Below are 68,034 nucleotides of genomic sequence, written 5' to 3' on the forward strand. Positions count from 1 at the left end.
AAGCAAAATTAAGAAAAACTCTCAGAAAGTGGAACTAAAATACAAAGATAGAAAATAGAAAATAAAATATAATAAAAAGAAAGGATAAGTCACGGACATCCAACAACTAATTAATAGGAGTTGTAGAAAGAGAGAATGTAAGAAATGATGAGAGGAACTTGGCAAAGAAATCATTCCAGAATATATCCCAGAAGTAAAGACCACTAATTTCCCAACTGAGAAATCCCACCAAAAGCCAGGACAATAAATGAAAACAAACTCACGCCAAGACCTATTATTGTGAAATTTCATAATAGTGAGAGCAAACAGAAGATCCCAAAATCTTTCAGAATGTAAAAATAAATAATATGAGTTGGTTTTCAGAATGGCATTGGATTTCCCCAGAATCCTAAAACCTAGAAGATAATGGATCAATGTCTTAAAAATTCTGAAATTTTATTAGTTCCAATCTAGAATTCCGTACTCAAGCAAATTATTAATCAACTATGACGCTGGAATATATACATTTCTGAATATGCAAAGCCCCAAATGATTTTACTCCCATACAACTTTGCTAAGAATGCTACTGGAGGATAGGCTCCATTTCAATGAGAGAGTAAACCAAGAGGAATACACAAGATTCACGAAGCCAGAGATCCAACACAGGAGACAGGTGAAGGTAATCTCTGAGATGATGATGAACGGAGATCCTAGAATACCAGCTCTCTCAATTCTACAGTACAATCAGTTTAGACTGGAGAATATATTAAGAAGGTCACTACTAGCAATCATTCTAAGACAAACAAACAAAAACCCAAAACAGTTGAATTTGACAGATTATCTGATACACTTGAACATGGTCTCAGAAGACGGAAGACAATTTGAAGATAAATTAATATAAAGTACATACAAAATTAAGCAAATAAAAAATGAAATAATTATCAAATCCAAAAAAAGCAAGAGGTTACTCAAGCAAAAAAATCCAATCAGCACACTCCATAGCTCAGCCATGAAAATAATACATGATTTTTTAAAAAAGATTTTATTTATTCATTTGAGAGAGAGAGAGAGCATGAGCCGGGGTGGGGGGGAGAGGGAGAGGGAGAAGCAGACTCCTCGCTGATCAGGGAACCCGACATGGGGCTGTACCCCGGGGTCATGACCTGAGCCGAAGGCAGAAACTTAACAGACTGAGCCACCTAGGCACCCCCAAAATAATACATGATTAACTGAATATTGACATAACCAAAATCTACGCCTTAATTGGGATGTCAGAGAGGAAATATCTGTGTGTAGCAGACACAGAATGCGAGAGTTAACTCCATTATCCTTTACATTAGGAAGTCAACAGATTATCTCTAAGTGTGTAAAATCAAGAAATAGCAGGGTAAGTTTGTTATCTGGACATACTGGAAAATACCAGAAGGACAGCTGAAAGGGTAAATATGGTTGCTTTTGGGGAGTGGGAATTGGGAAGGCGAAGGCATGAAAGTCAAGGATTGCTATTTTCCATAGTAAGCATATATATATATATACATTGTTTTCAAAGTTAAATGACAACTTTGATAAAAATTAACACTTGTTAAAAAAAAATGATATATTTTTCCTTATTGGCCCAGCAAGCCTGTTGAAACACAAATCAATGAAGCAATTTGAGCAAAGACCTTCCGTGCATGCATGTGTAGTAAATGCATTCGCTTGGCCTAAAGAGAAGTATGAGTTAGGTCAGAATTATGAAAAAAGTTAATGAGACAGCTCCATGAAATGGATCAAGTTCTCACTCTCAGAACTTATCTGGTGTGGTTCTCAACTTTAACTGCATACTAGATTCATTTGGGGAGTTTTAAAAAAACTCTTGATGCCCACAGCATCCTGGACCAATCAAGTCAGGATCTTCTTCAAAGTACCTTCAATGATTCCAATGTGTAGTGAAGGTAGAAAACATGACCCTAAGGCATGAGTTCATGAGACGGGATATCTACCATTTCCCAAAGCCATTAGAGCCCAGGATAAGGTAGAGAGACACATGCTCAATGGGGAGAGAAGTTGGGTATCCTTCCCTGTACCAGGTCCAACCTGCACTTCTTACCCAATCCCACTCTCAGTTGGCACAGTTATATGACTATGTCTTCCGGGTCATGGTAGGGAATGTACTCTCAACAGGGTGTAATCTGGGGCGCCTGGGTGGCTCAGCGAGTTAAGCATCTGCCTTTGGCTCAGGTCACGATCCCGGGGTCCTGGGATCAAGTCCTGCATTGGGCTCCCTGCCCGTCACTCCCCCTGCTTGTGCTCTAGCACGCTCTCTGGCAAATGAATAAATAAAATCTTTAAAAAAGAATTATTATTTTTTTAAAGATTTTATTTATCTGAGAGAGAGAGCATGAGCAGGGGGGAGAGGGAGAGGGAGAGGAAGACTCCCCGCTGAGCAGGGAGCCTGATGCAGGGCTCAATCCTGGGACCCCGAGATCATGACCTGAGCCGAAGGCAAATGCTTAACCGACTGAGCCACCCAGGCGCCCCCAAAAAAAGAATTATTAAAAAAAAAAAAAACCAGGGTGTCATCTTCCCCTCCCTCACTCGCCAGAAGAGCTCTGGTTGGTCAAAATCTAAGACACCGATGGGGAGTGGGCCTTGAAGGCAGAGATCAGGCCCTATTCTTTCCCCTTTATCCCTAGTGTCCAGCAAAGTGGACCATTTCTTTTCTGTTTCTAGGCCCACTGGCCCTTACAGGGTGGGCTCAGGCACACTGGCCTCCTTTGTTTCCCGAGAATCCAGTGACTGGGGAACAGGACACTGACTCGGGCTACTCGGGATGCCACAAGAATACCATAGATTGGTGGCTGAAAACAACAGGCACCTACCTCCAGCATGACCTCCACGTCTGCAGGCTGGAAGTCTGAGCTCAGGGTGTCAGCAGGGGTGGGTTCTGCTGACAACTCTCTTCTGACGGAATGCTACCTCCTTGTGTCCTCACATGATCTCTTCTTTGTGCACAAATAAGAGGGAGGATGGGGGGGGCAGAGAGTCAGCCACAGACAGAGACAGACTGAGAGGGAGGGCTCTCTAATCCCATCAGAAGGGCCCCACCCTTATGACCTCACCTAAATCTAATTACCTCCCAACGGCCTCATCTCCAAATACCATCGAATTGGGAGTTAGGGCTTTAACATTTGAATGGGGGGAGGGAGGCACAAATATTTAGTTCTTAACAGATGTGTTGGGCCTCTGGCCTGTCCCTTGCCTCCAGCACAGTCTTCCAGGGGTTACCAAGCTTTTGCCTCCGTCTCAGCACCTGGAAGGGTATTTTTTTAAAACCCACCCAGCCATCGATCTTTGCGTGTGCTCTTCCTCAGTTCAAACACCTCAGAGAGTGAATGGGAAAATTTAACTTCTGAATACTTTACTAGAAGCACTCATTATAGATTTTATAGGGAAATGCTGAGCTGGTCCTCCACTACCCTGATGGCCTAAAGAAGCAGATGATGTTTTCCATTCTTCTCCCCAATCAAGTAGTATAAGCGTTTCAAATACAGAGCGGGGAATTACGCTGAGCACTGTAGGAAACCAAGAAGAAAGACTCTTAGCTCGCGAAGCAGGGGTGAAACTCAAAATATTTCACATTGGCAGAGGTTTAGGCAATGATTATTTACAAGTCAATATAAGAGGATTTCAATATATTAGCAGTATGCACGGTAACCCCAGTGTGGTCCAACTAAATATTAGCCTTGCCCCAAAGCGCTTATGCGTGCAATGCAGCGTGTGCATTAATGAATTCAGGAATGCACTGAGGAATGCTAAAGGTATGGAAGCAAAGCCAAGCTGGAGCCTCCGGCCCCACACCCCTCACTTTCTTTTTTCTGTTGTGAACCTTGGAGTCCTCCACCTGGGGCGATCCAGCCACCAAGGGGTGCCGTGCCTAGAGACAGGGCCCGGCATTAGTTATAAACCTGAATCAGTCTTCCCACCAGACAGGCCCTGGCTTGGGATAATAGAGAAGGGAAAAGAAAAAAAAGAGGTCCTTCGATTGGTCTGGAGACAGGGAGGGAGGGTCACCAGCAGAGTGAAGAGGAGGCTCCATTTGAGTTGCCTCAAATTACATCTGTCCACACACGCATGTGAAATGTTGCTTAAAAAATAAATGAGGTTAATTTCTCTTTACGGGTTCCCTTTCATCTCAGGGTTTCAAAGCACTTTGCCACAAAAGATCTCCATCTTCACTCCTTTTTTAATCTAAATATAAACGGAGGGCCCTAAGGGTTAAAGTTCGGTAAAGCCCTTTGAACTGTGCAAAGGAAAAGCATTAAAGAAAAAGAATTATTTTTTATCATTAGGAAGATCCGAGCAGCCAACCGGGGACCACACAGCCAGAAACCTCCCGTTCTGAAGAAAGGCCACGCCTCCGCTCGGATGACACGCTTGCTAATTAAAATCACAATTAAAACCAGCAGGGAAGATGGAGGGCCGGGACTACAACGCCCTTCCCCAGAAGCAGAAACACTCAGCCTGACTCACACACGATACATCAGATTTTCTCCAGCAGGCATTTGGAGGGAAGAAGAGAAATTCGAGTCCAGGCCACCCTCCATCTCCTAACCCAGTAAACTCCGTGTCTGGGTGGGTGACACATCCCTGACTCGCTGCCACCTCAGCGGAGTCCCAGTGCGGGACGAACCAGCTTGGCTTCCCGTGCGTGGAAATGTTTGCATCTGCATTTTTCAGCAAAGGAAAGTCTCCGAATCTCCCCAGTTCCAGCATGTGAGTCATTAGTGGGTGTTTGTGTTTGGGGTTCTGGGTTTGAGTCACCATCCTTCCTGCTGTCGGGCTCCTCCATCCAAGGGGAGCGTTGGAAAAGAGAGAAGCAGAAATGTGTGTGATGGCAAAAGCGGGCACCCGAAAGTGGGTCGGCTGGGCCGTTTTATCAGCAGCTCCTTGTAAAGATCATTCTTCTCTCCGTAAACAAGTATCTAACATTTATAAATAACAGTGGGAAAGAGGAAGGGGGAGGAAGGAAGAGAAATAAGTCTATAAAGGATGTGATTGAGCTAAGCGGAAGTAGAGTCTAGTCAAAGTAAAAATAGGCAACTGCCTGTTTGTCAGCTAATGGAGGGATGGGGCTGCTGGTGTTGATCAAACTAGGGGTGTAGCTCTCTGGCACCAATCCTCATGGGCCTGGCGGTGCGGCCGAGGAGGGGGTGGCGTGTGTAGGTGGGGCTGCCAATATCCCCGGCCAATTCTGGAATCTGAAAGACCACCCTGACTTTGAAATTTCAGGCTATCTTCCTGATATTCCCTCCCTTCAGTGCAATGCCTGGCACCATTTATTCCTGGGAAGGACCTCAAGACCACCCAGAATTCTACAATGGGAGGGTTCTACAAGGTCCCAGTGCCGTGCTGGGACCAGGTGCCAAAAACCACCAGCTTGAAAACAAGTGAGCTGACCGCCTGGGCTGCCCTAACAGCTGGTTTTTACTTCACTGACACTGACCATGGAAGATGGTTGGAAAAAATAAAGGTGATCATAGGAATATAAACACAAAACAAAGCAAAAAAAAAAAAAAGAATCAGGTTTTGAGCTCCTGAACAGCTCAACCAGATCTGACCCAGGGAAGGCATCTGACCACAGGCCTTCCAGTTTCCCTTTCAGAAAGCAGAGAGACTGGGCACCTGGGTGGCTCAGTTGGTTAAGCGACTGCCTTCAGCTCAGGTCATGATCCTGGAGTCCCGGGATCGAGTCCCACATCGGGCTTCCTGCTCAGCAGGGAGTCTGCTTCTCCCTCTGACCCTCTTCCCTCTCGTGCTCTCTATCTCTCATTCTCTCTCTCTCTCAAATAAATAAATAAAATCTTAAAAAAAAAAGAAAGAGGTTCAACTTTTCAACTGGTGTGAGTGTGGAAGTCATAACAGGACCTGTTGTATGCAGTTGGAGGCTGGATACTATGTTTTATCTCAAGTATATATAATTAAAAGATATCTGGAGACTCACACTCTTGCTACATTAGGGACTTGAAGCTCAGAAAAACAGAGCTCCTGCCCTACCAGCCTTCCAAATGTTAGTCAACCTACATAAACCCTTGGCAGAAAAGTTGACACAATGAAAATGAACACTGCTCTCATTCTAGACTGAGTCACAAAGGAAGGAAGAAGTACTATTTGATTCAAAACATTCTTATTTGGGGGAGATCTATTATAATGCACATCACCACCAACTGGAAAACAAAGGTTGTAAACTCAGGCGCTATTTTCCTGGGACCTTGACATTTTAAAATAAAAGCCTTCATTGTTTACAGAATACTTTTCACATTAATGTCTCAGTTTCTTGTTCTTCAAGATAGTTATCTATGGATATTACAGAACTTCCTGAACTACCCATTTTCTGTGGGCACATAACATTTGAAAGATCCCTGAGGCCTGTTCCAAAACAAAGCACAGCAAAACAAATTAAAACACTCTTGATTGTGACATTCTGTTTAAGTCATTATTCATGACACAGCTTTAAAAATTATCGCAAAAAAGTGGAGACCTGGGATTTGACTCCGGAGTTACTTACTTTTCTCAAATAATTCTCCTAACCTGCTCAGTCTTGGGTACCACTTCTTGGAAAAGTGACTTTGACGTTCTTCAATCTTATGACAACCCATCATATAGCTTCCATATCCAAACTGAGCTTGCTGCCCAGCTGAGAATATCTTAAGTAGGCCCATAGGGATCATGTCTTTTCTGTTACCCTGATTCTTTAGCTGTAGATTATCAATGTAAGTTCCATACCTAACCCAACTCAGGCCAATTAGAGTGCTGCCTTGGAATTTTGTCAAACTGCAACGTGGCAGGGGCGCACCTGGGTGGCTCAGTCATTAAGCATCTGCCTTCGGCTCGGGTCATGATCCCAGGGTCCTGGGATCAAGGCCCCCATCGGGCTCCCGGCTCCTCAGGAAGCTGCTTCTCCCTCTCCCACTCCCCCTGCTGTGTTCCCTCTCTTGCTGTGTCTCTCTCTGTCAATGAAAATCTTAAAAAAAAAAAAACTGCAACGTGGCAAAGAAGCCTATTCTCCTGATGAGAGCATGAGATGTGCAATTTTTTTCAGAGGAAAAAAAAATGAGCTCACACCTAGAGAGGTGAGACAAAAAGCGCTGGCTACATTTGAGCTTTTGGTTCCATTTGTCCCTAAGATCATTCAGCTTGTCTTCAAACATATGATATCCCAGAATCCTTAAAAAAAAATCTCTCCTACCCTTCCCACCCCCACCCCAAGCTACTTAGGTTTCTAACCCACCAAAAAAAGAGTCCTATTAAATATAGTAATCCATTTGATTGTGAAAAATAAATAAATCTTTAACTAAAGATCCAAGGAACTCCACAGAGATATTTATGTTAATCTTTCGAGTGTCTGGACAGCACACATTGTAGGATGTGCCACCCTTACAAGCTCTAAGACCAGGGGATAGCATCTCCACCCTTCTAGGAGGTAAAAGACTTGTCTGACATATAATTAGCTTTGTTTCCATGGGAATTACTGTTTCTTGCTTACTGTATATTCCTGCCCTCCCCAAACCCCCCAACAGGAGCTATACAAGGCAGGCATATTGGTTTTGTTCACTGACGTATCCAGCACCCAGAACAGGACTTTGTATACAGTAGGCTCTCAAGAAAGATTTACTAAGTGAATGAGCTAACCTTTGTCTATGTCCAGACCCTGTTAGGTAGGTTAGGTCTTCAAGGGTGCTAGGCTTAAAGACAGAAGGAATAATGAAATTGAAAAGAGGGAAGAGAGAGTCTAAGATACTTGGAACAAAAAGCAACTTTAAAGGTCAAAAGAGAATTATTTTTAAATTTAACAATTTGGAGGGGAGCCTGGGGGGTGGCTCAGACGGTTGAGCATTGGACTCTTGGTTTCTGCTCAGGTCATGATCTCAGGGTCATGAGATTGAGACCCGCATGGGACTCTGAGCTCAAAGGGGTCTGCTTGAAATTCCCTCTCCCTCTGCTCCTCCCCCACCCCCACTGCTCACGCTTGTACTCTCTCTCAAATAAATAAATAAATAAAATCTTAAAAAAAAAAATGTAACCATTTGGAAACCTTTTGCTAACCGATCAATAGATGAAGCAAATGTATCTCTCTCCATCCCAACTTTATTTCCTATTTTACTTACTGCTGGTTATACCATTATATATTCTTTCCTTCCTTTAGTAATAGGACCCCTTCAGTTTTAGTTAAGCAAATGGCAGCCCCACCAAGAACCAGCAGCTAGATGAGGTCATGTGACTAAGCTTTGACCAATGGGATGCTAGCAGAAGTGAATGGGTTTTTTTTTTTTTTCTGAATTATGCCTTTATTTTTTTTAAGATTATTTATTTGAGGGGTGGGGGAGGGGCCGAGGGAGAGGAAGAGAGAAACTCAAACAGCCTCCGTGCTGAGCACAGAGCCGGGGCTCCATCTCACAACCCTGAGATCTTGACCTGAGCTGAAACCAAGAGTTGGGCACTTACACCGACTGCACCACCCAGGCACCTCTGAGTTATGCCTTTAAAAGGCATGAGTATGCTCACTCCTCAGACCTTTTTTTCTTCTCATTGACTATGATACAAGTATAATGGCAGAATATTGGGGAAGGTCAGTAAAAAGACATGATTGCTGGCTGATCCATGAGCTGGACCCAGGCACTTAGAGGCTCAGCCCCTCCCCTGTTCATAGAATGTGGGTTCCATTTGTCTTTCCCACTCCCAGAGGCTGCTCCAAGGACACAGCCTTGAGATAGTGATATGATGAGAACACCTGCGCAGTACATGGCTGAACCCAGTTAAGGTCTCTTGATGAACTTTTTAAGATATGGTGGGAAGGTGAGGGCATCCATTCTTCTTGCTGCTGCCCACTACAAGCCTCATATATAAGTTCACTTTACTCATTAAACCTGCCACCCACCACCTTGGAGTGGCCGGCCTCCTTCGATCTCTCGCTGCCCTGCACATATGGGGGGCGGTTTCAGATCATAGCCAGAAAGCTCCTGAGAGGGTTGCAAACTGGCACAGAACCCAGACTAGCCATCTTAGACTGCCAAAGGGAAGCTTTATGCCAAGGATGGCAGCATAAAAATAAAGAAGTTAAGGCTTATGACAGCATGGATGTGCCATATTAACCCCTCACATTTGAATAGTTAACATGAAGGAAAAGTAACTGTCTATTTTATTTAAGACACTTCTATGTTCGTGTCTTTGCTATAATTAATCTGAGCTGGAACTTTTCCTATCTTCAATTGGCTCACACCACATTTATGTTTTTTAAGTTTTGGGTTTTTTTATTTATTTTTTAAAGATTTTATTTATCTTTTTAAGATTTTATTTATTTATTTGATACAGAGAGAGTGAGCACATGAGAGGGGGAGGGGCGGAGAGAGAAGACCCCTCTGAGCAGAGAGCCCACCCCTGAACAGACTGAGCCACCCAGGTGCCCCAAAGATTTTATTTTTAAGTAACCTTTACACCCGATATGGAGCTTGACTTTACAACCCTGAGATCAAGAGTTTCACCGTCTTCTGACTGAGCCAGCCAGGCACCCTGATACAGCTTTTTAGAAGAGGGAACTTAATCCAGTCCCTGAATTATGGGCAAACATTAGGAAGTAGGGACTATACAGCAGTTTGAAGGTGGGGAGGGAGGACAGGCAGAATGAACAGTAGCCTAGAGTCAGGGAAATGCATGCCTTGTTCAGTCACAGTTGATTGTTCACGTAGGAAGTGTAATGGACATATTTTTGTTTTTGTTTGTTTGACTTCCTTTGCTTTCAGGAATTGCTCCTCCATTACTTGTGATTCTGATTTTTTTTTTTTTTTTTTTGGCAATCACATGGCCCCGCCTTCTACCTGATGGGAATGGATTTGGGACTCTGTCTGTCCAATCAGGGCACTGTATGCCCCTGTCCTAGAACCCGGAACAGCACGTGACCTAAGCAGAGCCAGAGTCCGTTGGGGAGATTAATAAGGGCACAAGAGGAGAAGGGATTATTTCTCTTCTCTGTGATTGCTAGCTAGAAGACAGCTTTGCCATGGGCATAACTGCTGTTACGGAGAATAAGGCTGCCTAAGATAAGTCAGCTTGGGAGGATAAAGAGCCTTGAGGAGAAGAAAGGCAGTCCTGAGGGCCGCTTGAATCCTTGGAGGCAACTGTGCCTGAAGCAAAACTCTCCTCCCACCTTGGACTTTCCAGTTACAGGAGCCAATCAATTCCTCGTGTGTTTCTGCTCTGTTGTAGTCTTGTCACCTGCAACTGAAAGAAACCTGACTAGTTCAGGACTAACCAAAGATAAGATTAGAAAGTAGACACCATTGTCTTAATTAACAGTGGCGGCCCTACGTGCTCGACAAAAAAAATTTGGACTCGCATTTGAAGACGACAAGATGAGCCGTTTAAATTAGGAGGCTGTTCAGGTGGTATACTGGGGTCCTTCAGTGGAAAGAGCATACCAGGTGATAAGTCTAGCCTTATCACTTCCTGGCAGTGTTTTCTCATCTGCAGAATGGGGGTCATTTCAAGGGCTTCGCTGGGTGGCTGAGAGAAATACATTAAATAATATATTAAGCACCTAATACACTGGTACATTTGAAGCATAGTAACTCTTCCTATGGTGATCCTGGTGGTGGTGATGGTGATGGAAGATGGAGGAGGAGGAGCAGGAGAATGGGAGAGCTGCTCCCGGACGAGGTCAGCAGGCGGGGAAATGAGTAAGGATGGTGTCGAGAGACGCTGACAAACATCAGCAGGACTATATGCAGTCTGCAGGTGCGAAGTGTGGGAAAGGCAAAAGTCAGTTATGAACCAAGGGTGAAGTATCTGCGGAACTGACAGATTCTTGAACTTTCTCTTCTGCATCCATACCATGAAAAATAGGAAAAACAACAATGAAACAATTCTCTCTGTGGCTGTAGGTGTGCTTGCATATGGGTGATAGAAGATGCTAGAGACTCCACTGGGTATTCTTCCTACCCAGTGCCCGCTACAGAATGTGCAGGGTCCTGCGCAAAATGAAAATTCAGGTTCTTTGTTCAAAAAATCAAGAAAACAGTTTTTTCCTTTCTTTAAGGTCTTTTGATCGGTGTAAGCATTTTTGTTTGTTTGTTTGTTTTAGATCTTTAATGTCACATTATCTCGGATATAGGGATACTTACAGTGCCAGGGCAAACCCTCCAGACGCCTGGGGCCCTGCCCTGCAACTTGGTTAGTGCCTGACCTTGATCCTTCCCACACTTGTGTTCAGGCCCTGTGCCTGGCAGAGGGCTGCAGTGGTCCCTGGCAGGGGTACAGGAACAGGCAGACAAAACAGGAGACAGGGAGGTGGTGGGAGGTGGGACTTTGGGTGAGTTGAGTTTCCAAAACCTAGCACATGCTCCAATGTCCCTTTGGGCTTCAGTTAGAAAATACAAATAAAAGATAAGACTATTGGGTGCCTGGGTGGCTCAGTCATTAAGCGTCTGCCTTCAGCTCAGGTTATGATCCCAGGGTCATGGGATCGAGTCCCACGTCGGGCTCCTGCTCAGCAGGCAGTCTGCTTCTCCCTTTACCCTTCCCCCCTGCTCATGATCACTCTCTCTCCCACTCTCTCTCTCAAATAAATAAAATCTTAAAAAAAAATAAAATTATCAAATATTTCTAGATGGTGACCACAGACTATTGAACTCCAAGCATGTGGTCCCCTTCTAGGATAGTTAATTTTTATATATCAACTTTACTGGCCCATGGGGTGCCCAGATATTTGGTCAGACATTATTCTGTGAGTTTCTGCGAGGGTGTTTTTGGCTGAAATTAATATTTAAATCAGTAGACTGAGTCAAGTTGAGTGCCTTCTCTAATATGGATGGAACTCATCTAGTCAGTTGAATAAAACAAAAAGGCTGACCCCCTTCCAAGTAAGAGTTTTTCCTGCTTTCAGACTCATACTGAAACATCAGCTGTTTCTGGGTCTTGAGCCTGCTAGCTTGTGTACTGGAACTTACACGAATGGCCCTCCTGGTTCTCAGGCATGTGGACTCTGACTGAAACTAAGCCATCAGCTTCCCCAGGTCTGCAGCTTCCTGACTCACCCACTAGATCTTGGGATTTACCAGCCTCCATAATCACATGAGTCAATTCCTTATCTTTGGAGAATCCTGAATTTCTGGGTACAGGGCTTGTGTGACTACACTGATCATATAGCCACGAAGCTGGTGCTGTTCCTACTTTCCCCACTTGCTCCCACATCCCACACAAAGAAAGCGAGAGGGGGAAATTGACTAGTGGGGAGAAGAAATTGCCTTGGTTCTAATGAGCTATCAGTAATACCTTGTGTTATAATAAAGTACAAGTAAATTTTTAATGCCTAACAATAAAGGTACAGACTCCATTAAGACAGCTTGCAAATTTCCATTGTTCCAAGATCACATACTGAAACCAACTGAGGTAGAAAAATGTTAATTTCATAGGCTAAAATGGTAAGAATTTGGAGGTAATGACTGAATGAAGGTCCATCCTGTGTACAAGGAGCTCAGCTCTTTACCCTGTGCAAGGTCAACAGTACGTTTTTTTTTTTTAAAGATTTATTTATTTATTTATTCATGAGAGACAGAGGAGGAGAGAGAGAGAGAGAGAGAAGCAGAGGGGGAAGCAGGCTCCCAAGGAGCAGGGAGCCCGATGCGGGACTCGATCCCAGGACCCCGGGATAATGACCTGAGCTGAAGGCAGACACTTAACCATCTGAGCCACCCAGGCGCCCAGTCAACAGTACATTTTATGCTGTAGGGCGACAAGGCCTTATCCAACACCCTGGGGCCAGATGTCAGAATTCAGAATTATCTTGGAATTTTACAAAAGTAATACAGTGTAAGTACTGTATATTATTTACACTTGCAGCAGACTCTGGGACAGCACTCTGTGCTAAAATACATTAACATTTCTGAAGTAAAACACGTGGATATTTATGCTAGCTGGCCAAAGACTGTAAATAGCCTCCTGTCAGTCTAGGTAAGACTTTGCTTTCAAATGAGTTCAGGTGAGGTCAGATTTTGCTGCCAAATGAGTTACAAACACCCATTTTGGAGAACTTTCTGGATTTTGGAAATGCAGGTCAGGGTTAGTGAATTTGTAGTTCCTATTTCCATGGTTGGCCTCACCTGCCATTCACATTCACATTCCTCCTGCAATGGAGTCAGAACAAAATGTGGGGGAGAGCTTGTGGGGAAAGCATCCTGTGATACAGAGGAAAGGCCCAGAGAAAGGCTTAGGGTTTAGCCTTGCAATTGCTTTCCACACAATTTGGCCCAGCCACTGAGCGCTATGTGAGCCTAGAAAATGAATCAGAAGCAAGATGCAGGAGACAGAAATCCCCACAATCTCTACTGGAGTTGTTCCTTCATGCACTGTAGCACACCCATAGAAACTTCTTCCTAAGGCATCCTAATGGCAGCTGCTAGCCCTTGGAGCCCTGAACTGGGAAAAGTCATCCAGCTCTTTTAAAAAGCATTCATGTCTGTCAACTGAGGGGCTAGTCATATTTACACTTGGGGAAAAGGCTTTAAGAGACTGTCTACAACATCCAGTCACAGGGAGGTTATTTGGAAGCATTGTCTTCAAATACGTGGGGTGGGTAGTTATCTGTGACTATCACATACACAGGAAACTCCCCACCCCTCGTTCTCAGCATATCTCTCATCATGCCATCAATTCAGTTGGTGTTTAGCTGGAGGCCTTGTTAGCATTTTATGACACCGTCTTGGAAATTCTCAGGCCATTGTAGGAATATTGAGGTTTTCTTTGTTTTTTTTTTTCTTTTAAGATTTTATTTATTTATTTGACAGAGAGAGAGAGACACAGCGAGAGAGGGAACACAAGCAGGGGGAGTGGGAGAGGGAGAAGCAGGCTTCCCGCTGAGCAAGGAGCCGGATGCGGGGCTCGATTCCAGGACCCTGGGATCATGACCTGAGCCGAAGGCAGACGCTTAACGATTGAGCCACCCTGGCACCACTTCTTTTTTTTTTTTTTTTTTTCCCCAAAGATTTCATTCATTCCTTTGAAAGAGAGAGAGATAGAGCACAAGCAGGGGGAGAGGCAGAGGGAGAGGGAGAAGCAGACTCCCCGCCAAGCCGGGAGCCCAACATGGGGCTCGATCCCAGGACCTGGAGATCATGACCTGAGCCGAAGGCAGGCGCCCAACCATCTGAGCCACCCAGGCACCACTGAGGTTTTCTTTAGAGGATGTAATTCCCAAGCAATTGAATATTGCTCCTGTTAAAGGTAAAGGAAGGCTTTGCCTGCAGGGACCCTTCTGCATGGCAGTGCCGCCTCATGCATTTTGAAGTCTTACATACCCTCGAAGGACCAATGCCATCACTGCTGAAAAAACCAGGAACAGAGACTTTCCTGGTTCCTCCAGTTGAACTCTTATATCTGAGTTCTCACTGAACATTTTCAGGGTCTTGTATGAAGCATCAATTACTTTTTATCTTGCCAAATTATATCTTATCTCTAAATAAGAGTGGTTTGGGGTTTTGGGGGGGTTTGTTTGTTTGTTTGTTTTTTCTGGAAAGCACTCATTTTTACATCTGAAACTGCTCCTAGGCCACAACCTTAAATGGAAGTAAATACTTAACAATGTTCTTAATAAATGAATAATTTTGGACTTAAATATTTATTTTCCTTGTGGCAATCTGGGTTAAAAATTCCTAGTAACCTAGTAATTTTTGCATTTTCCAGCAAATGCTCAACAAATATATTAAGTGGTATAACCAGTTGTGTACTAAAGATTTCTCCCTTCATTGTTACCAATATCTTGTTATGCTGTCGTTTGTTGTTATGAATACTGTGCACTTAACTTTGTCAGTATTTGTTTCCTTATTAGTTCACTAAGAAAATAAATTCTAGGGGCACCTGGGTGGCTCAGTCAGTTAAGCATCTGCCTTCAGCTCAGGTCATGATCCCAGAGTCCTGGGATCGAGTCCTGCATCAGGCTCCCTGCTCCACAGGGAGCCTGCTTCTCCCTCTGCCTCTGCCTCCTTCTCTCTCTCTGTCTCTCATGAGTAAATAAATAACATCTTAAAAAAAAAAGAAAAGAAATTCTATCTTAAAAAAGATCTCTGGTAAGTTATTGGCAAAGCAGGATTAGAAAGATAGTGTATTATTTTTTAAAAATCATATTACTCCCTGATTACTCAATATCAGTCACTACTGATTGTGCAACAATGAAAGTAAAATTTAAAAGCAAGAGGTTCAAAAAGGAGTTAGGAAATTAGACTATGAATGGAATGTGTAAAAGAATTAGGACTAAGAAATTTTAAGACTCACAGCTGTCCTAGGAATTTAACCAATCACAGTGTTCACAATAGAGTATATAAAGGAATGCATGTTATATTGGTTCACATTAAACCAGGGCTTTGAAGTGCTGAAATTCAAGCGAGAAACCTGCATAATCCTCATTGCTTAAAGAAAGAGAGAGAGAGAATCAATTTATTCATCACCAGTAACATGATCATTCGCTGTATTGACACTGCTAAGGCAGTAAATAATCTAAGATGGGTTTGTTGGAATTAGTACATTTATCTCTTAGACATGCAGAAAGCGGTATTTAACTAGCAAGGAAAGGTGCCAGATAAAATATAGAATGCACAGTTAACTTTGAATTTCAGATAAACAACAGATGATTTTTTTTAGTAGAAGTGTGTCCCAAACATTTCGTGGATATTTGAGATTGGTATCTCAGTTCTGATTTTTTGTCACCTTCTAATGTCATCATTCATTCATTCATTTACTGATTCAACACTGAATTGTTGGGAGCCTTACTCATTGATGAGTACTATGCCTAACATTCACCACACAGTGGTGAACAAAACAGAGATGACCTTTTCTCCATCGTCCCTGCAGTTTAGTAGGCTGACATAGACAAGTAAAAAGACAATCACTCTAGGGGTGCCTCACTGGCTCAGTTGGAAGAACACGTGACCCTTGATTGTGAGGTTGTGGGTTTGAGCCCCTCACTGGGTATAGAGACTACATAAATAAAAATAAACTTTCAAAAAAAGGCAGTCACTCAGTAATGTAATAAATGCCATGATTCACGGTTTGTTTATTGGAGGAGTAGGTAGTGCAGCCTTGGGTCGGAAAAAGACTCCCAGAAGATGTGATACCTAGATAGGGCCAAAGGCAAAAATGTTGGGGAAGTGGAGGCAGGTTCTTATCAGAGAGTACCTGCCACGAAGGCAAGGCTTGGGGGACGAGAGCTATAATGGAACACTCAAGAAACTGAAAACTCCAATATTTAGTATGGCTGAACCATGGTGGTGGGAAACGTGAAGAGGTATGTCATGGCCAGATCACCACGGGCCTTGTTTCAGCCCAACTGAATGGTCCATGCAGCAAGAAGACATAGTCATATTTACAAATTAGAAAGCTCCCACTGGCAAGAGAAGAGAGAATAGGCTGAAAGGGAGGATGCTGTGATTGAGGGCTTGGGAATGGGTGTGGAGAGAAGGAGATACATGCAAGAGCTAGTTGGGAGGTCACTCCACAGCTGTCTTGTTCTTTGGATAGGTGCAATATCTTTGAGCCTCTTCTTTGCCTTTGCTTTGATGTTGTATATTATATAAAAAGGCCCTGCTGCCTCGGCTTTGCCAGGCAGTTTTGCCTCAGCCATTGTTCTGAATAGGGAATAGGGATCCCATAAAGGGATGATAAACCAGATGTGTGAAATTACTTCTCTTAACATGTGTAATAGTATGTACATAATTTACCCACAGTGTGGTTTTGGTTGACCTGGAGGTATTGGAGAGCCAGCCTGGAAATGGACACTTTGCCAGGGCTGTGGAGAGAAATGACCAAGGGCCTTGCTTAACTAGCTGCCTAAGAAGGTCACCAATTATACAAACTATCCACACAGACAGCTTGTATTAGTAGAAGGATATGCTGTAGCTTTTCATGAGGATGAGCTATGCCCAAACATGAAGGAAGAAATAATGTGAAAAGGAAATAGAAAAGAGTACTCAATGATAGGCAATGGAATCAAGACCAGTAACAAGCATGGATAAATGGGAAAGAGGAAGAAGCAATGTCATCAGCTAAAACAAACAAGTAAACACAAATAAGCAAATAAGGTAATAAATTTACCCTTTGTTGAAAGTTGATTATGCACCATGAACTATTTTAGTACAGTGTATATGTTGTTTAATTTAATTTTCACAAATATACTAAAGAATTGATCTTTGTTCCTATTTTCCAGATAAGGAAAATTATGGCTCAGCACACTTAAGTAACTCTCCCAAGATCACACAGCATGTGAGTGCTGGACCCAATATTTACACCCCAGGTTTCTCTGCCTTAAAAGGACAATTGTGCTGCTCATAGCCTCTGGCGTGGCACGAAAGAAAAGATACTTTTCTCAGGGAGGGTCAACCTGGCATTTCTGAAGCAGCACCCTTCCGTGCTGAACAGAACAACAAGAACAGTTCATAGGCACCATTAAGTTCATGGAATGCTGGGATCTCCCTGCTGGGAGGTCCAAAAGCATCCATGCATAGAGCTGACAAGGCTAACAGAGACAGATACTAGAAGTTATTCAAGATTTAACACACCCACCTATTACTTCTTAGTTCTACTGATTTAGATGAACACGTTGATTTAGCCAAAAAGTATATACATATACTTTATATGTATATATAAATATATATAAATATATATATTATAACTGACAGTTAACTTATGAATATTTAGAGAATAGCAGCATTCATTTGCAGCCAGCACTTGGAGCTATGTTCACCAAGATCAAGTCATGTTGGACTAGTCACATTTCCACCTTATGTTTATGCTGTTCTGCTGAGCTAGACTATCACAGGAATGCCATAGAACTACTCAATCTTGATTTCATCCACGTCCTTAGAAAAATGCTTTCTAATATCCTTGTGAGCCTGTGTGAACATGGTAAGTCGAATGCTAGCTCAACTGAATAGAGGTATAACAACTGAAACAATTACATCCTGAGAGGATGATGATGTGGGTGTGTTTAGTGATAATACTATAGGGCCTCAGACTTAGACTTGTATTTTTCAATATATTTTGGATGACTTGAAGAATGTGATCTCTCTTCTGAACTTCAGTTTCATAATAAAATAATTGCTGGGAGTCTCCATATGGATATCCAAAGCAATTCAACCGAAAATGTCCAAAACTGACACCATTACCCTCTCTCTCAGGCTTGCCTCTCTCCAGTCCTTCCCCACTCGGTTGACAGACTGCCATGTTAGTGGCAAGTACTTGAACGCACCTTAACATATACATTCATGTATATGAATATACATTTATTCACTGGGTGATGGAGAATCTTGAAAGTATGACCAGAATTGTGTTTTAGGAAGTTCGTTTTGTTGGTTATATGAAGTATGGTGAAAATAGGGGACAGTGCCACCAGAAAACTATCACCATTTTTCAGGCAAGAAATGAAGAAGATCTAAAGTAAGAAAGTGGAACTTAGTTGGAAAAAATGGGAGGGGACAAATTTGATACATTTGGGGATCTGCTGGCTGATCGGCTGGCGGAGTTCAAGAGGGAGAGGAGACTAGGATAACGCTCAGTGATTCGAATGGATGGATTTGGCATGATGACAGTGGACACCTATGGCTTTTTACTGAGGAAAATATTATACCTCTTCTTCTCAAAACTGTTAAGAAGGTACTTTAAGGGAGATAATATTGTTTCCATAATTTTGGTCCCACTGTCTTAAATGATTGGTCTAGGAGGACACCTCCCCTGTGACAATCATAGAACCCCAACCTACTGGCAGCAGGTAATGGATCCAGAGGAGGGCAACTCATTCAGACCAAATCAACCAGAGTCCTTGTCCAGAATTTTGAACTTGGAACCAAAGCAAGTTTCAGTCTGGCCTTTTTAGTGACAGAAGTTTCCTATGGACTGAATGTTTGTGACCCCCAAAATTTCTATGTTGAAGCCTAATCCTCCATGTGACAGTATTTGGAGGTGGGCCTTTGGAAAATAATTAAGTCATGAGAATGGAGCACTCATTAATGGAATTAGGCCCCTTATAAGAAGTGACATGAGAGAAATGATTTCTCTCAGCCACGTACCTCCCATACAATAAGAAGGTGGCTGTCTACAAGCCAGGAAGCAGATACTCACCAGACGTTGTCTTGCTTTTGGACTTCCAGCTTTCAGAACTGTGAGATATTTCTCACAGGTGGTTTATTATTTAAGCCACCCAATCTATGGTATTTTGTTAGAGCAGCCTGAAGTAAGACAAGGTTTCAAGATATGGAGCTAGCAGGCATATTTTCCACCAAATAGGAGGAGTGGTCTGAAGCAAAAGAAGATTAAGCCCATAGGCAAAGAAAAACAGTGAGTTCTACAATATTTGAGAAACCTGGCTCCAGGTGTTCATGGGGCCCATTTGCATCCCTGTCCCTCCTACAATTTGATTGTACAACTTTTCTTGGATTTCCTGCGACAATGTTTTCCCTTTGTTGCCTAAGCTAATTAAAGGTGCGTTCAAGTACTTGCCACTAACATGGCAGTCTGTCAACCGAGTGGGGGAGGACTGGAGAGAGGCAAGCCTGAGAGAGAGCGTAATGGTGTCAGTTTTGGACATTTTTGGTTGAATTGCTTTGGATATCCATATGGAGACTCCCAGCAATTATTTTATTATGAAACTGAGGTTCAGAAGAGAGATCACATTCCTCAAGTCATCCAAAATATATTGAAAAATACAAGTCTCAGTCTGAGGCCCTATAGTATTATCACTAAATACACCCACGTCATCACCCTCTCAGGATGTAATTGTTTCAGTTGTTATACCTCTATTCAGTTGAGCTAGCATTCGACTTACCATGTTCACATATAATGTAAGGTCCTTCCTAACTAAACTTGGTGTCACTTCTCTAGTCTCATCACCACTGACTCCTAATTTCTTCATATTCCAGGATTTGAACTTGCTTCTTCTGGAAGTTCACCCAGATGTCTTACTCAGAAAAACAAGGAACATCTACTTAACTGTGGAGTAAGACAATTCTGAAGACCTCCTTTTTCAGCTGTTGATGGGGAACTGATCTCACACAGAACCTGAGGAGGAAGTAAATAGGGAGACACTCTAGTCCAAACTTTCTTTATTTTTACAGATGAAATACTGAGTCTGAGCAGAATAAAGTTACTTTATCTATGTGCTGGTGATCACAAGCCTCCGTCTTCTGATTCCCATTCCACTGCCCCAAATCCAGATGGAAGTGAAAACAAATCTTACAAACAGAAGAGCCAAGAAGGGAGGAAGGGAAATATAGCCACAGGGACTGAAGATCCAGAAGAGGAGGAGGAAGTGCTTTTATTTTCTGGAACCACCCCTAACCCCAAAATGTAAAAGGAAACAAGAAAAGCTTATGAAGGCTAGGGAGAAGAGGGAACAGACACTACACACAGGAAATGGAGGCATAAGAAAAGTGGGAAAGGAGAAATGACAAGCTTAAGAAATCATTTCCTTAGAATGGGGTGGGTTCAGGGCCAGGAATAACGGGCCCAGATGGTTTTAATGATCAAACTCTGCCTCTTGCCTTTCATCTGGCTGTAGCAGGAACTATCACCAGTGAAGGGCCATATCCTGTCCGTGGGCTGCCTCACAGGCTCCCACTGGTGCCTTGGAAGTATTTCACTGAAGCTGGGATACTTTCCCATTCCCCAGACCTCACATCAGGAAGCCTGCTTACCCATTCCCAGGACTGCTCCGGCATTCACGAATGTGGTGGAATATAAGGTGAGTCATTTTCTCAGTCTTGGAAGTCTCTTTTGGTCCTGTCCTTCATTTACTTTAACATATACATGTTGGAGTATGGTTTCTGGATCATCTCAATCTCCTTGAAAAAGCAAAGAGTTGTTAACATTTGTGAGAAACACAGAAATACCAAGCAACCCGAGGCCAAGAAGGATAGCTTGAATCCATTTGACTCTGAGGAAAATAGCTGGTAAAATTCATCTAGAAAGAATTCTCCTCTTTTTTTTTTTCTTGTTGCCTTTCCTCAACAAAAGTTGCACTATTAAGAGATCCCAATGTTGAGGTTACCTCCAAATACTGAAGTATTCATAAAAATTTTACCCCATAAGAGCAAAGCAGAAAAGTAACTCCAGGAGTTTGGAAGTGAATCATTGGCCTTCCAGACACTGACCCAAACTCCTTTTCCAACACTTGAGTTAATACCAGTATCCTGAGACCCCAGACTGTGTTCCTCTTTTTCTTAGTTTGGAAAGAATGACTAATCCCTGTATACTATTCTTGGACTGTTATTTTGGCCAATTTAGGAAGAATGGACGAATACTAATAATATCCGACGTTTATAGCACGTTCACAGTTTACAAAGGCTTTTTCCATTTACTCCTCACGGCAGTTCCCAGATGAAGTGCCCAAGTGGTGAAGCGAGGATATAAACACAGGTCTTTTGAATCCAACCTGCAGTTTTAATTGTGCACTAGACAGGGTACATAATAACTAGCAACCTTCATATTCCAGTGGTGTGGCGCAGTAAAGTTGCCTCCTGCTCTTGTCACAGCAGCGTGGGCTGGTGGGGCTGGGGATTCTGCTTCATACAGTCACGCAGGGATTCATGCTCAGTCCACCCATGCATCACGGTTTTCCACATGTGGTCTCCAAAGCCGCTGGAGAGTGATGGGGAGGGAGAGAGAGCACACGCAGATTTTGATGAGCCAGGCCAGGAAATGGAGCACATCACTTCTGCCCAGGTTCTTTTGTCCTGAAAGTCATCTCAGCAAGGGTGGCCAAGAGGTAATTCAGCTATTCACCCAGGTCCACAAGCCTTGGGAAAGTGGATTTGAGAGCTTTGCCCTTAGAACTTCAGTTTATCAAGCCTCCGTGACGTCTGTCCTGTTGAGGAGACCTTGCTGAATAGTCTTTGGAAGTGACTGTTTTTCTTTCCAGCGTCTTTTCCTCCTTTCAGCTCCCCAAATGTCTGTCTATTCCTGTTCACTTTTAGCCCTTTCCCAGAGGCTGCTTTGAGATCTATTCAGTCCTCATTTCATTTAAGCCTTCACCTGTGTATTTGTCTTTCCCCTCATGAACTCTTTAGAGACAAAAAATGTGTCTACTAGCGCAATACTGTGAGATACGTTCCCTCCAATCTCCTTCATCAACCTTCCACTTTCATACCAAAAACCTCAGTTCTGCCCTAGTACCAGATGCTATGCCTGGAGCCATAGGGAGAAGCAAAGAGGAATTAGCCATGAGGTCTTTTTTTTTTCTTTTTAAAGATTTTATTTATTTATTTGCTAGAGAGAGAGAGTGAGAGCACAAGCAGGGGGAGGGGCAGAGGCAGAGGGAGAAGAAGACTCCCCGCTGAGCAGGGAGCCCCATGTGGGACTCGATGTGGGACTCGATCCCAGGACTCTGGGATCATGACCCGAGCTGAAGGCAGCCGCTTAACCGACTGAGCCACCCAGGCGTCCCAAGCCATGGGGTCTTAAGAAGCTTATGAAGAAGGCTAAGGTAAATATGCGACAAGGCACGTAAAATACAGTGCTAAGGACACAGAGGGAAGAAACTGACTTTGAATTGAAGGGAGGGGGACTGGAAGGACCTCAATGAAGAATTAATAACCATTAAAGAAGTAGCAAGCAGTTACTGAGTTGTTACGTGCCAGGGCCCATGTGACAGTGCCTTATACGTATTATTTCGTGTCAATCTCATAACAACCTTACGAAATGGCACCAGTGTTGCTCCCCTTAGCCAGGTTGGAACAGACACTGGAAAACTGACAATAAGGGACATTACTAGGACAACTGGTGAAATGTCAATATGAGCTGTAGATTAAATAGGTAATAGTATTGTATGAACACTAACTTTCTTGATTTTGATCATCATTTTGTAGTTATATAGGAGAACATTTTTGTTCATAGGAAATTCACCCTGAAGGATTTAGGAATGAAGGGGCATGATATAAATTTACTCTCAAATAGTTCAGAAAAATAGTAATAATTGTGTGTGTGTGTGTGTGTGTGTGCACGAGAGAGAATTGGTGTGCGCATGCACACGTGTTGGGGGGAAGGGGTGGGAGGGGAGACAGTGATAAAGGAAATGTAGTGAAATGTTAACAGTTGGTGAAGATGGATGACAGGAGGGTTGTGCTGCTCTTGAAATTTTCTGCCATTTTAGAATTATTTCAAAATGAGAAGGTACAAGAGAAAAGAAAGAAAATTGACAAGAGAATGATGAAGTGACTTGCCCGGCATGTACAGCTTGTGAATGACGGGGGCAATGGTCTCCTGCAGAATCCACTGGCTTTGCCACCTGGGCACCATAAAGGACACAGATCCTCTGTGCCTCGTCATTTGCTCTGGCACTGCCCACGTCCTCAGTCACACTGCAGCTGCCCAGGACCGATGAAGTGGGAAAGCCTTCCCACCTGGCTGGCCCCTGGCCCGTCCCCCTTCCCATTCCACAGGAATCCTCCCCATCTTACAGACTGTGTCTTCTAATCAGTTCTCTTGTTTATGGTCTGTAGCCCATCATCTCTAGAATGTAAGCACTACTTTTGTGCTTACTTATTGCCGGGATGATAGCACTGAAAACAGTGTGTGCCACATGGTGGACACTCGGTAAGTCGTTGGTAAAAAAAATAAATAAGAACTTTGGGGGGCTTGTTCTGCAAGGCACTTTGAAGAGAGGAGGTCCGGAAGCCTAGGACCCCATGGATTTCCTTGGATGTCAGCGAAGTACCTGGATGCATCACCCTGGGGTAGACATTGCGATGCACACCTCAGATCACACTTCAGGAATGAAGGTCTTATGCTCTAAGCAGCCCCTTCTGGAGACTGCCTCAGCTAAAGAGAGCCGCCCCTCCCAACATGGCATCTCTCTCCCAGATCCATCCAAACCCAATGGCTCGCTGATGTCCGGTGTAAAGGCCCTGCCCTCTCGCGCCAGTCCAGAGCTCTGCAGGATCTTCCCCTCTTGAGAACTCCCTGTGAGGTTGGCTGAGGCCCTCACTGGCCCTGCATGATGGCTCTCCCTCCCCCTCTGCCTGATTGTGCTTCATTTCCTTCCCTTCCCATCCCCAGATGGGGATCCCAGGAGCCCTCCCCTGGGAGCCTCCTGTTAGCCTTCTACACACTAACTCCATCTCAGAGTGTGCTTCCCACGAGACCCAGCCTGTAACACTCCCTCCTCCCCAAATCAAGATGCATCTCTGATTCAGATATTGAATTTCACAAATAGTGACCCTTCGTCATTACAGGCAAAAACAGACTGTCTCCTAGAAAAAAACAATTGGCTTCATAAAGGCCAAGAGGTCATTCACCTCTGAACTCACAAAATCAATGGCATGCCATTAAGGAGAAAATATGAAGAACTTCCAAGAAGCTCTAAAAGAAAGGGGGTGTTGTCACTGGGGACTCTGGGAATTTAGTGACATGCTCAGGTAACATAGATGCTTTTAACTGGGATCTCCTGAAGACAGTTCATGCCCCTTTGTGAGGAGGATGGGAAGGCTGTGGTCTTCTCTGTACCTCGACTTCCAAAAATAATGAAGGTTAATGGAGTCCAACTTTCAGGAAGACCGGGGTAGGGAGGAGTAAAGTGGGGCGCTCACAGGTGTCTAGGTATACTTCTGGGTTGTTTCAAGATGCCAGGAGAGGGTATTTAAGGTTTACGCATCTGATACAAACGAACAAAATGTAAAGACCATGAAATAAAATACATGCTTTCTTCATGTCTTTGCAACTGGGGGACGCAAGAGTCACCCCACTGAATGCATGCCCGGTGATTCCAGTCCTTCCCTACCTACCGTTGCTCCCTACAAAACAGATCTGGGCATGTACTAAACCATCTTAGATGCTGCTTCTAGATACTTTTTGCTGATTACATAATGACCAAGCCCCTTACCACCATACTGAGTGTCTTTCAAAATCAGACCACAACCAAACACTCTGGGTTCCATTCTAATTCTTGGGACATTTTCCCTCCTCCCTGCCCCCATCTTTCAGAATCACTTCCTGTTCCTCAAAGAAGCTGGGCCCTACGTTTGTCTCAGCTCTTTATTTTTGCATTTGCTAATTCCCCCTCCCCCTTTCCTCAATTCGGCCCCAGCTTCAATGTCACCTGTCTGCCAACCTCTGCCTCTCTCCAACTCCAGCCATAATTCATTGCTTCTACCTTTGTTCTCATGCAGCACCTTGTCTGATCACTGTTCTGGCTTTTTTTCTTTCTTTTTAAGTCACAATATAAATACATATGAATACAATAGCTTGTGTTCCTATTGTAAGATATAAAAGTACCTCGGGTCGCAAGTATGAATCCCCCACCCGTGTTTTGATTCAGAAGCTGTTTGGTGGGGGTAGGAGAGGTACACAGGTGTTCATTACATTATTCTGTATACATTTTCATATTTGAATATTTCATTAAAAAATGACAGTCTTTCCTTTTCTTTGCCACTCTTCGTCGGCCAGAAGTACTATTAACAGTTTATTGTGTACTGGTTTTTCTAGACCTTTTGCTGTGTTTTCAAACATATATATAGTCACATATACCCATGCAATTACTTTTTATTCAGATGGAATCATACTATTCCTATTGTTCTATAATTTTTTAGTTAATAGACTTATTTCATTGAGCAGTTTCAGCTTAAAAGAAATTGAGCAGAGAGTACAGAGAGTTCCCGTTTACCCCACTTCCCTGTCAGTATCTCCGTATTATCATCTTGCGTGGTTCGTGTGTTAGAATTGACAAGCTAATATTGATACATTATTAACTACCGTCCACAGTTTATATTAGGGTTCACCCTTTCTGTTGGGTTCTCTGGGTTTGCCAGAAACATCATGTCACAGATCCACCTTGATGGTATCACACAGAATAGTTTCACCTTCCTAAGAACCGGCTGTGCTCCACCTCTTCATCCCTACCCACCCCACCCTGACTCACCTCAGCTCCTGGCAGCTCCTGATCTCACTGTATTTGCTCTTTTACCTTTTCCAGAATGTCAAAGACTTGGAATCACACAGCACAAATTCTTTCCAGACTGCCTTCTTTCACTTAGCAATATACATTTTCGGCTCTTTGGTGTCTTTTCATGGCTATAATTTACTTTTTTCATTGACACTGACTCCCCCCCCCCCCCCCCCCCCGGCATCCTTGCGTATACAGGTACCTTTTTCTCTTTAACAGCTATGTCAGTGTCTCATAGTATGATTGTAACAACTTCTGTATCCTTTTCCTCCCCAAGGGACATGTGGGTTTTTCAAGTTTTCTAATTGTGTATTTACACATCTTTGACTCCCCATAAACTTTGTACTTCTTAACCAATAAAACCAATAAAAAATGATCTTCAATAAACAGCACTGCTTCTGTCCACAAAGAAGAACTTACACGAGGAAGGGCGGTGGTAACTCAAAGCAAGAAGAGGGAAGGGTTCATAGGGTCCCATAGGTGGTGGTAGAGGAGCTTAGGGGAGGGTGGGGAGCGGCAGGCTAGTCCACACAGACTTAACAGCGGAAGCAGGATTGGAATTGAGCCTTAAAAGGGTGGATAGGGGTTAGGAGGACTGGGGGATTGTCATCCTTTTCACTTCTGAAAATCAAGAAGCAACCTCAGTGGCACACCTGGCTGGCTTAGTTGGAACAGCATGTGACCCTTGATCTCGGGGTCATGAGTTTGAGCCCCATATGTTCAGTACAGTGATTACTAAGAAGCATAAATGAATAAATAAACTTAAAAAAAAAAAAGGAGAAAAAGCAAGCTCAGTGTGCTGGTGCTGGCATCACGGCCCAGCAGCCTGGGGGCCTGGAAACATGCCCACTCTGACTGCTGCCGGCTTCTCCAGCTGCCTGGCCTCAGCCTGGGAGAGCATGCGAAGGAAAGACAGAACCACTGTTACGCACTTTTCCTAAGAACATGGATATACATGGTGTGTCTCTAGGCAGGCCCTGGCCAAAAAAGGCAAGGAGGACTGGCCTCCAGGAGTTCTCGTTCCAAAAATATTCTTGGCTTGTGGAAACCAAGTCAATGCAGAAGGACTCCCAGACTGATTGCCTCACTGCTCCTGGGCTGCATCTCATAACATTTCTGACCCTCGGAAACAGAATGCGTCACGGAGCAGTCCATCTTCCCCTTCTACGACGACAGTTCCTGTATTCAGGAGCCACACCTCAGCCACCTCAATGACTCCTGTGGCACCTACCGCCCAAACTAACCCCTGCTGTTGGATGCTAACTGACAACAGTATTAGGAACTACCACTCATAATATGGGTTCCCCCAGAAGCACACCCTGAAATGAGATTCCAGTAAAATTCGTTTATTTGGGAAGTGACCCAGGGACAACTGTAGAGGAGAGGAAAGTGAGATTGGGAAGGGAAGGCCGCCAATACACCGTGTGTCATGAAGCAAGTCATTTCTGTGGACCACTGGAGCCTAACCTCCCAGGGAGACTCTGGGAAAAGATGCAAAACATGTCCTGGGAATTATCCTACAAGATGGCAAGATGGCTGAGATATTTATACGCCAACTCGTAAGAGTTGCTGGTTGAGGGCTACTCCTAGGGGTATAATAATTTGCTGCCCTTCAAGCCTGCCATACACAGGATGACAGGGTGACCTTGTACGTTTCCAGAAAAGTCCCCTCAGGCTCTGAGCGACAGATGCTGGAAGGTGGAAGTCAGCCAGACCACGCTGACCTGGCAAAGTTTGAGGGCCGTGAGTGAGGGGGGCATTTGCTACACTATCTTATAGGGAAAATAGTCACAAGAGATCTGAATCCCCTCTATAAATTTGTGACAAGTGATTGTCCACTCCTGCCCCCAGGAAGCTTAGCACATCCCAGGGCAAGCAACTTCAGTGTTGGCAACCCCGAGTGCTGGAGGTGCTTCTCCACTTGTTCTAAATCTCCCCGTCTCTAAATGCCCCAATGGGCTGCTAGTGGAGCCCTCTGCAGCTACTCAGGACATTGAAAGCACGTTCCATCTGTCAGCCCTTCGAATATCTGAAAACAGTCACCACAGTCCCTCTGCTTATCCACGGTCCCCTCTCTTTTAAACTTCTCCAATCCCTTCAACATCGTCCTCACCATGTAGTTTTGAACTCTTAGCCATCCCTCACACACCCGCCCAGGCAAAATTTAAGAAAAGGAAAATAAATGATCTACTGAAGACCGGGTACAAAGTCACTGTCACATGTGGCACCCCTTCAACCCACGTTTTAAAAATCCATGGGCCTATGATCCAAGTCAGGCCCATATGTCAATTAAATGAAAGAAAGCAAGGAGCTCCTCTTTGCATTGCAATGGACAATTGGAAGGGTGGTATGAGCATGGATCCACTAGGAGCCACTGTGGAAAGCCTAATAATGGAAGCATTCGAGAGGGCAACTGAAATGAGGAGAGAGGGTGAGGCCAGATGACATCACTTGAGTCCCTAGATCCAGCAGAACCTAAAGCCTATCATCTCTAGACTTTTTAGTTGTGGGATCAATAAATCAATCTCAGTCTCTTCCACCCCACCCTCCGTCTTTTCCCCCTCCCTCCTTTCTCAGCAAGTTTGAGTTGAGATTTATTATTTACAATGGAACAACCCGAAGAAGTCTAACAGATTTGGACTTTTCTCCTATGATACAATACAACCTACATTTTAGTATAGACACACACACACACACACACACACACACACACAGCACACAATCATTTATTTTGGTAGAGCACTTTCTAAAGCACCTTCAGACCCCTTTGCTCTGACAAACCTCCGAGAGAAGACAAATAGGTATTAAATTGCTATAGTCATTTTTATACACAAGGAAACCAACACAGAGAGGCTAAGTGACTTATCTAAGATCACACAGCTAGCCAGTGGGTGACAGACCTGGTATAAGAACCCATATCTGCTGGGTCATAGGCCAATGTTCTTTCCACTGTATCTTGCTAGAGTCTGGGTTCTTGACCCATCTTGGTGGTCATCAAGCTGCGTGATCATCCTAAGAAGCTCCCCTCTTTGGCTTCAATTTCCCATCTTTATTGCTGGGGGCTGGCAACTGTGATTTCTTTTTTTTTTTTTTTAAGATTTTATTTATTTATTTGAGAGAGAGAAAGCACGAGAGGGAAGAGGGTCAGAGGGAGAAGCAGACTCCCCGCCGAGCAGGGAGCCCGATGTGGGACTCGATTCAGGGACTCCAGGATCATGACCTGAGCCGAAGGCAGTTGCTTAACCAACTGAGCCACCCAGGCGCCCGGCAACTGTGATTTCTAAGGGTCCTCCCCAAACTTGCATTCTCATGGTCTATGATTTTGCTTCATAACTCTGCCTGGGACAGGCTGGGTTGGCTCTAAATCAAAGACCCTGATGAGAGAACATCCCATCATCAATCAGAGACTCAGTACACACCCACTCACGCACACACCTGTTTGATGACATTAAAGTTCCAGATGGTTCTGTTCTGAGAAGAAGCAAACATCAGTAATAACCCATGAGTAACAAAATAATTGTGTAGATGCCCTGTATCCCATCTGCTCCATTCCTGTTCAGAAAAAAAAGTGCCATGTGCTATGATCTTTTTGCTTTTCAGTCCTCAAACAAAATGAAATAAAGCAAGCTCTGTGTTGCTGCATTCCCCCTGACAATGAGAGAGCGTGGTCTGCACTGGCCCCCCTGCGTCACTCCTATGGTTTTGCAGTAGGGGTGGATGTGCTGACAAACCTGCCTTCCCCCTTCAGTGTGGACACAAGTTTCAGACACAGCTCCTAGGCATCCATGTGCTCTCCCAGCTGGGGCCTATGGCTTCTCAGGACCACAGACAGGGAAGTAGTATGATCACACACTGATATATTAATGAGAATTTAAAATCCACTCAGAGTACCCGCTTGTTGTGCGCATCTCCATAGCCTTCATTTGCTTTGCAGATTCTCTTAACCATTCTTGGACTTTTCTTCTTCCTGGATACCATTTTAAAAGATTTCTAAAAGGAATAGGAGCCCAAAGGCTGTTTGCCTTGCTGTATTTTGCTGAACCCCAACACAATCCTTCTCGATGCCTTGCAACCTAGTGTCTCGCGAGAGAGTCAGGATCACTACGCCCCACAGAATGTTTCTGAGTTTCCCATCTGCATGGGGAGGAGTGCAGGTTCCCCTCACAATCTTTGTTCTAGGAGCTTCATGTGAAAGGGAGACGTTTTGTCCTGACAAGTCAGCTCATGTTCTGTACTCTGTCTGTTCTTTTGGAAAATTAATATTACACAGTCATGTGATCACGCTTTAGTGGCCCAGATGTTATTTCAGAATTTAGAATTAGTTTTAGCCAGGAAGACTTCGAACCTTTGCTGGGGTGGGAGGGTGGAGTGAGTACAGAGGAGTGTAGAGCATATTTCCAAAGTCAGAGTCCAACAAAACAACAGCAGACTCTGTTCATTATTTCAATTATAATAAGGTGTGACACAGTCCTCTGCATGAAGGAAGGGAGGCACTTGGTGTCATTCATACTATCTCGGGGGTCAGAGGTTTCCAGATTGACCAATTATTGATGTCCGAGCTGATTCAGAGAGACTTAGTGACAGACCTATATTTTGAGTAATGTGCACGTTTTATTTTTTTATTTTTATTTTGTAACATGCACATTTTAATACATCCAAAACAAAGAGTGATAAACCTCTAAGGTAGATTTCCTGCACAAGCTGACAAAAGTCCAGCTCTATATTTTAAGCTCTGGAACCTCTAGTTCAATGCAGGGCAATCCCTTGACATGAACGTCAGATACTTTATTCCTGGACCATTGGGGAGGTAAAGACCAAGAGTATTCATGGAATAGGTAACCCCTCAAAGCAGTGCCTCCTGTTCAAGTCTGTGTAACCACAGTACCAGCTTGCTGTTCCCTGATCAGGCAGAGAGCCAGATTTGTTTGAGTCTCCTGAAATCACTCCCAGGTCTAATCCAACATTACCAGCCCTTTAAGGGTTAGCTCAAGCCCCATTATCACTTCTCCCATGAAGACATTCTCAATTACCTCTCTCCGGCCACAGCCTGCTGTTTTAAGCTGCCCTACTTCCCCCTTTGCAGCCGGAATCCAATTCAAGCTCCCCACACCCCAGCTTTGCTCTTGGTCTATAATTTGAAGCTGTTTGCTTCTTCTCTTCTTCTTAACTTGCTTTTCTGGGACTCTGGTCCTTGTGTCTCACCCCTGTATCTAGCATCAACCTGTCCCCTGGATCTGATACTGATTTGACTTCTCTGGAAATGACCAGATGTCCTTTCCTTGGCTCTAGTATTGGTACTTTCCTTTTGGATTTTGTCTGCTAACGGAAGATCTGGGTATGTCTCCTGACTCATTTCAGTTCCTGGAATCTACCCCAGTACTAAGCCCTATGGTCAGCTAGTTTCTGGTTCTGTCCAAAGGAAACTGGACAACCATAGCAAGCAATGATTTTTTTTTCTCTATGACCAAATGCCTTTCCCAGGTGGGCAGTAACTCTTCTGAGGAAGAGCACAGGTCATAGAACAGGCGAGGCCTATACCCATACCCATAGGCTTTGGAGTTAGATGTACCTGAGTTTTAATTCCACCTTCTGTTGACTTAATTTACTTACTATACAAACTTGGGCAGGTAATAAGCCTCTTTGAGTCTCAGTTTCTTCATTTCTACTTAAGTGGGAATAGTAACAATAGTACCTACTTCACAGGATTGATGTGAGGATTAAATGAGGGGTAGGGTGGAACTTCGAGAAACACTAACTAAATCTCTTTGGACTAGTACAAACTCTTATACATGGTCCCAGGGTGCTGTGTGTGTGTGGTGTGTGCATGATGAAGAATCTTCAGAGCCTTGAGGATCAGTGTATCAGCACATCACCAGGCAGACACTCAATAAATGAAAACTTAAAAAAGACAACCAATAGAGGATTGAGAATCAACAGACGAACGACCAATCCTTCCAAGTCATAAAAATAGGTGGTAACAAAGGGCCATTGCTTATGATTACTTTATAGATTTTCCAGGGTTTAAACCTGCTGGGTACAAGACTTGGATTTCCAGAGGGGAAGTTGATATATATATATATATCTCAAATATAATGACATTTGACTGGAAGGGCCTAGTTTCTAGATAGATCTATGGACATATTGATGAGGCCCAAGTTTTCTAGATGCTATTTGTTTCCGAACCCTGGGACATGCCATCTTTAGTATAATCATCCTTCAAAATCCAGATTTTTCCTGAGGTTTGAGCAGAAGCTCCTGACTGAGAGATCCAAACTACTTAAAATTTGTGTGCTGTACCAGTACTGGTCAGCAAACTAAAGCCTATGGGCCAAATCCAGCCCACTGATAGGGTTTTTTTTTTTTTTTTTAAAGATTTTTTTTATTTATTTATTTGACAGAGAGATAGAGAGCACAAGTAGGCAGAGTGGCAGGCAGAGGGAGAGGGAGAAGCAGGCTCTCTGCTGAGCAGGGAGCCGGACATGGGGCTCGATCCCAGGACCCTGGGATCATGACCTGAGCCGAAGGCAGCCGCTTAACCGACTGAGCCACCCAGGCGCCCCACTGATAGGGTTTATAAATAAAATTTCATTAGAACACAGCCATGCCATTAATTTATACATTGTCTATGGCTGCTTTCTCAATACAATGGCAGAGCTGAATAGTTGTGACAGAGACCAAATAGCCTGCAAAGCCTGAAACACTCATATCTGGCCTTAGAAAATATTTGCTGACCCCTGCTCTATATCATACATGTTAAGAGCTCAAAATGTCAACATATGGGCGCCTGGGTGGCTCAGTTGGTTGATCGACTGCCTTCGGCTCAGGTCATGATCCTGGAGTCCCGGGATCGAGTCCCACGTCGGGCTCCCTGCTCGGCGGGGAGTCTGCTTCTCCCTCTGACCCTCCCCCCTCTCGTGCTCTCTCTCTCATTCTCTCTCTCTCTCAAATAAATAAATAAAATCTTTAAAAAAAAAATGTCAACATATAATGACATGTTCTCTTATATGTCTCACCACTGTCAAGTTTTATCTCCGTTACAAAAAGTACAATCTTGAAGGCAAAGACCACTCATCCTTGTCTTTTGTACCTCCTATAGAAACTTCTTAACATGCCACTCAAGGCCTCCCCGTCCAGCACCAACTGCTCCTGCAGCCTCAAACCCCTTCAGTTTCCTACACTTTCCTACCTTTTCTTGTCTAGGCAAGTCAATCAATCGTCCTACCTTTCCCTGAGTCTCTCTCTCTCTACCCAGCTGATTTCTCAAGGACTATCTCAAGCTTCTTATCTCTCACTACATCTGTCTTTCCCGATACTCCAGTCAGAAGGCATCTCTCCTTTGTTTGAACTCTGTCAATGAGCTTTGCCTATTTCCTGAAGGACATAGAGACTGCTTCATTCTCTAGATATTGAGTCTCCCCAAACAAGTAGTCAGAGCCTGGAGGGCAGGTGCTGGGTCTTGTGGTGTTGTCTGTGGTCTCCTCCCTTCCTTACTTCACAAACTATCAATTGTCTTCTTAGTAGAGGTTGTTGTGGAGGGCAGTAGGTCCTGGCTGACCATCATTTAAATTTGGACTTGTCTTCTTATGTAAAATAGTGCCTATAAGAATCAGTTTGCATATTGTTGCTTTGCATGAGGGGGAGGGTCATACCAAGAGGAAATTTAGTGCATGAAGGTGAAAAGGGTGGCATGATGTTTGCTACCAAAGCTGGGCCCCAGGGATTCATTCATTTGGGCTCTGGGTAGAGAAGAAGCAGTTGCAAAAGCAGAAGGAGCAGAATCTTGAGAGGTTTTGTAGCTCACAGGGCATTAACCATACTGCTTTGGGGCCAGGTGATGGTGTGGCGTAGAGTTCGGGGTCTTTCTCCTCATTTCTATATAAAAGGAAGGACTAAAAGAAATATAGCTTTCCTTCCTTCCTTCCTTCCTTCCTTCCTTCCTTCCTTCCTTCCTTCCTTCCTTCCTTCCTTCCTTTCTTTTTTTCTTTCTTTCTTTCTTTCCCCCTCAAGGTTTTCAGGGGGAGTTTGAGAGTTCCACCAGTTATCCCAAAGCTAGGGAGCATCCTAGCCTAGGGTTCAGATTTTCACCAAAGCCTTGTTTAAAAATATAGATTTTTATTATTATTCAGATATGATGAGGCCAACAGATCAGGAGACAATTACCATTGGAAAGATGACTTGTTACTCATAGTTCCCTAGAGGAGGGGCCATGGCACATCTCACAGGGCCACCAGGGAAGTACTAGGGTTAGTTATGAGGAAGAGGAAGGGGGAGCAGGAAGGAGGGAAAGAGCCTTTATTGTGGTTTCCATGGAAAGAAATGGTGAGGCAGGGCCAGCAGATTTAAGACCGGCTAGTTGGAATAATTTTAGCTAGTTCTGGGGTACAGGGCTATCTCTTGTTGTCTGGTACCTAGCCCTGGGATGATTGGGGTAGTGGATAGTGACCCTGAGTGTAAGAGCCCAGGAAAGGAGGTGGTGGGGTATGGGCTCTGAATTGGTTGATTTACATATGTACGCTTATAGATTTGCATAAGGCATGCTTACAGATGAGTCTTTTACTGTCTTCAGGAATGGGCTAGCCCTGGGAGGGGCAGTCTTTCCACAGTCAGCAAGGCCCCAAGATGTCCAAGTATCAGAAAGACAAGGTTAATATAAGTCTCAACAATCACTGTTATGGTTAAGGACTGTGTTAGTTTGCTATAACAAAAGGCTTCAACAACAGAAATTAGTTTCTCACAGTCCTGAGGGCTGGAAGTCCAAGATCAAGGGGCTGGCAGGGTTGACTTTATTCTGACAACTCCCCCTTGACTTGCAGATGGCCGCCTTCTCACCGTGTCCTCTCAGAGTCTTTCCTCTCATGGTGCATCCCTGGTGTCTCCTTATGTGTCCTATTTTCCTCTTATAAGGACATCAGTCAGATTGGATTAGGGCTGACACTAATGACCTCGTTTTAAATTAATCACCTCTTTAAATACCCTATCTCCAAATACAGTCACATTCTGAAGCTTTGGGCCTTAGAGCTTCAACATATGAATTGTGGAGGCTTCAACAATTCTGCCCATAACAGGTACATTGCTCAAGTAGCCTGTGGGATTGCTGGAGCTGAAGAACATCAGAGAAGTTTCAGTGAGGAGACCTCTGAGGACCACGTGAGAATAAGGGCATGGACTTAGTAGAGGGTGGGGAGACACAGGTGAGGGCTATGAGCCAGGGAAATTAGGGGAGTATGTAAATATTATTTAGACCTATGAGCTTTGGGAGTCTTAACAAATTTGGAGTACAGAGACAGTAGCTCCCGTTAAAGATTATCAATATATCCATATTGAAATAAAATTCCATCAATACCAAAAGCCAATGTCCACAACCCCAGGAGATCCTCTTTAAAGAGCACGGCAATCACACTTACCTGTAAGAACAGTTCATGACCTGACAATACAGAGTCTGGGTCCTCTCTCTGACAACAAAATTTCACTCAAACCTTGCAGAGAAAAATGGTGTCAACAGACTTGAGTGTCTGAAAGAAAGTACACAATGTCCAGTTTTTAAAAGTTTATTGGAGAAAAAATTGGTCATTTATTTCCTTCTTCTAGTCCCTTCTCGGAGGAGTCTGGTACAAGCTAGCTTCCTCCCTTCTCCAATGTGCGCGCACACACACACACACACACACACTCACACACCTTTTCTCCTCACACCCTTAACACAGATTTCTTCCCTCAGTAATACCATGCAGGGCTCTGCAGAAATCTTTTCATTCCCTCTGCTCTTTGTTTGAGATGCTGGTTGGAACTAGCTGGCAAAAGCAAGGGTACTTGCCTCTCTATTCTTCTGTATGTCCCCTCTTTCTCACAGGAAGTATCAAAGAGTTATTACTAGTAGATTCACCTCACCTCAAAAAAAAAAAAAAAAAAAAAAAGAAGAGCATGGATCAGGCCAGGAACTCTGACCCCAGCTCTTAAGGAGGCAGGGGTCCAGATTTGTCAATTACCACGTGTTTTCAGGAGTATCAAAATTAACCAACCTGCAGACCTGGTGGAGACAGATTTAGACAACAAGATCTGAAAGGCTTTGTATCAAAGTTGTTGGTTGCAGTCCAGCAAAAAGAGAGGATATCCTTGATTGAAGGGTATCAGGAGGTGGTTCACAGGGTGGACCAGAAGCAGGGCTAAGGTGACAGGGTGGACAAACAAACCTTGGAGAACAGGTAGGAACTGAGGGGCTTCAGAAATTGTCATGGGAATGATTTTGGCTGGGGTCCTCCTTCTCTGGCTGAATTCCAACCCACAGCTGGACATAACTACAAAAATGGCCACCACTGGATACTGTTGAAACGGTGCAGTAAACATCAGCAGTCCCTATGCTTTTGCATTATACTCTGCAGACTCAAAGTTCCAAGAGGAATCACCTGATCCACTGGCAAAATCTAGGCCCCTCGCATGAATTCTTACTGAGGGTGGCAAGAGAAATGGAGGTTACTGCCCTCTCCCTCACCTTTTCGTTGTAGGAAAATGAGGGGAACTGTGTCCCATAGTAATAGGCATATTGGTGGATTCCTCCAAAATAAGAAGGGAGATTGAATGTTGGAAGTAAAAAAAAAAAATCGATAAATGTGCACCACAGCTATTACTGCAGCCATGAACACTGGAAAGCTATGTCAATAAAAAGAACATTGTATCTACAATTTTGTCTGTGTATCAGCTCCCTGGTTGGTGAGGCAGGAATTGCTACACATCCACTGAAAATCTGTGCTCTTTTTTTTTTTTTTTTGGCACAGGGAACAATTTATTAGATAGAAAATGAAAAGCACAAATAATAAAGGGGAAATATCATAAATTGGAATTCATAAAAATTAAGACCTGTTTATCATATCAAAAATACTAAAAGAAAGCAAATGCAAAGCACAGTGTGAGAACATATTTATATTTTTATATCTTTTCTATATCTAAGATATACAAAAGACCCCTAAAAATCAATAATAAAAAGATGACTATTTATCCAGAAAAAAAAAATAGGTAAAAGACTTGAATAGTATTTTTAAGGATGTCCAACTGGCCCATAATCATTTAAAAAGGAGCATAGCCTCAATAGTCATCAGGGGAAACCACAATAAAATTCCACAATATACCACCGGAATGGCTAAAATTAAAAACCTTGCACCATTAAGCCACTGGGCTTTCAAACACTGCAGGCGGTAGTGTACATTTATATGACCGCTTGTAAAACTCTTCACTAGTATCTACTAAAGCTAAACATGATATACTTTATAACCCAGCAATTCACTTCTAAGAACATACCCAACAAAATACAACCCTGTGGGCATCAAGAGACATGTATAAGAAAGTTTGTAGCATTCCCAAACTAGAAACAAATGTCCATAACAGTAGAATGGATAAATATTGTTATGTTGTTATGTTTGTACAAAGGGATATTATTCAAACTTTCGCTATTCACAACAAATGAATGCATCTCAAACTTAACATTTAGCAAAAGAAGTCAGGCAATCTGTGCTCTTCTTTTCATAGTATAGAATTCTCAAAGGGAAGTGACTTCTGATCTAGGGACTATATTTCCAAGCATTCTTTGCAATGAGGTACAATCGAGTGACCAGGTTATAGCGAATAGAATGTGTAAGTAATAGATGCCACTTCCAGGCTTGGCTTGTAAAAATTCTGCATTAGTGATTCTCCATGCTCTTTCCTGTTCTTTTGTGTTAAAGATGACAGAACCTCTGACACATTGGCCCCTAAATGACTGCAAGGTGGAAGGCCTCTTTGCTAACTTGTTCATAACCTGTACCATAAGTAGCAAACCTTTTTTGTTTGGGCTTGGCTCATTATACATTATTAGGTGCTAGTACACTCAACTTGTTTCTTTGTTTATTCTAAGTGAGACAAAGAATGAACACAGTCTTTAGAATGAGACGGATCTGAGTTCAAATCCATGCTTCACTACTAATTTCCTAGGATCCCTTTCTTAGTCTCTCTATTTTTTTTATAAAATTTTTTAATAAAATGAGATTAATAGTATCTATCACAAAAGGTAGATGTAAAGATTAAATGGAATGATGAATGCAAAAATAACTAGAGTGATGATTGGTACACAATAGGTACTTAGCAGGTGGTAGACTATGAGCAGAGGACAGCGCATATGGCGGGAAGAGGTGTTTAAATGGGAAATTAGGAGACTGGTCTCATTCCAGGACTGCTCCTCCCTGTGTAACCTTGGGGAAGTCGCTTTACCTCTTTGAACCTTACTTTGCTTATCTGTACAGCAATGGTGTTGGATGACACCTGGGGTTTTCTCACTGTTCGCTGTGAAAACTCTTGGCTTCACAAAATTCCTTAGGGACCCCTCTGGGTAGAGCTGAATAGAGCCAAGCAGACTCTGGTTGGTTCTGATTCAAGTTCTGATTCGGTTGTTTGACATTGGATTTCCAGAAGCGAGTTTGTTTGAAGACAATTATCACTGCTCTTGTGAAGAAATTAAATATCAGTATCAGTGTACTCCAAGGTCTTCAAAATCCTTCCCTACTCCCATACTCTAGGATCCCGGGAGGGTCTGAGCAATGATGGCTTAGTCCACTGCATTGCCTTGGGAGAGGATTTGTCCTTCTTCCCTGATCTGACCAGTTTGCCAGAAGCCAAGGGTGACTTTCAAGACTGCCCAGGCGTAAAAGTAATCAGGTGGGTGGAAACATGACTATGAATAAGAACTAAATATGCAACCAACAGGTACAGTCCCTGGCACTGGGACATAAGGGAAAGGCAGGTGCACACTGGTCCAGTTGGAAAATGCTGAAATCAAGCACAAGAATGGGCATTCCCTTTCTGACCAGTAAGCTGAGGATAAGAAAGCAGGCAGGCTTAAGACTCACAGAGCTCCACCAAGGAGAAAGTTGCTGGCTCTTGGTCAGGACCTTCAGCATTCTAATATGGCTTTCTTTTCCAATACACTGTAAGAAGTGTGGCCGATAACACACACATGCCACAGAAAGGGAGTTTGCCCAAAGGCTAGATTATTTTGCTAGTATTATGACTTTTCGGTCACTCAGTCCACAAGGATTTATTATATTCAATGTGCTGGATGCTGTTTTAGCTGCTGGGGCTAGAGACAGATCCCTATATTCTATGTTCTAGCCTGGGGAGACAACATAAATTAATAATCAAATAATAGTATACATCAGGTGGTGATAACAGTTAAATAAAGGGGACAGAAAATAAAGGGGAGGTGTTATTTTAGAGAGGTTCTTTTTTTTTTTTTAAGGATCTTATTTATTCATTTGAGAGAGAGAGAGAGCGCTCACAAGCGGAAGGGAGAGACAGAGGGAGAAGCAGAAGGAGAAGCAGAGGGAGAAGCAGACTCCCCACTGAGCAGGGAGCCCAAGGGGGGCTCGATTCCAGGACCTGGTGATCATGACCTAAGTGGAAGGCAGACGCTTAACTGACTGAGCCACTCAGGCACCCCTAGAGAGGTTCTTTTGATGAGAGGTTGACAGTGGGGCAGAGACCTGAAGGGAGCAGGGTCTCCGGGGGCCAGGGGTGCAGGCAGGGTGATGAGTAGCCATGAAGACACTAAAGGCAGGGCGGCTAGGGGAGCAGAGTGCTGCCAGGGAAGTAAACACGGGCAGTGGCAGGAGCAGAGCCATGAGGTGGGAGGCAGCAGGGGGTTACGTCACTTAGAGCCACACGGTCCTCAGTTAAGGATTTGGAATTTATTCTGAAGCCGTTGAAAGATTGTGAGCAGAGGAGTGACTTCATTCTTAAAAGGGTGACCTTGGGTGATGTATCAGCTGTCTAGAGGCAAAGGTGGAATGAGAATGAGCAGTTGGGAGTCATGTAATAATTTAGGCAGGAGATAGTGCTGATGAAAATATGGCAGCAGCAGAGGAGGTGCTAAGCAGTGGGATTCCAGATCCTTCTGGATCCATGCGGAAGACAGAACAACTAGTCAACCTGCCAACAAGGACGTCGCCATTCTTTTGTTATTACTACGTTTTCTTCTGCGATTTGGAGAATCTTCTTCACCCCTTCCTCCACCCACTAGAGAATATTTCTTCTTGAGCAAAGAGAGAGGAAAGAAAGCAAAGCAAAGGGGCAGAAAACAGGATTAGATATGAGTAAGAAAACGAAAAGTAGATATAAAAACAACAGAAGAACAAAAATAGAAGAGGCAGGAACACCAAGAAGGAAAAAAGCAAGAAAAAAAAAGAGATGTGCTCCATCATTCTAGCTTTTTCTTCTCCTTTATTCTCTGTTGATAGCAGAAAAGCAAAAGAAACCTTAATTCCTCTATAGGCAAAGCCCTTGGAAAACACTGGTAACTGTTTCGTTTTCAGCGACCATGTGCACAATGCCAGGTTGAAGAAGCAGAAATAAAATTTCAGTCAAGAAAAATGAAAACCGGTGCTGGAGGGTGAGCTGCATGCTCAGAGATCTCCCATCATCACTTCTGATAAAGCCCCAGCCCTCTGCAGAGTAACAGGTGCTGGTCTACAATACTATTTTCCCTGTCATCTTCCAGAAAAGAAAAACCTCATTTCCAAAGAGAGAGAAATTCCCCATCTCCCCTAGGTCCCTTTCAAAAAGGCAGAGTTGGCTTTATGAAGTGTTTCATGAAGTCACAGTACCCTTGGGGGTAACCAGAAACCATTGTTTTCACAAGAGGGAGAAAAAAAGCAACCGGAAGTTACATTCTACTGGAGAATATAATCATATCCCCTTGCCAGCGTGAGTGAGAACATTCCCTGACCATTGTAGCCTTTTGATACTGTCACTGAAGGAAATGTTGGCCATAAATCCTGATGAAAGATTACAGGAGCCATTTCCACCTTGGAGCACTGCAATGTGTTTAAGTGTTTAACATAATCTTAAAATGCAATAACAACCTTCCTCTAATTTAATCTTCAGTCTTCAGCTGTCAACACAGATGCAATAAGCTGGTAAACGGCAAAAGGAAAAAATAAAGAAGTGGTTGTGCAGGAACCAAAGATACTTTGATTTCCCTCAAAGCCAGGCTTAACAGTTTCAAAGAGGCACACAGCAGGCTGCTTGTATGAAATTTTGCCGGAAGGAATTAAGCTGAAAAGGAGTATTTTCCCTCTAGAAATTGCAAAGTTCCAACTGGGACTTCTTATATAATAGATCCACTTCTCTGCAATCTATTTATGAAACTTGCTTCAATAAATGAAAACCCAAAATAAAGGCAGGGCAAATCCAACACAGTCAACTTCGACTGCTTTCCAGTGTTTTCTGTATTCTCTCCCTCTTCGTTTCTTATTCTCTCCATACCCTTCCCTTTTCTTGTCCTACCAAACCCCACATTCCCGGAGGCATTTTCAGGTTGATCCATAAAGGATGGTCACCACATCTGTGGTTCCAGGCCTGCTCTCACCTTCCACCCAAACTCAATGAACAACAGTTCTTTTCTAGCCTGGAATTTTTAATTAAGTTTTGTTGTCCTCACCTCTTCAGAAGCACGGGATGTTAATGGCTCATGGTCTACTAGGAAAAGCTTTTACTGGGCTGTGGAGTGGGTTTTTGAAGGAAGACCAATAGCCTCCATCAAGTTCTAAAGATACATAGACAGTGGGGCCTTCTCCACCATCAAACTAAAGTATTTTCTCCTTCTCTCTCTCTCTCACCTCCCAACACACACGCGCGCGTGCGCACACACAGACACACATACACACACACACACACACACACAGTCTCCTAGGAGAAAGCCTTTGGGTTTTATCAGTAATTCTGACTTTGGAAACTAAGCAACTATCATTTTGGCAGGGTATACCTAGGAGTTGAAGGTCGATAGCAGCTGGCTGCCTCTTACAAATTAAGTGTTCTAGTAGCTTCTCATTTTTATCTCCTCCAGCTGAGTACATTAAATATAAGAACAAGGCCCAGTAACCATGGACTTTGAATCATCACTTCCTAGATAGTCCACTCTCATATCTCAGAAACCAGTTGGTGATAGCTAGACAGGTAAGGAAGTCATGGGAAGGAAGCCCATAAATCACTGACCAATGATGTCAGAAGAAAGGGCTTCTGTGTGGCATGTCAGAGCATTAGAAGAATAGAGCCATATAATTACACTACAAATTAAATGATATTTTATCACATGAATTCATATGATGAGTAATACTAGACTCCCACAGGTTTTGTAATTTTTTAAAAGATTTTTTATTTTTAAGTAATCTCTACAACCAACATGGGGCTCAAACTTGCAACCCCGAGATCAAGAGTCGCATGCTCCACAGACTGAGCCATCCAGGTGCCCTGGTTTTGTAATTTTTAAAAATCATATCCTTCCTCATCCTCCTCCCTAACTGCCTGAACTATTTTTCTTCCCTAAAGAATCCCTCAGGGACAAGAAGATGTAAGGAACCCCCAGAGAAGTAGAAATCTCAAATGACAAAAAGATGGCATTATTGAAAATGAATATTTCACTTGAAAAGATACTTGTGTGAGATTATTTTGATAAGATTATCATTTAAATGTGGTTCCTTCACAATTTGAAAATAACACAAGCTTGCTTCAAAGTGAGGACACATCTCTTCACTGAAAAAAGCTAGCTTACTTTTGGGACCAGCCAGTAAATATTACATGGTCTTTTTTTTTTTTTTTTTTTCAGAAAAAAAAGTGGTTTCCATTTTTCTTTAGCAGCATTATTTATTATTCACTCAGATATCAAATATGTATTGCTCATGTGCTTAGTTGAAATGTATTAAACAAAAGCTAATATGGTCAATAATGCAAAAGTTATATATATATATATATATATAATTTGGCACAACCCAAAGAAAAGCCTAGAATAGCTTTATAATAAAGAATAACCCAAAGTAGCTAGAATAGCTACTGCTTTTGAACCACAAAGATATTGGGGGAATACATAAATGTTTCTACCAGTTCAAGTATTTCCATGATACTTCTGACGGATATTGCTCATTAAGTAATCTAACATTTTCTCACCGCTTTTCCTTGTGGCTTTCTTGTCACTAGACACTTGCTTTCTCAGCTTCCCTTGCTGTTGGAGAGGCACCTGGTCAAGGTCTGGCCAACAAAGCATAATGACAAATTTGCTGGGGAGATCATAGCAAAGTTTTTTTTTCCAACAAAAGGCTAGATGATGTTAGCATGATCCCTTCGCTTTTTCTTCTTCCTTGAATGTGGATGTGATGCCTTCACATACAGCAGCCGTCTTGTCCCTATAGAATGATGTACATGAGTGAGGAAGGAAATGAACTGAAGATGGCAGTGCTAAAGAAAGAGAGAGAGATCCTGGACATTATTCAGCCATCCCACCAACTATTTGCTTTTCAGAATGCACCCAAAAGCATTCTTAACTGACATAAAGTCTACAAGACCTGGACATACACTGAAACAAAACATAAACTCAAGAGCTCCAGGGTGAATACAAGTAATGGCAAGATGGAAAGTGACAGATAAGAGAAAAGGGAAAGTAGGGAAACATTGTTTAACTTGCCTGGTATGACAGGAACTCAAAAGAGCCTGAGGGAACCTCATAGCACTTTGGTTTGATGTTCTTTTAAGAGTTAAAATAAGATTGGGAACAGAGTCTTCAAGCTACTGCACCTTGCCAATGGGAACAATATGAGAAATTAGCTAAGTAGTTTAAAAGCAGAACCAAGAGGTGCCTGGGTGGCACAGTCCTGGGTGGCGCAGTCCTGGGTGGCACAGTCAGTTAAGCATTCGACTCTTGGTTTTGGCTCAGGTCATGATCTCAGGGTCCTGGGATCAAGCCCCCAGTCAGGCTCTGTGCTCAGCATGGAGTCTGCTTGAGATTCTCTTTAAAAAAAAAAAAAAAAAACTTAAAAAAAATTTAAAATAAAAGCAGAACCAAAAACAAGCCTGATCAGCCCACTATTCAGAAAGTTGCTTAGAGGAGAATGGGATGGGGGGGGCAGAGAGAGCAGAAAACGAGGGAGGATAAGAAGAAGAAAGAAGTGATCATCTTTGTCCCATCACAGGACCCAGAGAGAAGCCTGCTATTAGATGAATATCAGTGCCTCACCTATATCTGCTAGGATTCCTTTACCATTTTTGTACCTACTACATTTTTTTTGTGCACACAGACTCCCAGGGTGCTTTCACTCATAACAGTCAGAACATGGGTCTCTTTGTCAGAGGACTGTCTTCAGTTCCAGACCTCCCTTTGCTTGTGTGCACAGATGGCCCTGAAATCCGAGGATCTTGTGCAGTCCTGAGAGAGTCTTTAACCACTGATGGGCACAAGAGTATAAATACTTCAACTCCCTCCCCTCTGTTTAAGACAACTACCCCTCCAGAGTTCTCCTGCAGCTTTGAAGCAGTCCTTGGTGAGACCATGCTTGATACTGATGTACTGACCAGCTTCCTTCTATTCCCCATCGAACCTCCCCACTGCCTTATTTCATTCCAGGAATTCTTTCTAATAAAGCACTTTAATGTAAATATCGGTCCCCAGGTCTGCTTCTGGTGAACCCCTCCTAAAACGCCTTTTCTATGGGATATAAATAAAATGGCTCACCCGAGGCCCGCAGAACATAAAAGCAAAAGAAATTAGGTAGACAGTGAGTCAAAAAGAAAATGGGAAGTTTTGCCAAAAGTCAAAAATATGAGCCATAAATCTTTGGGCTGCCCACACTGGCCTGATTGTCACTAGAGTGAGGCAGCAGTATTTTCCACAAAAGTACAAAATAAATTTGATATCCTTGCTAAACATTAAGCCATTTGTAACACTTGAACATCAAAATCTAATATTGCTTATAGCTAGTAAGGGGGGTCAGCAAAGAAGGAAGAGCAGAATGACTACCATAGCACAGACAGAAAGTGTTCCTGAGCCTGGCCCTCTCCCTTTCATGGAGACACGAGAGGAGATGCAGAGCTCTCTCATTTATGCATGATTTTTTCCAACCCAGGTGAGTGATTAGCTGCAAGGTTGAACTAAACAGCCATGTGTTATTTTTCTTGTTAAGGCGCTAGTCTCTAGTGACTTCAGGCTCCAACCTCACAAGAAAATCAGATCATGGCTCAGACGATCTGGAGATTCATGTCTTTGTGCCTGACTCTGCTTGCCGCATGGTGGGTAATTTTAGCTAGAGGATACCAGGTCGGCATCACGGAACCAACTTGATTTCAACAATGAACGGATCAGTTTCTGAGGCTCTGGGAAGACTGGATTTCACGTAAAGACTAAAACTTTCTTTCCTTCTTCATTTTTAATTAAATAAAGAATCTGAGAACCAACAGGCCAAGAAAAATAGGAAACCATTGTATACAACATGAATATCAATGGGTCTAACAGGTTCATTCTTAATTCACTACTCTAGAAAGAAAATATTCTGCCTTCTTGACAAAAATGAACAACTTCTAGCAGATTTTAACCACAGAGTGAGGAATAACACTTTTAGTAACTCAAAGTGCTAATTGACCATGTAGGTATCACCTGAATTGCAGAGACATTCCCAAATACAATGCTACTCCCATTACTAAAATAGGAACCACATTTAGCATAAACAAACAAACAAAAAGACAGGTGGAATGACTCAACAGAAAAGAGATGAACTTGGACCTTTCTGTAAGGCTTTATCAAATGTACTTTTAGTCTAAATGATGACACTTTGTGATTAGTCCACAGGTTGAGTTGATTTTAAAATGGATTATATTAAGGAGATAAGACCAAGTTGAGTAAGGTCAAAAGTTTACTTTTTATGGCCATAGTAAGTCACTTTACTTTCTGGGCTTTTATTTTTTTGTTGAAGTATAAATGCATAGATCTTACTTTTGCAGTTTGGTAAGTTCTGACAAATGTATATATATCCATGTAACTATCACCAAGATCATAACTGAGAAAATTTTTGGTGCAACAACTTTCCTCATGCCCCCTTTCCAGTCCACCTCCTGCCTTCCAGAGTAACCACTCTCGATTTCTATCACCGATTTTCAGTCTTCATGTAAATTGTACCGACCAATATGTGCTCTTTTGTGTCTGTCTGCTTTTCTTCAGCATAATGTGATTGTGATTCATATTCATTGCTGTATGTAATGCTAATTTGTTCCTTTTTGTTGCTCAGCAGTACTATTCAGTTGTAAAATGTGCTACAATGGATTTACCTATTCGCTTGTTAATGGACATTTGGGTTGTTTCCACTATTTGGTTATCATGCATTGGGCTGCTACGGACATGCTCATACAGGTTTGTTTGTGGATATGTTTTCAATTTTCTTGAGTGATATCTAGAAGTAGAATTTTTCATTGTAGGATAGGATTGGCCTTAACTTTATAAGAATCTTCCAACAGTTTTCCCAAGTGGTTGTACCATCTTTCACTCCTCCCAGCAACATAGGGAGGTTCCAATTGCTCCACACCCTTGTCAAGATTTGGTAATGAGGGTCTTTCTAATTTTAGCTATAGAATGGATACTATAGATAGAAATCATTTTGCAATAACAAAATAGACTCAGATCTTAATTACATCCTCCCCAATTTGCAATGATTTCTTACCACCTTCGTAGTTTATCCTGATATTACCTGCTTTGCACTAATCATTTCATCTCTTGGCCACCAAGAGTAAGTTACTGCTTTGAAGGGCTGTGGAATGAGCTATTCCAAAACAGATGACATTTTTTGAACATTCCTGTTATTTTGTATCATGTCTACCTCTTTATACCTTCATTTGTTTTATTGAACACAAATTCTCATATTAACACCTCTTCTCAAAATGAGAAATTCCTTAATGAAAGAAGCTAATTGTTAAGTGGTATAGGTAGATAGAGCATAAATTTCAACACCCACCCCCATTTCTTCAAAAATTATGGTGAAAGAGAAAGTGGTTTCAAGAACACATTCTCACTGTGTTCTTCATATATACAATCATAATTTTCTTAAATTCAAGCCATATAGATTGGATCATGTTAGATAGACATAGTTTCAAATCAAATCCTAGGTTTTTGGGGCACCTGGGTGGCTCAGTTAGTTGAGCATCTGACTCTTGATTTCAGCTCAGGTCATGATCTCAGGGTTATGGGACCAAGCCCCATGTAGCCCTTTGTGCTGGGTCCGAAATCTGCTTAAGATTCCCTCTCCTTCTGCCCCTCCTCCAGCTCGTGTGTGCTCTCTCTCTCTCTCTTTTCCATAAATAAATAAATAAATAAAATCTTTAAAAAAAAATAAATCCTAGGTTTTTAATTCTTCATCAGCTAACCAGGTTGATTATTACGGTTGACTGGTTGATTGGTATGATCAATTTGTAGGGTCACTGGAACTTCATGTGGTAAAGGAGTCTCCCACTTGGTTACAGTGTGTTGAGAGGCAGTATAGCAGGTGGTTAAAATTACACACCTAGATGTAGACAACCCAACTCCAAATTTTGGCTCCATCCTTACCAGTTGGGTGGGCTTAGACAAGTTGTTTAAACTCTCTCTTCCTTAACTTACCCACATATAAAGTGGGATAATAATAATATCCATACCCTAGAGATTATGAGGAATAAAAGAGTTAAGATGTAATAAATGTTCAGAATTGTGTTAAGCACATTTTAAAAGTTACATGAATGCACTATTATTATTCATTTGGAAAGTACTTATTAAGTGCGGGTGAATCAAATACAAAGATTATGGGGTCACATTTAGATTCTATAAAGTACAGCAGTTGATTAGTGATGTCTGCCATGATGTATGTATTGCGAGTGTATGTGGAGGGGATGATTGAAATGCTGTACACATGCCAAATATTGGTTACCTTGACTGAGGCATCAGAATTGTACTTTGTTTTTGATAAAATCACATATATGATGTGGAAGTATGCTTAACCTCATATGAAGCTAGAGGTTGTCCACTCATGGCCTGTGAGCCAAATCTAGGCATGGGCTGCAAGTAGTGGCTAACCCAATGATTGGCACAAAGTAGATGGTCAGTAAAGATTCCCCAAATGAACTGAATAAGTAAGTAAGTGAATAAACATTTCTATACTGTCTTCCTTTTACTACCTAATCATTCTCCCTTTCTATGGACTGGAAATTTGTGTTAGCTTCTAGATATACCTTATTCAGCAAATCACAAGGCCTAGTACAGTGTGGTATATGCAAAGAGTGGGTATTCAATAAACTGAGTTCTTGTAACCAACAATAGATTTAGTAATAGACAATAGATTAGCAATAATCGATTAGGCAATTGTTGGTAAAATTTAGATATGGTCAGACCTGGGTTTATGCTTCAGCTCTGCAACTTTACTAGTTGTGTAAATACAGGTAAGTTGGCTGACATCTCAGTTTTCTTAATCAGTAAAACAGAAATAATAATTCTTCCCATAGAAGATGTTATAAGGCTTGAATGAGCTAGTATATGTAAAGCATAGAGGTACTCCATAAATGTTAGTTCCATCTTTCTTTATACTCTATATTTGTTGGAAACTAAAACTAGTGAAAGAGTAGTAAATTGAACATCTTTGTTGTCTCTCTCCCATTGGGTAGCAGCTATGGCCTTTGTCATAGAAGGCAACTGACTTCACCTCCAGGTCCAGATGGGGCTCGTGTTTGGTTAATCCAATCTCACCCCTTTTGCTAGACTCACTGGTTCTTTTTTGTTGTTGTTGTACAATTATTTTAATAAAGTAAGATAGTAAGTGAAAAGTATAAAAAGCAAAGCTGGCTCCTCTCCCTTAGTGAAGTATCAAGGGTTTGTTCATAGCCCAAAATTAGTGATGCAGTAAGTGAACAACCTATAAATGGGCCAAGGCCGATTGTGGACTGAGGCTAGAAACCAGGCTCTACTACAAATCAGGCTAAAGTTACCACTGCCCAAAATCACTGCTGTGCAAGAATGAACACTGAGGGAGCAGAACCTTCTGGTAAACCTGGGCACTTGTAAAAACACGACTTAAGTCATACTAAAAATAGTGTAGCAGTAGTGGACCTCCAACTAAGTAATCAACAAGATAATACACAAACTCGAAAGCATGAAGCTGTTTAGAGAACAGAGGCGTTAATAAACTGAGCATATTGCACTAGACAGGCGACCACTTCTGTTTCTCCGAAAACTTGAATTGCATTTCCCCGCCCGGGTAGAATTCGTTGCCTGTGAATGCAGAGAGAGCTGATCCCCCCTGTTCCATGCTGACCGTCAGCCCTGCGGGGAGTTCCTGCTCTCGCGACTGGGAGCAGAACTTGGCGGCCCGCTGCACGGCTGCCAGCCGGGCAGTCAGTTGTCTCCGGCGGGCATCTGCGTGCTCCGCAGCCCTTGGCGTCGGCTGGTTCACGCCCTTCGCCCCTGGGGCCGCAAACTGCAGGGACATGCCTGTGGCCCGGGCGTTGCCCCTCTCCACGTGGAGCCTCGGACTCAAACCCACACTCCACTCACACACCAGCCTCCACCGCGATCCCCGCACCGGAGAGTCCCCTCCTTGTCCGGGACCCACTGCGGCTCCTCCGTGCCCAAGGGGCGGCCAAGGGCACTGTGCTCCGACGCCCTGCGCAGGCTGCTGGGGGAGTGCCCCAGCTTCTTGGCATTGCATTAGGCAAGCGGCCCCCTTGGAGGGCATGACGCCTCGTCTAGTGATTGGTTCTTGGTTCAGACGGCGATTTGCGCATGGCATTTCTCCACTGCGGGAAATGATTCAGGAATGGGCGTGAGTCCAAATTATGGACAATAATGCATGAGAAGAGGCTTTTCTGGGAGCTTTTGGGAAATAAATGTGCTTGCTGTCATGAAAGAGTTCCTAGAAACTGCTTTTCTCGCCCTGAAAAAAAAAAAAAAAAAAAAAAAGGATAATGCAGGACTGGCGGCAGCCATAAAATAGCACTGATACACACCAGTGCTTCATGGAAATAAACTGAGACCTTGATGTCACTGCTCAGCCAGAGAAAAAACAGCCTGGACATCTCAATTATCTCTGGACTCCGCTCAAGTGAGTCCTGATATTACCTGCATTGTTTAAGGCACTTTGATCTCAAACCTAATAATTCTGTGATCTTATGTAGGAACCAATATGGAAACCAAGGTCACATTCCATCCCTAGAACTGGTCCTGGGCCAGACTGTAAAGCCACTTAAGTTTGCCTCTGGGGTCATCCAAGCATCTCCCACCTTTCTGCTGGTTTTCTATTGAAACTCTGCTTCTTTCCTCACTCTGTCACCCCTCCAATTCTGCTCCCATTTTCTAACCCTGTTTTCCTCTCTCCTCTCTCATTGGAAGCAAAGAAAAAAAAAAAAGTAATAAAAAAACAAAATACAAAGAGCACCATCTCAACATACCTTAAGCTGGGGAAAAAAAGGTGGGGAATCCTGATTCATACTACAGTATAAGTGACTGATATATTTCCATGTAACAGGAGTAAAATTACAACAAAGTCCAATGACCCTGATAATGGTGGCGTTGCTAACATTGTCTATGGCAAATCGATAGGCAATGCTGTCCTTGAAGCCTTTCACATCATGTTGTAAAAGCAGCCATCATTTATACCTCCACAGCTAATGTGTCTACCACTCTACCTCGTTTAATTTTTATTTTAGGCCTGCTTTAAGGCAGCATCTGGAAGAAAGCCATGGCATCTCCATCCTATTGAGATCGTAGGAGCTAAAAATAACAAAGGAAGTGAGCAATTGGAAAGCATCCCATCATTAAATATTCAGGAACCAGAGCATATCTGATTGTGTCACCTTATAAAGTCTCTGCCCTTCAGAAGTCTACAGGATTAGAACTGGGTATGCCAGCAGGGTGAGATAAACACAGACAACTGTGTCCCTTACTCCTTACACTTGGACTGACCCACTTCTCCTACACTACAATTTTAACTTCTTCACCCTCCAAAACGTCCCCCATTCTCACATCTTGACCACAGAACCAGAACGTACTCTCCTTCTCTCTTTGTTTAGACAGTCTAGTTCCACGGTCAACTAGATTGTTAAATGTTTACTTTCTAGGGATGGACATTTGTCCTATAAAAATGTACAAAATTCCAAATCCTTGAAGCAGTACTAATTACCTTCCAGGGATATGAATTACTCAGTGAAGACCCCATCCTAAAGACATTTGGGACCTGGTCCTATCCATTTCTCTAAACTGGGCTTTGACTACATCCTTCTCAATTCTATTCCCCCATTTGGTCAGATTTCCAAATTCCACCATGTAAAGCCCCAAGGGGTTTGATTCCACATCAACTATGTTTCCAAAAGACTTCAGATCTCATCACATCTTCTTTGGCATCTAGAGAAGAATCCTTTTTTACCTCTCTCCTGTGCTTTGCATAAGCTATGCAACTGAGACCACGTGTCTCTGAGCCTATGTGATTGGGCCATCTTCTTGGTCGGGAAACCTTGCTTACAGTTAACTGAAGTCTCCCTCCAGCCTGAGGTCCACTTTGACCGTCCTCCCTCAAGCTTTTATTACCACATGGAGTGTGAGCAGCCCCTGGGAATTGTGATTTATCATAGCCTTGTGGTGAAAGCAGCAGAACCAGCTGCAGGATGCTGCAGAATCTATTTGATAATGGAAAATCCAGATCCGGGCAGATGGATGTTGTATTTGGAGGAAATGCCATCACATGACCAAAGTTCCTGCTCTGAGGAGAGAACATACAGATGTTCACATACCAAAGAAGTCATGGTGCTTCCCAGTGGATAAAGCAGCACTTTATTATTTCCCGTCCTTCACAACCCTAAAGCCATAGGGAAACTCAGGCAATCAAAAGGAAATGAGGCTCATGAGCAAGGACGGAAGCTTTATCTGTATCCTAAGCGATATGTTTCCTTTCTTCATATGTTTGGCAACCATGGAGCAGAAGGAGAATGGTATTTATTTAGTTCTCATTAATAATGACCTTTACCTTTAGATGAGGCAAATATATTATTGTAATCTTAATGTGATTTCAACAGAACATTTCATACCTCCTAAAAGATTCTGATTCTGCTATTTAAACATACTTGAATTAAAAAAATAGCATTTCTACCTGTCTTCCTTCCTTTTATCCTTCCTCCCTTCCTCCTTTCCTTCCTCCCTTCCTTCCTTACTTCCCTCCCTCCCTCCTTCCCTCTTTCCCTCCTTCCCTCCTTCCTTCCATCCCCAGCCAAGACTCATTAGGTGGCACAGAAAGACCTGAGGTTATTCTCCAAAGATAAAGTTCAACTGCACAAGCATTTGTTGGGTTCCTACTCCGAACAGAGGCAGGTCCTGTACACACATAAGAACGAACTAAAAATCGGGACGCCTGGGTGGCTCAGTTGGTTAAGTGTCTGCCTTCAACTCAGGTCATGATCCCCAGGGTCTGGGGATGGAGCCCTGCATTGGGCTCCCTGCTCAGAGGGGAGCCTGTTTCTCCCTCTGCCTCCCACTACCCCTGCTTGTGCTCTCTCTCTCTCTGGCAAATGAATAAATAAAATCTTTAAAAAAAATGAACTAAATAGAAATATGCCCTTAAGAAGCTTCATGTAGTTAAAGAAGGACAAAAACAAATGGATCACAAATGACTGTAGCATAAAGGAGAGCAATAAAAATATGACCACAATGGTATGGGCACTCAAAGAGGGGAGAGCATCATGTAAAGCATTAGACCTCGAAGAATGAAGGGATTTTAGACCAACAGAGGGTGTGGAGCAGAGTTAGACACCCAAGTTTTGAATCGAACCATCCTTTGAATGGTCATGAACATTGAATTTGACTGTTCATAGGTCTTGGCAAACATTTGGGTATCAGCTTCAAACCTGAGAAGTCAATTTTCCTCGTGTTTCATAAGGAAGAAACTTATGAAATATATATATTTAAAGTAATCTCTAAGCCCAACATGGGGCTCAAACTCAAGACCCTGAGATCAAGGGCCACATGCTCTACTGACTGAGCCAGCCAGGTGTCCCAAAACTGGGACATGATTTTTAAGGGAAGGTTTTAAGGGGAATCCAGACATTCTTCAGACCCTCTCAGAAACCTGGCTTGGGGCCATGACAGCACAGTAATTTGGCTGGCCCAGTTGTAAAGTCCAACTCTAGAGACTCAATGAGAAAAGACAGCGTAAAGAGATACCCATCACGATGGTGTGATGGGTGAAACTTACTTGCTACTTGGCCTGAACTTTGAAAAAAGATACAAGAGCAGCCTTTTGTGGCTATGGATATGAATATCTTGGTCAGAATTACTAAAACTTTTCTGACTAGAATGATCATATTTTTAAAAATGAAAAAGTCTCATCCCTAGATCCTAGGAAACCTGGATTTTTTTTCCATCACCAGTGCTCTCTGACACGTCAAAACGGGGCACTCTCAATTCCCCTCACTTCATTTTTTTCCTGTTATTTTATGCATCATAAGGTTGAAACAAAGTTACTAAAGGGAAGTGCTGAAGATGTGCAGATGGGTCACAGACAGCCTCTTTCTCCCTACTGTCAGTCTCTTCTTCCCCTGCATCCCACTTGCGAGAAAGGAAGGCTCAAGCTCCAGACACAATGGCGATGGGGACAACCCCAGTTGTCCAAAACGTGAAATGGTGTGGACATCTAAAAGATGATAGTAGTGGACCAAAACTTGAAACAGTGTGGACATCTAAAAGATGATAGTAGTGAGAGATTGCCAGAAGGAACCGAAATTGGACAATCTCGGAAATAGCAGTAAAACAGAAACCAAGAAAGGAGACCAGCAGAGAGGTTGGCGGGTGTGAGCCCAGAGAGCGCACCATGGGGCGTCCCTTCCCTGTTACTGTCCTCTGGATGGTGGTCGTCAACCCGGGGCAGTTTTGTTTCCCAGAGGACGAGTAGCGCTGTCTGGAGATATTTTTGCTTATCACAACTTGGAGGGGTGGATACTGTTGCCAGTAGCAGTGCGAAACATCTTACACTACCCAGGACAGCCCTTCACGAAAAGAAATGTCCAGAATGCCAAGCTTAGGAAACCCTGTCCGAGAGCGGAGGTAACGACCAGGATCACTGCTTTATCATATTTATTGTTGTTTTTCCACTTATAAGAAAGTAATCAGCCACATGTAAAAATAATACCTATTTAATCTGGAACATTTTATCAATACATTAAATGCTGTTTTGTCATCATCCTATCCATTATGCCACGGAAGTTCATAGTCTGTTCATTCACCCCCGCGGCCAGAGGTTATGAACTCACATGTCAACTGCTTCTCGGCCGCTGCGTGACACCAAAACACATGATAAAGTCCATACTTTCTATAATCGCTTAAACCAACAGGAAATACTTTGACATTATTTTTGTAGGAAAAAAAAAATTGTGGTCAAACTCTTTCCAGGAAAGAGTAATTTAACATGTTGAAGGGAAAGCAATGTCTCTTGAAATGTTCAAACAAATGGAGTTTGTTTCAGATGCCAAGCTGGGGTCTCGGGAGCCTGCACCTGGTGCCCAAGCCCAGCACCCATGGCAGGGGGCCGATGGCGCTGTCACCAGCAGCAAGATCCGGAGTGCCATGAGGAGAAAATTGCAGGAATCAGGAGCCAATAGAGAGGAAAAGCGTCCTGATTACATTATGGTGGTGGAGGCTGAGACAAGTCAGGATGACAAAGGACCTCCTCCGTGAAGGAACAATTTGGTTCGCTTCAGTGTGTTTCCAGATGTCTGCAGCCCAGACCGACGCATCGGCATCAGCTCTGAAAATCTTTAGGAGGTCGGGCTGATACTGCAACCAGGGCAAAGGGCACAGATGTACTTGAGAGATGGCCCGTCTAGATTTAAATCCTTATTTTCCACTTACTAGCTATGTGATGGGAGCAAATCACTTAACCTCCGGTGCCTCATCTGTTAAATGGATTTTGTTGTTGTTGTTGTAAGGCTTGCAGGAGACATCGCGGGCATGCTGCTAGACCTCCCAGCAGCCGTTTAGCATTTTCTGCATCCCTTTTCTGGCTTTTCTCTACCTTTGCTTTCACCTGCCCATTAACACCTGCAAATCTCTTTGGTGGACTTCCTCAGCCTCCTGGAGCTGCTCATGTGCAGGAGCATGGAACTGGAATGCCTCGGGGTTCTCTTTACCCCGGTCTTTAGTCTCACTATGCAAGAAAGCTCAGCAATCAAGTCCTGAGGCGTAATTTACACTGCTGTGCTCCCATGTGGGATCAGGCCTGCAGGATTGTGCCAGAAATGGTACCTACCCTTCTTTTTCGTCCTGCTGCCCCTACTCCTTTATGGGTTAAGGGAGCACCGCTCTTAATACATCCTTGCACTTGAATCTTGCCTCAGGAAACTTAAATGAGTTAAAACACGTAAATCACTTAGACCAACGCTGGTGCATAATAAGAGCTTCATAAAACGATAGCAGATATTCCACTTCCGATTCTTCGTATTAAATGCTGACTTTGTGCCAAGACTGTGTCACTAACACTCATTTTGTCATGTTATCCTGCCCCCCGATCTGTCTTTCCTTCATGAGGGAAGGAAAAGCCAGAAAAATAAGCCAAGCTTGAGCTGGCAGGAGACAAAAGAGGACCCAATACCAGAGTCAGAATTCAATACCCAAAGAATTGCAGAATAGATTTTGGGGTGAGCGGGCAGCAGCAAGTCTCAGATATTGGTGGAGCTCACAGCCTGCAGGTGGAAATGGGATGGGGTGTGAGTGAATCACTGTATGGGCTGGTAAATCCTGGTAACAACCTGTCCAGTTGCAGTGATTTTCTGACAGCTGGGAAAATGGGGTCCCAAGAGGCAAAGGTACTTGCAGGGGGCGGCACAGCTAAGCGGATCACATCTGCTATGCCGTGCCCCCTTCCTGGCCGTGGACTCCTGGCTTCCCCTGAGCAAGTCATAGGTGAAGGCAGGACGCTGCTCATGTCCTTAAACGGAAATGAAAGACACTCATGAAGGAAGCACAAGGGTAGAGAACACTCTCCGAAGCAGGGACCATCCATCAGTCTCCGGCTCTCTGGCCTGCCCAGAGGCCACTCTCCAGAAGATGTGTGGCAACTATGCAGGATCTGATATGATTTTTTTGCTTTTCCCCCCGGCTTCAGTGATGAAGGGTAGCAGAATACGCCACCCTTTGAAGTATTGGTTATTTTGAACTGTAGGCACTTGAAAAATAGCAAATGCAGGGAGAGGCTTTCTCTGAACTCCCCTCATCTGCCTGAGACACATTCCCTGAGCGGAACCCAGTTGGCATAGATCCCCGCCGCGGCAGTGTCATCCCCAGGGAGGGCTGAGTCCTGTTGCAGAGGAAGAGACTAGATGTTGATGTTGACCCCACACTGTCAGAAACTGTCCTGTCTCCCATCTGTTCTCAGGGCCCATTCATCTTTTCTAAAAGTCATTGACTCTCCCCTGAAAGGCCTATGTCCCCCTCCCCTTCCCTACTAAGCTGCTTTTAATCTGAGTTTTAATTAGGCCACCCGGGGAGTTACTCAGTTTTCCTGGGGATGTCCAAATGTATACATAAGGCACACATGTTAATAAACTGTGGATTGTTTTTCTCTTGTTAATGCGTCTTTTATTATGGGGGTATCCACTAAGACCTCAGAAACATAGAGGGAAAATTATCTTTCCTCCATTACAATGGCATGTCTTCACAACTAGATGCCCTGTTCTCTGAGGGGAGAGACTCTATTTTATGCTTTTTTGAAACCCCCTATAGTATTTAACACTGGGCCTTCTACACGGTGGGTCCTCAACAGTATTCAGCTGATTCATGTTTCACTGTATGGGTTTATCCTATGAAAAGAGAACTGTAAAAAAGCTAAAAAGCCAATGTGAATTGTCAGTGTTTAATTACAGTGTGATAATCACAAAAGACACTTCACCAGCCCCATCTCTAGCTCCCACCTCCTTGACTCCTCTATGTCCTACTTAGTATTTCAGAGTGGTTGTGTGTGGGCTTTCTTTTTTGTTTGGTTCTGTTTTTAGCAGAGAATTGACATCTTTATTAAACTGAGTTATTTAGTCCATAAACATAGTCTGTCCCTCCACTTATTTAGGTTTTAATTACTTTACATCCACAATGTTTTGTGGTTTTCATTGCAGAGGTCTTTTAAATCTTTTATTAGATTACTAGGTGTTTGATACTTTTTTATCATTTTATTTTATTTTTCACCATGATAAGTGACCTCTTTGATCGCCATCCCCTGTTTCCCCCATCCCTCCAACCACCTCCCCTCTGGTAACCGTCAGTTTGTTCTCTATAGTTAAGAGTCTGTTTCTTGGTTTGTCTCTCTTTTTTCCTCCTTTGCTCGTTTGTTTTGTTTCTTAAATTCCATATATAAGTGAGATTGTATGGTACTTGTCTTTCTCTGACTGATTTATTTTGCTCAGCATTATACTCTCTAGATCCATCCATGTTGTTGCAAATGGCAGGATTTCATTCTTTTTTTATGGCTGAGTGATACTCCATTGTATATATGTGCACCACATCTTCTTTATCCATTCGTCTGTTGATGGACACTTGGGCTGCTTCCATAGTTTGCCTATTGTAAATAATGCTGCAATAAACATAGGGGCACATGTATCCCTTTGAATTAGTGTTTTTGTATTTTTTGGGTAAATGCCCAGTAGTATGATTGCTGGATCATAGGGTAGTTCTATTTTTAACTTTGTGAGGACCCTCCATGCTCTTTTCCATGGTGGCTGTATCAGTCTGCATTCCCACCAACAGTGCGCTAGGGTTCCTTTTTCTCCACATCCTCTCCAACGCTTGTTGTGTCTGGTGTTGTTCATTGTAGCCATTCTGACAGGTGTGAGGTGATATCTTATGATAGTTTTGATTTACATTTCCCTGATGATGAGTGATGTGGAGCTTCTTTTCATGTGTCTGTTGGCCATCTGGATGTCTTCTTTGGAGAAATGTCTGTGCATGTCTTCTGCCCATTTTTTAATTGGATTATTTGGGGGGGTGAGTTGTATCAGTTCTTTAAATATTTTGGATACTAACTCTATTTTTTGGATGCTAACTCTGTTTTCTATTCTTCCTCTCTCTTCAGTGTTTGCATGATTGTGTACTGAGACAACAAAAACAGCTTGCATCTGCCCATCTCCCCTCTTTCTTTTCCTCCCTCCCAATAACCTAAGTGCGTAGGCGGAATGATATTTCTGCCTGGGGATGAATAAGTGGAACATGATGTGCTGGAGAAAACACTGAAGTGGCAATTGCTATTGACTGAATGTTTGCACCCTCCTCCCGCATTCATATGTTGACACCTAGTCCTCAGTGTGATGGTATTAGGAAGTGGGGCCTTTGGGGGGTGATTAAGTCATAGAGGTGGGGCCCTCTATGGGATGGATTATAAATGGGATGAGTGCTCTTGTAAAAGAGACCCCAGAGGGCTCCCGGCTTCTTCCATGTGAGAACACAGTGAATAAACTGCTGTCTATGAACCAGGAAGCCGGTCCTCCCCAGAGCCCAACCATGCCGGCATCAGATTTTTCCAGACTCCAGAACAGTGAGAAATCAATTTCTGTTGTTTATAGGCCACCCAGTGTATGGTATTTTCTGAGCGCAACCTGAATGGGCTAAGACAGCGACCAATGTTTTCTGTGCTTTGCTGTGCCTCTACCCAGCTGTGAGGTCCTGTGCAGGTCACTGATACAATTCTGGGACTCAGTGAAATGAAGGGATCGCGCTAGATCTTCACTACCCAATAAGTACTACTAGCCACATACGGCTATTTACATTTAAATTAATTACAATCACAGATCCCTGGGTGGCTCAGTTTGTTGGGTGTCTGCATTCGGCTCAGGTCATGAACCCAGGGTCCTGGGTTTGAGTTCTGAGTTGAGCTCCTTGCTCGGTGGGGAGCTTGCTTCTCCCTCTGTCTGCCTCTCCCCCTGCTTATGTTCTCTCTCTCTCTGACAAATAAATTTTAAAAAATTAATTACAATTAAATAAGATGGAGAATTCATTTCTTGCTCACACCAGCCACATTGGAAGGGCTCAAGAGTCTCCCGGGTCTAGTGGCTACCACACTAGACAGTACAGATATATAACATCCCCATCCTTGCCAACAGTTCTAGATGGCACCAGACTAATGGGCTCGCAGCTCTTTCCTAGCTCCAGGACCCAAAGACTCCACGCCTAGGGTAAGGAAACAAGTTCACCATAGCCTGAAAATGTGAGTAAATGAATTCAATCTCTGCATGATTTAACATGACTGTGGAAAGAGAAGTAAAGTGGTTATGTATTATTAAGAGGTCTGGACACACTGAAAACAAAACAAAACAACAAAACAAAAACTGTGAGGTACTGCTGATTTGAAGAGTTTTATTCTGGCTGGAGTGACCTTGAAAGCACAAACATTCAGAACCAACATGGCACTGTCAATATCCTGGCTGGGCGCTGATGAGATAGAATGTTTCATGGCTACGTTGGATGGTGTTCAGCTGCTTTTCCTTTTTTTTTTTTTTTAAGATTTTGTTTATTTATTTGACACAGAGAGAGCACAAGCAGGGGGAGCTGCAGGCAGAGGGAGAAGCAGGCTCCCCATGGAGCAGGAAGCCCGACGTGGGACTCGATCCCAGGGCCCTGGGATCATGACCTGAGCCGAAGGCAGACGCTTAACCAACTGAGACACCCAGGCGCCGTTGGCTGCTTTTCCCAGATCTCACCTCTACACACCTGGGGCCAGTTGATCGGTGTGTCCCCGGATGGCTGTTGCTAGAGACAGGAGCGACTCCTCTGAGGCAGCGCCCAGTCATGCCGTCCAAGACCAGCCATCACTCAGGCCAGAAAAATCCACCTGGATTCTGAAGTCACATGTGCCCTGTGTTGACTGGAGCAGGGCTTCTTAGACGAGACGTGGTGACGTGGTCCTGCCATGGTCATCTGTGAGGAGAGTTGGCCGTGTGTTACTACTAATAAAGTAAGAATGGTTGCATGCTGTTTACATTATTGTTATGTTATTATTACTTACTAAGAATAGCAGTTGATATTTATTGTTTGTGGTATTGATTATGATGTCCCATGGATTGTGCACAATAGCCTACATCTCATAGCTCATCCATTCCTCAAAACAACCCTAGGAGTGAATGTGGGTGTATGTTACCACCGCCCTGCTCTGAGGAAGAGGTACGGGCCCATCAGATGTGCCCACACGTGTCCTAATCCTCCTGGTGTGCATGACCCCAACCTCCATCAATCATCGGGGAGCTCAGGAGTGTTCCGGTTCATGTGGAATACGTCACAGCAGCACTGCCTAACGCTGGGGCCAGATAAGCTTCACTTCTGCTGCATGATGATTGGGCAGTAGCCTCCTTGCTGGCTCTGAGGCTGGGCTGTCTTTCCTGGATGGCTAGTACAGCTACTCAGCACAGGCAGTACGTCTCGCTGGAATGGGGGCTGGAGGCTCCGTGGCACTAAGGACCCACACAGCCTCTTGGTGCTAGCAGCAGAGGATGCTCGTGCTGTCTGGAGGACCCCGGATGACTCTGGATCTCTACATGGACCCTCTAGATCTGGTTCCTCTATCCCAGGCCCCACCGATCTATTCCTCTAGGCCAGAGCAGTGGTGAAACATACCCACATAAAGTTGAATTTCATAAGGTTGTTTTGAGAAATGAATGAGATATGAGATACATCTCATTTTGCACCACGCTTGGCGTGTGGTAAACATTCAATACATAGCCCCTGTTACTTCATCCTTGTCATTGTTGATAATAGTTATAATAATAGTAATAATGACATTGATGATACAAATGCTGGTGTTTTATTGTTAGTAACTCACTCTTTGTAATTCAAGAATCTGATCTTGTCTCTCTGTGAGTGTTATGGAAAAGTTGAGATAAAGATTTGCTCTGACCAGTCATACCTTCTTCCATGCCTTGAGCTCACCCACACCCAAAACATATATTTCCAATTACATTTTACAGATGTGGAAACTGAGGCTCAGAGATTTTAAGAAAGTTGCCCAAATAGATACCTCTGCTAACAGTACTGTCACTTTTTGCATTTCCATAATGCATTCTTGAACGGGAAAGAAAAAGATGAGGTGACATCTGAGCACATAATGTGAAGACAGTTCACGACAGTGTGTTGAGCATGAGGATTTCATTAGTGTTGTGTGTCACAGCTGAAAAACAAGTTTTCTGAAAATGTAATGTGTCACTATCAAGAATGGCTCACAGAAAGTGATGATGTGGGGTGCTGCTGCTGGCTGAGGTTGAAAAAAACTCAACCAACCAGCCAGCCATGTAGTCAAGAAAGACAATGACATAAGATCAACGTGGCCCATCTCTGGAATCCAGTTGTTTGCTTTGCTCTAAATCAACCCAGCTTCAAAAGCCACAACCAGACAGAGTTCTTTTAATGGCTAGAGGAATGTGGAGTTAGGATCTGTGACGATTACCTGAAAAATGCCCCCGCAGGCTGGAAGGTCAGTCTGGACTTTGGGCTTCCATGATCCTTTAAGGAAGAACCTTGGGTCAACTCCAGAATTATTTCTGGAGCATAGGCCTAGTTCCGGGGCTTATTCTTCATTCTGTCATTTTCATTATGCTGTTTGCATTGCTTTTATTAATGGACTGGCCAAGGGCTACTTCACTTGTCACTAAGGCCAGGGTAATAAAGTTCAGCTTTCATGTTCATAAAGTGTACATTCCTTGTAAGGACAGAAAAAAGCTGTGGGGTGTGGCTTCCTAAGAGTTAGTAGAAAGTGGAACTTAACAGCTCAGACTCCTGGGTCAGCAGAGCAGGGTACAAGTTCAGTCCCCCTGCCTCTTGGCTGTGTGATATGGAATGAGTCATTCAATTTCTTTAAGCTTCAGTTTTCCCATTTGTCAAATTAGAGTAACAAGAGTGTCCATCTTGCAGGGTGGCTGGGAGGAGTCAATGAGCAAAGGTTCTTAAGGCGCTTGGCACAGTGCCCGACATAAGGTAAAGCAGGGTTTACATTGGCAGTCCTCAAACGTCCAAATAGCCAGTCGTCAACACACTTAACAACTGGAATGGGGAGGGCATGGATTCATCAGAATGGATGCTGTGATAGCCAGCATTCATGCCAGCTGGTTGATACTTACACTGTTTCCGTTATTAAGTATTTTGTATATCATTCGTGGTATTAATCATTCAACTTATGTTAACTCTGGTTATTATTATTGCTGTTCCCACGAGGAGGGGAATCAGAAATTCCCAGGGCAGAGTGCCCTGCACAGTCTGTACCCACACATTGTGTGTTGTATTCCTGAGCCTCCTATTCACGCCCCCTCAATCTTGTTGCCAGGAGGAAAGGGCTTCACCATAGCAAACAGCGTTCATGTGCCATCCATCAGGCGAGGAGCTGTTCAGTGTTTCAGCTGCACTGAAGCAGACGAGAAGAATCCCTCGCTTTCATAGCTGAATGCTTCCAAGCATATACAACCTTACTAAAAAAATGATCGTGTATCTTCATCAGATAGAGGCAGTTTTTCCTACCCTTTTCATGCTCAGTGGAAAATGATGAGATCAAGAACAGAGAAGACAGCATGAGCATGTGAAGAGACAGAGATGAAAATGATGGATACTCCTATTTATTAGAACAAAAGTAGACATAAGGAACAGTGCCACTTTGTGTTCGGATAATGAATTCGTTCATGGAAGTCTTACAATGGTCTGGCATGGGGGATAAGATTATTTCCTTCATCATCTGCACCAAAAATTGTAGTCTCTAAAATACACATGTCCTTTGATTTTCCTCCACATGGTTACTTGGGTTGTCTGATTTATTGGAGTATTGAAACAATTACTTTTGGAGCTATGTCATTCTTAAACATGAGCTCTCTGAAGGACTCCAAAAGTATGTACAAACACAGGTGCCATAAAATAAGGTAAAAATACATTAGATGTATATGAAATCTTATTTTCCCTAAGGACACTAACAAGGCTCTTTTTATACTTTCTCTGTGAGATTGGCAAGAGTAGAAATACTTATGCCCAGAGGAAATTTCACAGTGAAGGACAGGGAATTAGAGCATTAAAAATAGCTAGGTGTTTCAGTCAGTTAAACATCTGACTCTTGATCTCAGCTCAGGTCTTGATTTCAGGGTAGGATGGGTTCAAGCTCTGCATTGGAGACTACTTAAAAAAAAAGAAAAAGAAAAAAAAGTTTAGTTATAGTAGGATTTTCAAGTTCCTGATGTCAGATTTTTATATTTGAACTGGATAATCCATTATTATGTTTGAATTTATAGCCATTTGCCCTGGAACTGAGTTAAACTTGCCACTGACAGTCTATTAATAGAAAGCTGTTCATCTTAAGAAACAAAGAGAATAAACCAGGTTTTAAGGCAGTTTATATCTATAAACTGTAGTAGACAGACCTTCATGTGGCTCCATGTTTATACCCTGTGCAGTCATCTCTCCTTGAGTTTGGGAGAAATGTATGACTTGCTTCCAGCCAAGAGGGCTATGACAAAGTTGATGTGAAGTCGCTTCTGTGATTATGCCTTGATACGTATATTGTCAGGCTTGCCAGCATACATCAGGGACTGTCTCTCTATTGCTGGCTTTACTAAGTCCCCAGGATGGAGAGAGCTATGTGGAAAAGCAGTGGGGGTGGCCTCTAGGAGCTGAGTACAGCACTGCCTGACAGGGAGGAAACAGGGATCTCAGGCCTACAAATGAACTCGGCCAACAACTTGAGGGAGCTTGGCAGGGGATCTTTTCCCACTCAGGCCTCTTAAGAGCTCACTGCCTTGGCTGACACATGAATTGCAGGGTGGGAAAGACCCTGAAAAAGAGAACCCAGTCAAACTAGGCCCAAACATCTAAGATTATAATATGTGTGATGTTAAGCCACTAAGTTTATGATAATTTGTTACATAACAATAGAAGACTAATAAATAAACTTTCTTTTTTCTTTCTTTCTTTCTTTCTTTCTTTTTTTTTAAATACATAAACTTCCATCAGTCAGCAAGTATTGATGATCTCCTCTGTGAATGGCATGTAGCAAAATGGCATGGTGGTTATGAAAGAAATATATGACCCGTTTCCTGCTCAGAATCTAGATGGAGGCAGAGAATTCTGGGTAGATGGAGGGAGCACCATGGTTTATGAATTACCCTGAATCTCTCAGATAAACAGAGCAGTTAGATTACCAAAACCAAACACAGAGAAGCAACATCTACAATAAAACCGCATGGCAAGTATCCTCACAAGACCCAAGCACGTGTGGACGAGGACAAATTACCCAAGTGGGATAAGGAACTGCATGGGGTAAAGCAGAGGTAAGGCAACTGGGCTTCAGACAGCCCCTAAATCACAAACATGCGCTCATGGGATGCCTGGGTGGCTCAGTCGGTTAAGTGTCTGCCTTTGGCTCAGGTCATGATCCCCGGGTCCTGGGATGGAGTCTCACATCGGGCTCCCTGCTCAGCGGGGAGCCTGCTTCTCCCCCTGCTTGTGTGCTCTCTCTCTGACAAATAAATAAATAAAATCTTAAAAATCTTAAAAACAAACAAACATGCACTCACAAGGAAGCACAGTGGGTCAGTGTGAGAACAGCGGCTCCAACTGGAAGGCGGTCCTGCAAGATCCATTGTGGGTGTGCACGCAGGGAATGGTGAAGCAAGAGATCTTGACAGCGCTGGGAGCCACTTGGGGCCCTGAAAACCCTCAAAACTAACAGACAGGAGCTCCATTCCAAGGCAAAGCCCTGTAGTTAGGCGAAACTGCTGGACATTGAATCCAAGCTGAGCAGGTCTAGGACACTGGAGGCAAAGGGAAAAATAAGGTCTCAATATTAGTAGGGAAGGAAGCAGCCCAGATATGAGTCGGTCTCAGAAAGTTTGAGGACACACACACACACAGTTTCTTATCACTGTGAAAACAACAGGACGGTTCTAGAGCCCTGAAATTAGGAAAGCTGTTCTGGCCATCCTTCTTTTTCTAAACACAAAGGACATTTATTTCACTTAAAAAGTTACAAACAGAAAAAAGTCATGGTAGAATCCTATAGAAAATTACTAAAAGAAAAAAGAGAGTAAGGAGCAGAATAATATCCTCATAGACTTCAAAATCATGCCAGGAACACATGGCCACAAAATAGGTGAAAACTGATATTTGAAAAATGAGCTAAAGTAGGGTGCCTGGATGGCTCAGTCGGTAGGGTGTCCAACTCTTGATTTCAGCTCAGGTCATGATCTCAGGGTTGTGAGCTCAAACCCCACACTGGCCTCTGCACTGGGTGTGAAGCCTGCTTAAGATTCTCTCTCTCTCCCTTTCCATCTGCTCCTGCCCCCCTCTAAAAAAAAAAAAAAAGAAAAAGAATGGCGACTTAACATAGGAAAGAATTAGAAATATGAGGAAAAAAAATCATTCTATAAATAAAGACTAAAACGCGACAGAGAAATAGGCCCCATAGATAACACCTACAAAGAAAGGCGAAGGAAACAAAAGCAAAGTAAATAAACAAAGAGATTTCTATTTCTGGCTCTGATGGGAGAAACTGGAACTACACTAACCCCTCCACCATAAACAATCATAAAACAGGACAAAATATAAGAAGCAGATGTTTTCTGGCATTAGATAAGAAGCCATGTAAGCCTGAGAGTCCTGAAAAACAGGGAGGTTCACCAAGCAAGCCCTATGGTTGTCTGAGCTCTGCTGAGGGAAAACGTCCTGATCACGGTACAACAAGGTAGAGTCCAAGAAGAATGAGGTGTCCCCACCTCACTGAGGTGACAGAGATCACATCTAAGGTCACCTAAAGAGACTAGATTATATGCTGGACTAAAAAGTAAGTGTATTAGATTTCAAAAGAATGAAACACTATAGAGTATATAAAGCTCTCTGTCAACAACAGAATTAAATTAGAATCAATAATAAGATCTCTAGAAAATCCCCCAATGTACATAAATTAGAGATTTCTAAACAATTCTTGCATCAAAGAAAAAGTGACAAGGGAATATTAGAAAATATTTTCAACTGAATGATAATTAAAAACAATATCTCAAGATTTGTAGGATGTAGCTAAAGCAGTTACTAGAGACTGAAGTTTTAAATGACGATATTACCAAGGAAGAAAGTTTAAAATCAATTAATTAAATTTCCATCTTGGTAAACTAGGAAAAAAATTTAATTAAACATGTAGAAAGAGAAAAGAAGGAAGGTTGCTCTTTATAAGTCTACAGCACTTGATAGTTCTTTTTTTTCTCACCAATGTTTAGTAGTTTTTGATGCAAAGGTTTTTTTTTTTTAGCCACATGGCCTTGTATTAGGGATTTTTTTTTTTTAGCCACATAGCTTTGTATTAGGGATTTTTTTTTTTTTTTTTTTTTTTTTTTTAGAGAGAGAGAAAAAGAGAGGGGGGCACCCATGCACGCACATGCGAACAGATGGAGAGGGAGAGAATCTTAAGCAGACTCTGTACTAAGTGGAGAGCCCTACCCGGGGTCTCACAACTCTGGGATCATGACCTGAGGTGAAATCATGACCTGAGGCGAAATCAAGAGTCAGATGCTTAACCAACTGAGCCACCCAAGGGCCCCTTCAATGCAAAGGTTTAAGCAAAGAACAGAAATCAGTGAAAGAAAACAAACACAAGGGTGCTGGGTGGCTCTGTTGGTTAAACGTCTGCCTTTGGGTAAGGTCATGGTCCCAGGGTCCTGGGATCAGGTCCCGCCTCAGTCTCCCTGCTCAGTGGAGAGTCTGCCTCTCCCCCCAGCTCGCGGTCTCTCTCTCTCTCTCAGATAAATAAATAAAATTTTTAAAAGAAAAAAGAAAACAAAAGACAAAAATTTTAAAACCTTAAAGTTGGTTTTTGAAAAGATTAATAAAATTGATAAGCCCCTAGTGAGAAAAAAAGAGAAAACAAAAATTTTCAATATCAGGAATGAAAGAGGGAATTATCTTTTAGCTCCTACAAACATCGAAAGGATAAGAAGGGAATATTAGCAAAAACTTTACATCAAGAAATTTAATAACTTAATTGAAATAGACAAGTTTCTTGAAAAGCTCAACTTACAAAAACTGAACAAGAAGAAAAACGGAAATTTCAATAGCCCTATATGTGTTAATTGAACACAACATTTTAAAATCTTCTCACAAAGAATGCTCCAAAACCCAATGATTTCATGGGTAAATTCTATCAAACATTTATGGAAGAAAAATAGCAAGATAAAAAAATTCATTTAGAAGATAGACATTAATGCATCTATCTCATTTTTAGACCAATGTAACTCTTATCAAAATCTGACAAAGACATTATAAGAAAATTACTGATGCCCTAATAACTATATGTGTAAAAATGCTAAAAAAAATATTAGAAAGTAGAGGTGCCTGGGTGGCTCAGTCGGTTAAGCATCTGCCTTCAGCTCATGTCGTGATCCCAGGGTCCTGGGATGGAGTTCCGTTATGGGGCTCCTTGCTCAGTGGGGAAGGTGGGGGGGGAGCCTGCTTCTCCCTCTGCCTGCCACTCCCCCTGCTTGTGTGCTCACTCTCTCTCTCTGACAAATAAATAAATAAAATCGTTTTAAAAAATTAGCAAGTAAAATCCAGCAATATGTAAAAAGGATATTATATCATGATCAAGTGGGATTTATCCCAAAATTGCAAGGTTGAGTTGACATCATCTAAGCATCAATCAATGTAATTTATGAAATTAATAGAATAAAGGAGAAAAAATCATATAACCATTTTAGAGATGAATAAAAACTATTGAAGGGGCACCTGGGTGGCTCAGTCAATTAAGTGTCTGCTCATGATCTCAAGGTCCTGGGGTCAAGTCCTGCATCCGGCTCCCTGCTCAGTGGGGAGTCTCTCTCCCTTTGCTCCTGAGCTCTCTCTCTCTGCCTCTCAAATAAATAAATAAAAATCTTTAAAAAAAAACAAACTTGAAAAAAATACTCATTTATGACAAAATTTGTCAACAAATTAAAAATTGAAGACAAATCCCTAAATCCAATAATTGGATTATTTACAAAACCTATAGCTAACAATATACTTAATGATAAAAGAATAAATGTTTTCCTTCTAAGATTGGAAGCAAGGCAAAAGCTATCCATTCTTACCATTTCTAGTCAACATTGAATGGAAGGTTCTAGCCAGAAACATAAGGCAAGAAATAAAAAATTTGAGGTGCCTATCTGGCTCAGTCGGTAGAGCGTTTGACTCTTGATCTCAGGGTCCTGAGCTCAAGCTCCAACTTGGGTGTGGAGCCTACTTGAAAGAAAGAAAGAAAAAAAAAAAAAGAAAGAAAGAAAGAAAGAAAGAAAGAAAGAAAGAAAGAAAGAAA

At 42.9% G+C, this 68,034-nt stretch overlaps 1 long non-coding RNA gene across 3 annotated transcripts; it reads left to right on the forward strand.

The window, feature by feature from the left end:
- The first annotated feature begins 4,394 nt into the window (after positions 1 to 4,394).
- On the forward strand, positions 4,395 to 59,793 carry LOC112832499 (uncharacterized). Of its 3 annotated transcripts, XR_012380861.1 has the most exons (4): positions 4,395 to 4,734; positions 5,251 to 5,491; positions 19,914 to 20,734; positions 59,265 to 59,793. It is a non-coding gene; the product is annotated as an uncharacterized lncRNA (long non-coding RNA). The 3 variants fall into 3 exon arrangements; XR_003210401.2 differs by lacking the exon at positions 5,251 to 5,491; XR_003210400.2 differs by lacking the exons at positions 19,914 to 20,734; positions 59,265 to 59,793 and having other exon boundaries at positions 5,251 to 5,540.
- The last annotated feature ends 8,241 nt before the right edge of the window (positions 59,794 to 68,034 follow it).

This window comes from Callorhinus ursinus, unplaced genomic scaffold (genome assembly GCF_003265705.2).
Source record: "Callorhinus ursinus isolate GAN/ISIS: 27379988/994484 unplaced genomic scaffold, GSC_fseal_2.0 scaffold1, whole genome shotgun sequence".
Classification (NCBI taxonomy): domain Eukaryota; kingdom Metazoa; phylum Chordata; class Mammalia; order Carnivora; family Otariidae; genus Callorhinus; species Callorhinus ursinus.